Source organism: Ranitomeya imitator, chromosome 4 (assembly GCF_032444005.1).
Source record: "Ranitomeya imitator isolate aRanImi1 chromosome 4, aRanImi1.pri, whole genome shotgun sequence".
Lineage (NCBI taxonomy): Eukaryota > Metazoa > Chordata > Amphibia > Anura > Dendrobatidae > Ranitomeya > Ranitomeya imitator.
The window spans coordinates 609,893,471-609,965,559 of NC_091285.1; the positions used below are offsets into that span (position 1 = coordinate 609,893,471).

Here is a 72,089-nt window from a genome sequence, read left to right on the forward strand (position 1 = left end):
CTCACACGAATCCGCAACGTGGGCACATAGCCTTAGGGTTAGGGTTGGAATTAGGGTTGTGGTTAGGGGTGTGTTGTGGTTAGGGTTGTGGTTAGGGGTGTGTTGCGGTTAGGGTTGTGATTAGGGTTATGGCTACAGTTGGGATTAGAGTTAGGGGTGTGTTGGGGTTAGTGTTGGAGGTAGAATTGAGGGGTTACCACTGTTTAGGCACATCAGGGGTCTCCAAACGCAACATGGCGCCACCATTGATTCCAGCCAATCTCGTATTCAAAAAGTCAAATGGTGCTCCCTCACTTCCGAGCCCTGACGTGTGCCCAAACAGTGGTTTACCCCCACATATGGGGTACCAGCATACTCAGGACAAACTGCGCAACAATTACTGGGGTCCAATTTCTGCTGTTACCCTTGTGAATCTAAAAAAATGCTTGCTAAAACATAATTTTTGAGGAAAGAAAAATGATTTTTTATTTTCACGGCTCTGCGTTGTAAACGTCTGTGAAGCACTTGGGGGTTCAAAGTGCTCACCACATATCTAGATAAGTTCCTTGGGGGGTCTAGTTTCTAAAATGGGGTCACTTGTGGGGGTTTCTACTGTTCAGGCACACCAGGGGCTCTGCAAACGCAACGTGATACCCGCAGACCATTCCATCAAAGTCTGCATTTCAAAAGTCACTACTTCCCTTCTGAGCCCCGACGTGTGCCCAAACAGTGGTTTACCCCCACTCATGGGGTATCAGCGTACTCAGGAGAAACTGGACAACAACTTTTGGGGTCCAATTTCTCCTGTAACCCTTAGGAAAATAAAAAATTCTGGGCTAAATAATTATTTTTGAGGAAAGAAAACGTATTTATTATTTTCACGGCTCTGCATTATAAACTTCTATGAAGCACTTGGGGGTTCAAAGTGCTCACCACACATCTAGATAAGTTCCTTTCGGGGTCTAGTTTCCAAAATGGGGTCACTTGTGGGGGGTTTCTACTGTTTAGGCACATCAGGGGCTCTGCAAACGCAACGTGACGCCCGCAGAGCATTCCATCAAAGTCTGCATTTCAAAACGTCACTACTTCAATTCCAAGCCCCGGCATGTGCCCAAACAGTAGTTTACCCCCACATATGGGGTATCACCGTACTCAGGAGAAACTGGACAACAAATATTGGGGTCAAATTTCTCCTGTTACCCTTAGGAAAATAAAAAATTCTGGGCTAAATAATTATTTTTGAGGAAAGAAAACGTATTTATTATTTTCACGGCTCTGCATTATAAACTTCTATGAAGCGCTTGGGGGTTCAAAGTGCTCACCACACATCTAGATAAGTTCCTTTCGGGGTCTAGTTTCCAAAATGGGGTCACTTGTGGGGGGTTTCTACTGTTAAGCCACATCAGGGGCTCTGCAAACGCAACGTGACGCCCACAGAGCATTCCATCAAAGTCTGCATTTCAAAACGTCACTACTTCACTTCCGAGCCTCGGCATGTGCCCAAACAGTGGTTTACCCCCACATATGGGGTATCAGCGTACTCAGGAGAAACTGGACAACAACTTTTGGGGTCCAATTTCTTCTGTAACCCTTGGGAAAATAAAAAATTCTGGGCTAAATAATTATTTTTGAGGAAAGAAAACGTATTTATTATTTTCACGGCTCTGCATTATAAACTTCTATGAAGCACTTGGGGGTTCAAAGTGCTCACCACACATCTAGATAAGTTCCTTTGGGGGTCTAGTTTCCAAAATGGGGTCACTTGTGGGGGGTTTCTACTGTTAAGCCACATCAGGGGCTCTGCAAACGCAACGTGACGCCCACAGAGCATTCCATCAAAGTCTGCATTTCAAAACGTCACTACTTCACTTCCGAGCCCCGGCATGTGCCCAAACAGTGATTTACCCCCACATATGGGGTATCAGCGTACTCAGGAGAAACTGGACAACAACTTTTGGGGTCAAATTTCTCCTGTAACCCTTAGGAAAATAAAAAATTCTGGGCTAAATAATTATTTTTGAGGAAAGAAAACGTATTTATTATTTTCACGGCTCTGCATTATAAACTTCTATGAAGCACTTGGGGGTTCAAAGTGCTCACCACACATCTAGATAAGTTCCTTTCGGGGTCTAGTTTCCAAAATGGGGTCACTTGTGGGGGGTTTCTACTGTTTAGGCACATCAGGGGCTCTGCAAACGCAACGTGACGCCCGCAGAGCATTCCATCAAAGTCTGCATTTCAAAACGTCACTACTTCAATTCCAAGCCCCGGCATGTGCCCAAACAGTAGTTTACCCCCACATATGGGGTATCACCGTACTCAGGAGAAACTGGACAACAAATATTGGGGTCAAATTTCTCCTGTTGCCCTTAGGAAAATAAAAAATTCTGGGCTAAATAATTATTTTTGAGGAAAGAAAACGTATTTATTATTTTCACGGCTCTGCATTATAAACTTCTATGAAGCGCTTGGGGGTTCAAAGTGCTCACCACACATCTAGATAAGTTCCTTTCGGGGTCTAGTTTCCAAAATGGGGTCACTTGTGGGGGGTTTCTACTGTTAAGCCACATCAGGGGCTTTGCAAACGCAACGTGACGCCCACAGAGCATTCCATCAAAGTCTGCATTTCAAAACGTCACTACTTCACTTCCGAGCCTCGGCATGTGCCCAAACAGTGGTTTACCCCCACATATGGGGTATCAGCGTACTCAGGAGAAACTGGACAACAACTTTGGGGGTCCAATTTCTTCTGTAACCCTTGGGAAAATAAAAAATTCTGGGCTAAATAATTATTTTTGAGGAAAGAAAACGTATTTATTATTTTCACGGCTCTGCATTATAAACTTCTATGAAGCACTTGGGGGTTCAAAGTGCTCACCACACATCTAGATAAGTTCCTTTGGGGGTCTAGTTTCCAAAATGGGGTCACTTGTGGGGGGTTTCTACTGTTAAGCCACATCAGGGGCTCTGCAAACGCAACGTGACGCCCACAGAGCATTCCATCAAAGTCTGCATTTCAAAACGTCACTACTTCACTTCCGAGCCCCGGCGTGTGCCCAAACAGTGATTTACCCCCACATATGGGGTATCAGCGTACTCAGGAGAAACTGCACAACAACTTTTGGGGTCAAATTTCTCCTGTTACCCTTGGGAAAATGAAAAATTGCAGGCTAAAAGATCATTTTTGAGAAAATAATTTTTTTTTTTTATTTTCATGGCTCTGCGTTATAAACTTCTGTGAAGCACTTGGGGGTTCAAAGTCCTCACCACACATCTAGATTAGTTCCTTTGGGGGTCTAGTTTCCAAAATGGTGTCATTTCTGGGGGATCTCCAATGTTTAAGCACACAGGGGCTCTCCAAACGTGACATGGTGTCCGCTAATGATTGGAGCTAATTTTCCATTTAAAAAGCCAAATGGCGTGCCATCCCTTCCGAGCCCTGCCGTGCGCCCAAACAGTGGTTTACCCCCACATATGGGGTATCAGCGTACTCAGGACAAACTGGACAACAATATTTGGGGTCCAATTTCTCCCATTATCCTTGGCAAAATAGGAAATTCCAGGCTAAAAAATCATTTTTGAGGAAAGAAAAATTATTTTTTATTTTCATGGCTCTGCGTTATAAACTTCTGTGAAGCACCTGGGGGTTTAAAGTGCTCAATATGCATCTAGATAAGTTCCTTGGGGGGTCTAGTTTCCAAAATGGGGTCACTTGTGGGGGAGCTCCAATGTTTAGGCACACAGGGGCTCTCCAAACGCGACATGGTGTCCGCTAACAATTGGAGCTAATTTTCCATTCAAAAAGTCAAATGGCGCGCCTTCTCTTCCGAGCCCTGCCGTGTGCCCAAACAGTGGTTTACCCCCACATATGAGGTATCGCCGTACTCGGGAGAAATTGCCCAACAAATTTTATGATCCATTTTATCCTACTGCCCATGTGAAAATGAAAAACTTGAGACGAAAATAATTTTTTTGTGAAAAAAAAGTACTTTTTCATTTTTACAGATCAATTTGTGAAGCACCTGAGGGTTTAAAGTGCTCACTAGGCATCTAAATAAGTTCCTTGGGGGGTCTAGTTTCCAAAATGGGGTCACTTGTGGGGGAGCGCCAATGTTTAGGCACACAGGAGCTATCCAAACGCGACATGGTGTCCGCTAACGATGGAAATAATTTTTCATTCAAAAAGTCAAATGGCGCTCCTTCCCTTCCGAGCCTTACCATGTGCCCAAACAGTGGTTTACCCCCACATGTGAGGTATTAGTGTACTCAGGAGAAATTGCCCAACACATTTTAGGATCCATTTTATCCTGTTGCCCATGTGAAAATGAAAAAATTGAGGCTAAAAGAATTTTTTTGTGAAAAAAAAGTACTTTTTCATTTTTACGGATCAATTTGTGAAGCACCTGGGGGTTCAAAGTGCTCACTATGCATCTAGATAAGTTCCTTGGGGCGTCTAGTTTCCAAAATGGGGTCACTTGTGGGGGAGCTCCAATTTTTAGGCACACGGGGGCTCTCCAAACGTGACATGGTGTCCGCTAAAGAGTGGAGCCAATTTTTGATTCAAAAAGTCAAATGGCGCTCCTTCCCTTCCAAGCCCTGCCGTGCGCCCAGACAGTGGTTTACCCCCACATATGAGGTATCAGCGTACTCAGGACAAATTGGACAACAAATTTCGTGGTTCAGTTTCTCCTTTTACCATTGGGAAAATAAAAAAATTGTTGCTAAAAGATAATTTTTGTGACTAAAAAGTTAAATGTTCATTTTTTCCTTCCATGTTGCTTCTGCTGCTGTGAAGCACCTGAAGGGTTAATAAACTTCTTGAATGTGGTTTTGAGTACCTTGAGGGGTGCAGTTTTTAGAATGGTGTCACTTTTGGATATTTTCAGCCATATAGACCCCTCAAACTGACTTCAAATGTGAGGTGGTCCCTAAAAAAAATGGTTTTGTAAATTTCGTTGTAAAAATGACAAATCGCTGGTCAAATTTTAACCCTTATAACTTCCTAACAAAAAAAAATTTTGTTTCCAAAATTGTGCTGATGTAAAGTAAACATGTGGGAAATGTTATTTATTAACTATTTCGTGTCACATATCTCTCTGGTTTAACAGAATAAAAATTCAAAATGTGAAAATTGCGAAATATTCAAAATTTTCGCCAAATTTCCGTTTTTATCACAAATAAACGCAGAATTTATTGACCTAAATTTACCACTAACATGAAGCCCAATATGTCACGAAAAAACAATCTCAGAACCGCTAGGATCCGTTGAAGCGTTCCTGAGTTATTACCTCATAAAGGGACACTGGTCAGAATTGCAAAAAACGGCAAGGTCTTTAAGGTCAAAATAGGCTGGGTCATGAAGGGGTTAAGGGGTCTACTTTCCAAAATGGTGTCACTTGTGGGGGGTTTCAATGTTTAGGCACATCAGGGGCTCTTCAAACGAAACATGGCGTCCCATCTCAATTCCAGTCAATTTTGCATTGAAAAGTCAAATGGCGCTCCTTCGCTTCCGAGCTCTGCCATGCGCCCAAACAGTGGTTTACCCCCACATGTGGGGTATTGTCGTGCTCAGGACAAATTGTACAACAATGTTTGGTGTCTATTTTCTCCTCTTACCCCTGGTAAAATTAAACAAATTGGAGCTGAATTAAATTTTTTGTGAAAAAAAGTTAAATGTTCATTTTTATTTAAACATTCAAAAAACTCCTGTGAAGCACCAGAAGGGTTAATAAACTTCTTGAATATGGTTTTGAGCACCTTGAGGGGTGTAGTTTTTAGAATGGTGTCACACTTGGGTATTTTCTATCACCTAGACCCCTCAAAATGACTTCAAATGAGATGTGGTCCCTAAAAAAAAATGGTGTTGTAGAAATGAGAAATTGCTGGTCAACTTTTAACCCTTATAACTCCCTAACAAAAAAAAATTTAGGTTCCAAAATTGTGCTGATGTAAAGTAGACATGTGGGAAATGTTACTCATTAAGTATTTTGTGTGACATATCTCTGTGATTTAATTGCATAAAAATTCAAAGTTGGAAAATTGCGAAATTTTCATAATTTACGCCAAATTTCCGTTTTTTTCACAAATAAACGCAGGTACTATCAAAGAATTTTTACCATTGTCATAAAGTACAATATGTCACGAGAAAACAATGTCAGAATTACTGGGATCCGTTGAAGCGTTCCAGAGTTATAACCTCACAAAGGGACAGTGGTCAGAATTGTAAAAATTGGCCCGGTCATTAACGTGCAAACCACCCTTGGGGGTAAAGGGGTTAAAGCACCAATCCAGTGGTGAAAAATAAATGTTGGAGTGGTGCTTTAATTCCAACTAACTTCTGCCATCACTAACTAAATTAACCTTCTAACTCTATTTACATAACTGAAATAAATCCTAACACTTATCTCCCGGTAGGATCAGTTTGAAGCCGTCAGCACAAAAAGGATTTCTTGGACAGGCTTGGCACAAGCCACTCCCAACTAGCAGGTCCCAAAAGAACCTCTCCACTCTTTAAGCCCTTTACAGGGATCACTACTTACAACAGGTCACTGGGTTGCATCCAAATAGTAGTTGATGGCCAAAGGTGTGAGCTGTAGGCTAGAGTGGTCAAACGGAACCTCATGGAAATAAACCCTAACTAAAGCTAATCCTGTCTAGTTAAGAAGCAGGGTACTAAATATTTTATAAGGAACACAGTGTAATAAGTGTCTCCCCTCACTTTCACAGCTGTAAACCTTAAAGGGAACCTGTCACCTGAATTTGGCGGGACTGGTTTTGGGTCATATGGGCGGAGTTTTGGGGTGTTTGATTCACCCTTTCCTTACCCGCTGGCTGCATGCTGGCTGCAATATTGGATTGAAGTTCATTCTCTGTCCTCCATAGTACACGCCTGCACAAGGCAAGATTGCTTTGCGCAGGCGTGTACTATGGAGGACAAAGAATGAACTTCAATCCAATATTGCAGCCAGCATGCAGCCAGCGGGTAAGGAAAGGGTGAATCAAACACCCCAAAACTCCGCCCATATGACCCAAAACCAGTCCCGCCAAATTCAGGTGACAGAGTCCCTTTAAGTAACAATGCCACTAAAAATAACTGAAAAAATTGGGTAACGTAACCGTGTATTGATCTAAATAATTAATTTCAGAATTTTTAAAAAGCCGGGTGAGACCACTGTACTGTAGATGTAATGGAAGTCATTTTGATTGTTATTCAGTTTTGCCAGAAACACATAAAATATATCACAGGACACTCTAGGCCTAGCCATTATACTTTATCATGGGGAATGCATGGCCAAAGGGGTGCATTCTGACAAAAGGATTTTCTTTTTGGTGCTTTTTGGTTTATTTTGACATGCATTGTTCATTACATCACTTTCAGCCCCTCTACAGTTGTGGCCAAAAGTATTGACACCCCTGCAATTCTGTCAGATAATACTCATTTTCTTCCTGAAAATGATTGCAATCACAAATTCTTTGGTATTATTATCTTCATTTAATTTGTCTTCAATGAAAAAACACAAAAAAAATTGTCCTAAAGCCAAATTGGATATAATTCCACACCAAACATAAAAAAAGGGTGGACAAAAGTATTGGCACTGTTAGAAAAATCATGTGTTGCTTCCCTAATTTGTGTAATTAACAGCACCTGTAACTTACATGTGGCACCTAACAGGTGTTGGCAATAACTAAATCACACTTGCAGCCAGTTGATATGGATTAAAGTTGACTCAACCTCTGTCCTGTGTCCTTGTGTGTACCACATTGAGCATGGAGAAAAGAAAGAAGACCAAAGAACTGTCTGAGGACTTGAGAAACCAAATTGTGAGGAAGCATGAGCAATCTCAAGGCTACAAGTCCATCTCCAAAGACCTGAATGTTCCTGTGTCTACCGTGCGCAGTGTCATCAAGAAGTTTAAAGCCCATGGCACTGTGGCTAACCTCCCTAGATATGGACGGAAAAGAAAATTGACAAGAGATTTCAACGCAAGATTGTGCGGATGTTGGATAAAGAACCTCGACTAACATCCAAACAAGTTCAAGCTGCCCTGCAGTCCGAGGGTACAACAGTGTCAACCTGTACTATCCGTCGGCGTCTGAATGAAAAGGGACTGTATGGTAGAAGACCCAGGAAGACCCCCTTCTTACCCCAAGACATAAAAAAGCCTGGCTGAAGTTTGCCAAAACTTACCTGAAAAAGCCTAAAACGTTTTGGAAGAATGTTCTCTGGTCAGATGAGACAAAAGTAGAGCTTTTTGGGCAAAGGCATCAACATAGAGTTTACAGGAGAAAAAAAAGAGGCATTCAAAGAAAAGAACACGGTCCCTACAGTCAAACATGGCGGAGGTTCCCTGATGTTTTGGGGTTGCTTTGCTGCCTCTGGCACTGGACTGCTTGACCGTGTGCATGGCGTTATGAAGTCTGAAGACTACCAACAAATTTTGCAGCATAATGTAGGGCCCAGTGTGAGAAAGCTGGGTCTCCCTCAGAGGTCATGGGTCTTCCAGCAGGACAATGACCCAAAACACACTTCAAAAAGCACTAGAAAATAGTTTGAGAGAAAGCACTGGAGACTAGAACACCTGTGGAGAGATCTAAAAATGGCAGTTTGGAGAAGGCACCCTTCAAATATCAGGGACCTGGAGCAGTTTGCCAAAGAAGAATGGTCTAAAATTCCAGCAGAGCATTGTAAGAAACTCATTGATGGTTACCAGAAGCGGTTATTTTGGCTAAAGGTTGTGAAACCAAGTATTAGGCTGAGGGTGCCAATACTTTTGTCTGGCCCATTTTTTGGAGTTTTGTGTGAAATAATCAATGTTTTGCTTTTTGCTTCATTCTCTTTTATGTTTTTTTTCATTTAAGACAAATTAAATGAACATAATAATACCAAATAATTTGTGATTGCAATCATTTTCAGAAAGAAACTGAGTATTATCTGACAGAATTGCAGGGGTGTCAATACTTTTGGCCACAACTGTATATACAGCCCCATCCTGCATTACTTCACCTCTCTCAGCCCCTCTATCTGCAGCTCCCCCTGCATTGCATCTCTCTTCTCTGCCGGCTCCTACAATATATTGATCCTCCTTGCCCAATCGCCTACTCTTATAGTACATTGCTCTTCTTTGCTCTATTCTGCATTACATGGCTCATCTCTGCCCCCTCCTACAGTACATCACTCTTCTCAGTCTCCTCCTGCAGTACTTCGCTCTTCTCAGTCCCCTCCTGCAGTACATCGCTCCTCTCTGTCTCCTCCTGAACTACGTCGCTCCTCTCAGTCCCCTCCTGCAGTACATCGCTCCTCTCAGTCCCCTCCCGCAGTACATCGCTCCTCTCTGTCCCCTCCTGCAGTACATTGCTCCTCTCTGTCCCCTCCTGCAGTACATTGCTCCTCTCTGTCCCCTCCTGCAGTACATCGCTCCTCTCTGTCCCCTCCTGCAGTACATCACTCCTCTCTGTCCCCTCCTGCAGTACATCGCTCCTCTCTGTCCCCTCCTGCAGTACATCGCTCCTCTCTGTCCCCTCCTGCAGTACATCGCTCCTCTCAGTCTCCTCCTGCAGTACATCGCTCCTCTCGGTCCCACAATATACAGCTCCATCTTGCTTGTACACATTTCCCCTCAGCTACAGGTACCTTGCTGCTGCTTCTTACATGAGTGGAGCGCTGTGATTCAGGAGGTTCCCACTTACCGTGACATCGTCACTATTCTCTACACAACCCAGCATCTGCAATGTCAATTCATTTTCCAGTAGAAAAGTTTGTGGCGCCTATAGAGACAGCTAGCGGGAATAGTGGAGAAAACATCCTATAGAGACAGCTAGCAGGAATAGTGGAGAAAACATCCTATAGAGACAGCTAGCAGGAATAGTGGAGAAAACATTATTTATGATCTGCAAGTAAAGAAATAGTGGCCACCGAAGCCCAATGTGCAGGTTTACAGCTAACAGTGGAGGGTTATTATGATAAATCAGCAACTGTTCTGTGGGTGACAAAACACATGGTTGAGGCAGGACATGTTGCTGCGGATAGGAAGTCACAAAGCACTTGCTTAGTATCAAAAGTACAGGAGGCTGGGAGTTGTAGTTCCACAGCAAGATGACACCAAGTGTTTTACTTGTGCCCTCAGGAACGCACTGAGGTAAGGTAACTGTATAATACAAGGCAAAAAGTGTAATAAATGACTCCCATCAAGTTTCTTTAAAACTAGGCTGATTTGCCACTAAGGATCCTGAGAAAATTGGGTGACATAACCCTGTTTTGTTCTAAATAAAAATTTCAAGATTCCAAACTTGTCTAGACTTTTTTTTCTTTATTTTATAACTAAGAACAATTGTGTTGCCATTTTCTGAAAAACCTTAATTTTTTTACAGTTCCATCCTTGGAGCTGTGTGAGCGTTTGGTTGTTTGCGCCCACAGCTGATATTTTTTTAATACCATTTTGAGATACATACCGATATGTTGCTGAGCAATAGAGCTTAGCCTGTGGCTGAGCTTACCAAGATGACAGTAATGTGGGCCTTCAGGAGACCCCCGGCTACCATGGTAACCCATTAGGCTATGTGCACACGCTGTGGATTTTGCTGTGGATCCGCAGCTGCGGGTCCGTAGCGGTTTCCCATACGTTTACAGTACAATGTAAACCTATGGGAAACCAAATCCGCAGTGCACATGCTGCGGAAAAAAACGTGCGGAAACGCAGCGGTTTACAATCTGCAGCATGTCAATTCTTTGTGCGGATTCTGCAGTGGTTTTACACCTGCTCCAATAGAAAACTGCAGGTGTAAAACCGCAGTGGAATCCGCACAAGAAACCGCGATAAATCCGCAGTAAAAACCGCAGCACTCAGAAATACGTGGGCACATAGCCTAAGTTGTACACGATCACGTCTCGGAGGTGCTGATGGGAGCCAATGCGTGCATGCACCGGGAATGAAGGCAATTAAATGCCGCCTGTCAGAGATTGATAGCGATAACTAGATGGTTAAACTGCACTGATCATAGCAAGCTCAGGCCACTGCTGGTACAGGCAGATGGTGGCTGGTAAGAAACATGCTCAGGTCCTGAGTCAGCTTCATACTTTGCTTAGTGACCCATAAAGAAATGTACATTGTAGGTTCTTAATGAGTTAAAAAAAAATCAAAAGAAACATATTCAGTATAACTGCACCTGTAAATAGGTCACTGGCCTTTCCCAAAAAAATGCAATTAAAAAGAAAAACGATAAAAACTTTATATGCACCTCAAATGATATCATAGTATCCATAAAATCTCCCCTCCCCCACACACTGACTGCTGTGAGATGAAAGCTGGAGGTGTTTGTAATGACCCATACCTCTGACCAACAGAAAGGTGTGGAGACCCCAGGGAGAGGGGGTATGTTTAACATACAAAAACTGGAGATAAGGCATTGTTCACTCTGATAACAACAATTTTATTTATATAGCGCCAACATATTCCACAGCAGTGGAGATTGTACTTGCTTTTTCCGACAAAAAACAAACATTTTATTTCTTAATTAAATGAGGGAGCTCCAGTGCACCCTGAGTGCGGCCAAGGACTCGGTGTAATGCCCCCCTATCACTATGCTACACACCTCCCCTTATGTTGATTGACAGCGCTTGCTGTCCTGTCTCTGTGCACATGCGCACTGACACTGCAGGAGCCTAGTGAGCACATGCGCAGTGTCAGTGCAGGCGCCCATCATCTCTCTCCACTAGCTGAAGACAGGACATCAGGAGTTGTCGCCTGTATTGGGTCTCAGCTATAGGGTTCGGCTCTGTTCACATCTGCAACATTTCACTGGCCCAACAAAGGATCCTGTAGTGACCCTAGGCTCCGACACGACCGACCTCAAAGGTCAAGGAGGAAAAGCAAAAAATACATCATTTGAAGGTGACTTTGCATGTAAAGGAGGGGAGGGCTGTCAGGGGATTTTCACCTTATTAACCCTGTCCATTAAGTAGTGTGTGCCCGGATTGAGGCGGTGCGGAGCGCTCCAGTGACGCTGTCTCTTTGCATGCAGCACGGGACGTTAAGAGATATTTTTGGGGGTGTGCGGCCACCTCTGAGGGTATGAAGGGCAGTAGGAAGCCCATGTACACACTAGAAGTGATGGGCAGAGTCCACGAGGTGGAAAAAGTGGCAGGTTCCCGATAGATGCTTATGGGTTAATTTACAATGTATTGGGCCCCAGTGACGGTCTTCCCCGTGTAATACCGCCGCCGTGTCTGAGCAGTGAGGAGGAGCACTTAGAGGGGCTGTCCACAGTGTCTGCAGTCTCCATGTGACGCCGTGCGCGCTGTCAGCGGCGGTCACGTGACGGCACACATGCGCTCTGCACACTCCCGGCCTCACACAACACCCCTGAACCGAGACTGCAGACATGTGACGGTCGTCACCTCACGCGGTGTGTCACATAGAGAGACTGCAGACTTGTCGTTTTAGAGCGGACAGCCCCTTCATGAAAAGAATTATTTGCTTGGCTAAAGGAGCCCGCTGCTGGACATAATGGCGGGAGCGTGTGGCTCTTGTACAGGATAGCTGCTGTGTGTATACCAAGTTCTGCTTGCTGCTAATAAAGCTTAGCGAAAGTGACAAACTCAGGAAAATGGAAATCCAAGTTCGATTTTCTACACCAATCCCGGCAGCTCCTCTTACACATGTGACTGATCACGTGATCGTGTCGTGTCCTACGTCGCTTCCTGCCACTGCGCACACAGTAACCCGGATGTTTGTAGCGCACTATGGACTCCGGAATCAGGTAGCCTGGCATGTGGGAGAGCAGCAGTGCGCCCGGCCTGTGTGTCCTCTGCGGGGCTCCGTAGCCACCAGCCCGTACAGCGCAGTCTACGGAGGACGCGCCTGGCTCTGGCGGCGCCACCTGCAGTCCGCACCTCAGTGCTGGGGCCAGTGCTTACTACTGGTGGGGCCAGACCTGGGGCCTAATGACATCTCTGTTCAGTGCCAGCGATTGTTCTGTGTTATCAGCCGTTCTGGTAGCGGTTAGGGTGACCCGGTACTTCCCTGCCCCATAGATCACCGCGGTATCACACAGCTGTACATACGGGCAGGTGAAGTGCCCCCTCCTGACTGCTGCACGTGAGGGGGATCCACTGCGAGGATCTGCTATTACTGTATGACAGCTGGGGGTCTGACCACCTGTCCGTGCGAGGCACCCCCCCGACCATCAGCCTGTGCGCACGACCCCCCCCCCCCCCCGACCATCAGCCTGTGCGCATGACCCCCCTGACCATCAGCCTGTGCGCATGACCCCCCCCCCTGACCATCAGCCTGTGCGCACGACCCCCCCCCCCGACCATCAGCCTGTGCGCATGACCCCCCTGACCATCAGCCTGTGCGCATGACCCCCCCCCCTGACCATCAGCCTGTGCGCACGACCCCCCCCCCCCGACCATCAGCCTGTGCGCATGACCCCCCTGACCATCAGCCTGTGCGCATGACCCCCCCCCCCTGACCATCAGCCTGTGCGCACGACCCCCTCCGACCATCAGCCTGTGCGCACGACCCCCCCCCCCCCCGACCATCAGCCTGTGCGCACGACCCCCCCCCCCCCCCCCCCCGACCATCAGCCTGTGCGCATGACCCCCCTGACCATCGGCCTGTGCGCACGATCCCCCCCCTGACCATCGGCCTGTGCGCACGACCCCCCCCCCCCCCCCCGACCATCAGCCTGTGCGCATGACCCCCCTGACCATCGGCCTGTGCGCATGACCCCCCCCCCCCCCCGACCATCAGCCTGTGCACAAGACCCCCCTGACCATCGGCCTGTGCGCACAACCCCCCCCCCTGACCATCAGCCTGTGCGCACGACCCCCCCCCCCCGACCATCAGCCTGTGCGCACGACCCCCCCCCCCGACCATCGGCCTGTGCGCATGACCCCCCTGACCATCGGCCTGTGCGCATGACCCCCCCCCCCTACCATCAGCCTGTGCACAAGACCCCCCTGACCATCGGCCTGTGCGCACAACCCCCCCCCCGACCATCAGCCTGTGCGCACGACCCCCCCCCCGACCATCAGCCTGTGCGCATGACCCCCCTGACCATCAGCCTGTGCGCATGACCCCCCCCCCCCCTGACCATCAGCCTGTGCGCACGACCCCCCCCCCCCCCCCCCCGACCATCAGCCTGTGCGCATGACCCCCCTGACCATCAGCCTGTGCGCATGACCCCCCCCCCTGACCATCAGCCTGTGCGCACGACCCCCTCCGACCATCAGCCTGTGCGCACGACCCCCCCCCCCGACCATCAGCCTGTGCGCACGACCCCCCCCCCCCGACCATCAGCCTGTGCGCACGATCCCCCCCCTGACCATCGGCCTGTGCGCACGATCCCCCCCCTGACCATCGGCCTGTGCACAAGACCCCCCTGACCATCGGCCTGTGCGCACGACCCCCCCCCCCCCGACCATCAGCCTGTGCGCATGACCCCCCTGACCATCGGCCTGTGCGCATGACCCCCCCCCCCCCCGACCATCAGCCTGTGCGCACGACCCCCCCCCCCCCCGACCATCGGCCTGTGCGCACGACCCCCCTGACCATCGGCCTGTGCGCATGACCCCCCCCCCCCCCGACCATCAGCCTGTGCACAAGACCCCCCTGACCATCGGCCTGTGCGCACAACCCCCCCCCCCTGACCATCAGCCTGTGCGCACGACCCCCCCCCCGACCATCAGCCTGTGCGCACGACCCCCCCCCCCCCCCCCGACCATCGGCCTGTGCGCATGACCCCCCTGACCATCGGCCTGTGCGCATGACCCCCCCCCCCCCCCCCGACCATCAGCCTGTGCACAAGACCCCCCTGACCATCGGCCTGTGCGCACAACCCCCCCCCCTGACCATCAGCCTGTGCGCACGACCCCCCCCCCCCGACCATCGGCCTGTGCACAAGACCCCCCCTGACCATCGGCCTGTGCACAAGACCCCCCCTGACCATCGGCCTGTGCACAAGACCCCCCCTGACCATCGGCCTGTACACAAGACCCCCCTGACCATCAGCCTGTGCACAAGACCCCCCTGACCATCAGCCTGTGCACAAGACCCCCCCTGACCATCGGCCTGTACACAAGACCCCCCTGACCATCGGCCTGTACACAAGACCCCCCTGACCATCAGCCTGTGCACAAGACCCCCCTGACCATCAGCCTGTGCACAAGACCCCCCCTGACCATCGGCCTGTGCTCATTATAGCGACATGAGGCAAAAACCACAGCCTCAAACACACGGTAAAAACACAAGTTGGCTAATATACCGAATAGGTAATCTGCAATATTAAAAGCTGATGGTGGGAACGTCACCTAACAATATCTCCTGCAGAAGGTTTCCCTAGAGAAGACCACAGCGCACCAATATCTCCAGCCATGTGGGCCCTTAATCTTACCTTACATGGGACTGCTGGATTTGTGCAGCAGTGAGAACTACACCAAGTCCTGCTATATTTGATGCAGATTGTGATGCTCGTGTCCTGCAGCTTCACCCCTCAGTTCAGATTTGACCTTTTTGTAATATTCCTGGCAATCTGCACCGCAGCCCAGTTTCCGCCTCTGATGTTTGAGCAGCGTATGGCCGGATACGTTACAGTGTCGTCCATAATGGTGCTGCTATAATACACAGCAGGCGTTCTGCCTCCAAACTCCGCATTATATCCTCCATCCCGAAATTCCAGCTGTTACACGGCCCAGTGCAGTGCTTGTGTCGCCCCACAGACTTGTGTTCTGTCCTTGGCTCTGAATATAGTCGTTGTCAGCAGGGCCCCGTGTGGGCGTATAGCAGGGCCCCCGTGTGGGCGTATAGCAGGGCCTCAGTGTGGGCACATTACAGGGCATTGCACACTTTGGGGTATCTCCAGGTAGATAATAATGTAACTTTCTAGACAACTCATTTATACGTCTCTAATCCGCGGCCGCCATCACCTGATCACCATCGGTCTGTCATTATTAACCTCTGGGTGTCACAGGTTACAGCGTTGTAGCCTCCTGTACCGTGAAGACCCTGCACATTCCATGCTGATCATTCTTAGTGCAGTGTCGGGGCACACGGGGTCAGCCAGAGCTCTTCTTCCTGGCAGTTGGACGAGGTGTAGAACACTTTGGTGATGCCCCATACGTTAAGCTTGAAGTAAAGCTCCGTACATCCAGCGCCGTACCTCCTGCTCCGTACATCCAGCTGCGTACATCCAGCGCCATACCTCCAGCTCCGTACATCCAGCGCCGTACCTCCTGCTCCGTACATCCAGCTGTGTACATCCAGCGCCATACCTCCAGCTCCGTACATCCAGCGCCGTACCTCCAGCTGCGTACATCCAGCGCCATACCTCCAGCTCCGTACATCCAGCGCCGTACCTCCAGCTCCGTACATCCTGCTCCGTACATCCTGCGCCGTACCTCCAGCTCCGTACATCCAGCGCCGTACCTCCAGCTCCGTACATCCAGCTCCGTACCTCCAGCTCCGTACCTCCTGCTCCGTACCTCCTGCTCCGTACATCCAGTTGCGTACCTCCAGCTCCGTACATCCAGCTCCGTATCTCCAGCACCGTACCTCCAGCTCCGTACATCCAGCTCCGTACCTCCAGCTCATCACATCCAGCGCCGTACCTCCAGCTCTGTACATCCAGCTCCGTACCTCCAGCTCATTACATCCAGCGCCGTACATCCTGCTCCGTACATCCAGCGCCGTACCTCCAGCTCATTACATCCAGTGCCGTACCTCCAGCTCATTACATCCAGCGCCGTACCTCCAGCTCCGTACATCCAGCGCCGTACCTCCTGCTCCGTACATCCAGCTGCGTACCTCCAGCTGTGTACCTCCAGCGCCGTACCTCCAGCGCCGCACCTCCAGCGCCGTACATCCAGCGCCGTACTTCCAGCTGCGTTACATCCAGCTGCGTACATCCAGCGCCGTACCTCCAGCTCCGTACATCCAGCGCCGTACCTCCAGCGCCGCACCTCCAGCTGCGTTACATCCAGCTGCGTACCTCCAGCTCCGTACATCCAGCTGCGTACCTCCAGCTCCGTACCTCCAGCGCCGTACCTCCAGCTCCGTACCGCGCATCCTTCATTTCCTCAACTTCTTTTAATAGAAGATTGGTTCCTCCATATATTTCATGTATTTTGTCTTCATGGTTTCTTAGCATGTAGGTCCTCCTCAGTGTCTGCCCAGTGATATATGCTATGATGCCCTCACGCAGCAATGCCACCGCCGCGCCGATCAGCAAGGTGAAGTACTCCAAGCTTTCCGATACCGATGACGGATACATCGACCTTCAGGTGAGAGACTACACAACTAATCGTCATGTCACCAAGCCTCTGTAAAGGGTTATTGTCATCCTACTAAATGATGGTACATTGCTCTGAGACCCCCACAAATAGCAAGAATAAACAGGCCGCGTAACTCTCCTTAAAAGGGGTTGTCCACTACTTGGATGACTCCTTCTCAATCCCTATATTTCTATATTAATAACATCTATACTCACCTCTGATGTCCTTTCAGCAGTGTTTGCACTGACTCCCTCAGGGACCGTGTGACATTATGTCATGCAATCCCTGTGGCCAATCGGTGCTGGCTTTACTTTCCTATGAACATAGTTGACATCTAGAGGAAGTGAGGGGAGAATGAAGGCAGCACTGATTGGCCGCAGGAATCACATGACATAATGTCACATGATCCCCAGGAGAGCCAGTGCCGACACCACTGAAACAGTGCCAGCACAGGAGGTGGGTATATTATTATATAAAGGGGGATCATAGGAATTGAGGAGGGGCTGTCCGAGTAATGGAGAACCCCTGTAACTGTGTTTTCCCTGCACAGTACTGAGTGAGACCCTTAGGCCGTGCAGAGAGCTGCCCTGCAGCCAGTGAGAGGGTAATATGTGAAGGTGGCGCTGCCCCTCTATGCCCAGGATTAGTGGTGGGGTGCCTGTGATGTCATATCCTGCTGATCCCTTATTCTGGTGACCCGCCGTACAGCTGATGGATTTACGCTAATATTGGACGCGCTAGGATACAATACATTTGCCACCGCCATATTCCACCATATTCTCCCCTTTTTTATTGCAGTAATTAGAACATTTCTTCCATGTTGTTTATTATTTAGCACAGTCCCACATCGCACACCGATGTACAGTATCTTTGATAGTATACATGTTACTCCAGTGGATGTCACCAGGTAGCTGATCATTCATTTGCCATATTTGTTGGTCGATCCCTTCAATTTTGCACCGGTTCACAGGTTTTAGCCATATTGTCTCCTAACATTTTACAAGGATCGACATGTTGGAAGTGACCCCCTGTGTCCTATTTCCTTGGTGAGACCCCACCCTGTCCTGTCCGGTCTCTCAGGTCTTCATCCGACCACATCAGTCATTTTGATTGAAGTGTTGTGCTATTACCACTAGATGGCGCAAGCTGCTAATAATGTCCAATAAGGCTGCAGACAAGTAGAAATATTACCGGTGCCAAGAAAAACCAGCCATTAGCCAAGATAAACCGCGAAATGTGCAGACAGATTCCGATAAAAGCCCTGGAAGCTCTACAGTCATAGCGAGCGCTGAGGGGGAACAAGACAACTCCAGTGGGGCGATAACGCCAATGACTGCCATGCATCTCCCGCTTGTTTTCATTTATAAGGTGTCCAGGGCAGAGGGTCCCGATTTCTTAAAAATATATATGTCTATTTTTTTGCAGTTTAAGAGAAGTCCTCCAAAAATTCCATACAAAGCCATTGCTTTGGCCACCATCCTGTTCTTAATTGGCACTTTGCTGATTGTGATTGGGTCTCTCCTGCTTACCGGGCACATTGGCAATGGGGTGAGTTGTCTCTCATTCATCTTTATGTTGGCACCCCCCCACTGATCAGCTGGCTGAAGGGGTCTCGAGAACTAGACTCACTGACATAAAAAGGACTAAAAATATCCTCAAAATTAAAGAATCACTGAAAAAAAGGCAGATAAAAAATAAAGTGCACAAAAACCATCAATATATGTAAGGTATTAGTTAATATCATGACCACAACCCACGTCACGGGTCCTCACGCTTGCGAGTCTCTGACTTACGACTTTGTATTTTCCCTTGATTTACTACGTGCTCTTTTGCTATTGACCCCGGAACGTCTGACTTCGCTGACTCACGGCCTGGCCGTAGGTTGTGACTAGCATCACAAGAAGCTTTTTAATTGAGAATCTCTGAACGAGCTCATTCACATTGATTAATGGAAGCCTGTAACTCTTTCCTGGTTTTTTTTTTTCCCCTCAACTCATCTGTTGCTTAATTTATGTTAAGAGACCACATCAAAGTTGAAGGTGCAGCAAAAAAAATAATAGTCGATTAAAAGCCAAACTGTAAAATTTGTAATGAAACCCAATTGCAAAAATGATTTTATTCCCAAATTCATGCATTTATGTGAAAAAAAAAAATTGTGGCCAAGCTCTTAATTAAGACAGCCCTATGCTATATTAGGATGTACATAATAGAGGATGCGGGGGGAAATGCGGGGATGCCTGCAACTTTTCCTACTAGGTTGTCCTGTAACTATATCGTGCCCCCCAAGAGATCTGACAATATCTTTGGGGGACATTATGGTCATGCTTATATTTTGCACATTGCATTCTCCCTTAACATGACAGCTTTAAGTGCAAGGCATTGAGTTCAGTCACAACTATTGCTGATTGATGGGTCCTGTGTTGTATGTGCTACATGTACCAGGGTCACCACTACAGATTACATCTTTCCTTCCTGTGATAGAGTATCATCCTGTCCCCTTTGCGGAAAAGCACACCCAAAGTATGATGTTTCCCCCACTATGCTTCACGGTTGGGATGGTATTCTTGGAGTTGTACTCATCCTTTTTCCTAAAAGCACGGCGAGTGAAGTTGATACCAAAAATTAGTATTTTGGTCTCCTCTGACCACATGACCTTCTCCCATGCCTCCTCTGGATCATCCAGATGGTCATTGGTGAACTTCAAATGGGTCTGGATGTGTGCTGGCGTGTGCAGGGGGACCTTGCGTGCCCTGCAGGATTTTAATCAGAAACAGCATAGTGTGTTACTAATTGTAATGTTTGAGACTGGGATCCCAGTTCTCTTCAGGTCATTAACCAGGTTCTCCCGTGTAGTTCTGGGCTGATTCCTGACATTTTTCAGAATTATCCTTACCCCACGAAGTGAGATCTTGTATGGAGCCCCAGACTGAGGAAGATTGATAGTTATCTTGTGTTTCTTCCATTTTCTAATAATTGTGCCAACAGTTGTTGCCTTCTCACCAAGCTGCTTGCCTATTGTCCTGTAGCCCATCCCATCCTTGTGCAGGTCTACAATTTTGTCCCTGGTGTCCTTAGACAGCTATTTGGTCTTGACCATGGTGGAGAGGTTGGAGTATGATTGATGGAGTGTGTGGGCAGGTGACTTTTATACAGGTAACAAGTTCAAACAGGTGCAGAGTACGGGGGCTTCTTAACGAAAAACTAACAGGTCTGTGAGAGCCAGAATTCTTGCTGGTAGATGATTAAATATATTTTTCATAAAATGCAAATTCACTATGTAAAAATCATACTATGTGAATTGCTGATTTTTATTTTTAGATTCCGTCTCTCACAGTGAAGTGTACCTACGATAAAAATTACAGACCTCTCCATTCTTTGTAGGTGGTAAAACTTGTGAAATTGGCCGTGTATCAAATACTTACGGTATTTTCCCCACTGTACATGCTGTTAGTCTCAGGTCGGGAGAGCTGATGGCCAGTCCAAGCATTGCGTTGTGATCCCCGTCCGAGTTATACGGCCGTCTGACTGTCTCCTTAAGGTGCACTCACACCTGCCAATTGCGTCTGATAACCTATCGCTGGTCAGCTATATTATATACAAGCTGATCGGCAGTCGTGTCATACCGTGTTACAACCGGCCGCACAGAACAATCAGTAATACCATTACAATATCCTCATTATCTGCAGCACACTTCTTATTTATACAGGACAATGTGCTGCCGATAACGATGATTGTAATTCTGATGCAATCACCTGATAAAGGACCGTTTTGCTCATTTGTCTGACCCATTGGGGCTCATAATCTAGATTACCTATTAATATGTCTTTGGAGGGTGGGAGGAAACCGGAGGAAACCCACGCAAACATGGGGAGAGCATACAAACTTCTTGCAGATGTTGTCCTTGGTGGGATTTGATCCAGGACCCCAGCACTACAAAGCAACAATGCTAACCACTGAGCCACTGTACATTGCTAGCCACTGAGCCACCATGAGCTGCTCAGGCACCATTATAAACTCGGCAAGAACTGTGCACTTATCCTATTAGTTAGTTGGGGTATGTCCTTGATTCCTGCCATGTGCCTGTCCTGTCCGGCATTCTGCAGAGATGAGAGGCGCTATGGTACCCAGGCTGTAACACAGTGATATGACCAGGCTGGGTTCAAGTTGCGTTACGGCTCTACGTTTAACGGACTACGTTACACCGCGGCATAATGCGGTGTAACGTAATACGTTAACGTCGCCATACTTCAATTTCGGACGCATCGCTAGCGCACGCCCACAATGGGCGTGCGCTGGTGATGTGCTGTCATTTGGGTGACGGACCCGAGACGCGGGCTGCAGCGTTTCCGGGTCCGTCACTGCTAGCGCAGATGGAGCTAGCAGAAGCTCCATCTGCGCTAGCGCTTTGCAAAAGTCGGCACTTGCGTTAGCGCAGTCCGTTCAACGTATGCGTTGAACGGACTGCACTAACGCAATGTGAACCTAGCCTAATGGTCATGCATTGTGCAGACAGACCGCACAGCCCCTTTAACCTGCAGCCTGTATGTGTAGATTATGACTAGGGTGTTAGACGGTAGTGATGCTTCCAGTTCTGATCCTGCTTTCTATTATTCCAGGGCAATGAGCGCGCCATCCCTGTGCTGATCATCGGGATCCTGGTTTTCCTGCCTGGCTTTTATCACCTCCGAATCGCATACTACGCATCTAAAGGCTACAGAGGTTACTCCTACGATGACATCCCGGACTTTGACGACTGATCTGTTGTCTGTGGCCATTGGGGCGGCACAGAGGATCCTGCCCTTCCTGGGCACCACCATCGGGGCAGCTGAAGAGGACGCCTGGCACACCCATGTATATACCACGTGACTGCAGGATAGGCTGGTGGGGCGGCTTATTACCTCTTACTAGTGTATAACGAGCACCTCGTCTTCTCGTCGGGTCATGCTGCCTACTAGCTGGGATAAGACTGGGAAGAAATGTGGCCGGTGATTAGTGTAATGGAGAAGCTTTATATCCTCAAGATGATTTTCATGTTGCTTATACCAAAATATCTGCTTGCACAATATCATTCTGCTGCACACGGAAGCAAGCGGAGGCGTCGTCTAGCTAATGAGTGGTAATAATTGGATATTAGACAAGGCCGGTCAGAGGAGCATTTTTCCTTTATCAGCTTTGTCCTTGAAAAGTTTCTAAACATCCTGTTCAGTATCAAATACATACAATAATAATTCTTGTCAGAGAATCGTCCCAGATCAGCCTCTTCTTACTTTTTATTTCTATTTGGGCCCTTCTTACAGCTTCTATACTTTCCTAAGTGCTTCAGCAATAGACCCAGAATTGGCAAATAGTATGGGAACGCTTAGCGACCCAGCCGGAGGAACGCCATGTTGGTGGAAAAGTTGGTAAAGAGTTATGGTGTAAGATTAAGTTTCATGCTGGTCAGGTGCAGTTCACTTTGTCTCCACTAAATATGATGGCGCCATCCTGACTTTGTAGTCCAAAGCATAGCGCAATGGGAAAAACTATTGCACATGTGGAGCAGAAGAAGCAGTCACTTCCCAGCTCTCATTGTACTGGGGATGACTGGTCCTTGTGGGTAACGGCTACATGAATAAATAAAATATATATATTTTCTAATTATTTTTTTTTTAGTTCAAATAAATGATAATAGTAAAATCTGAATGTGTGCATGTTCTTTATCCGAGGGTTCTTAGATCAGGACTAAAGATTTCAGTTTCCATAAACATAAGCTGCTGGCGGACGTGTTATAATATGCGTGGAGACATCTTTTCATTCTTGTGACAGATACTTCCCATTTATCTCATAGCCCGGGTTAAGAATGAGGAAGCCGACAACATATGACTGGAGAGAATATATTCTGCATTCTGTTAGTTTCTAAATATTTATTGAAAGCATTGCTGCTTTGGAGGACGAGGGGCGCAATAAATAGACACTAAAATGTGGGATTTCATTTAAAAGGAATGTCACATTAGACATGCTGTCAGATCTGCAGACATTGTATAAAAGAAGATGAGCAGATTGATATATAGGTTTGCCTGAAATATTAGTTAGAACCTGTAAGTTTTTTTTTTTTATTTTAATTTCATTTCTTCTATGGCTGCACCAGTGAGAGAGGGTCCGACCCTTAGAGCCGGACAAGAAGCCAAGAGCAAATAAAAAGACAAATTCCTGCTTCAGTGATTTCCTGTCCTTTGCACAGAGACACCTGAGCGGCCTCCAGTAAAAACTGCAGTAAATATGTCAGCCAAGTTGGGCTATAAGACATACAGTGGCTTGTGAAAGTATTCACCTCCTTGGCATTTTTCGTGTTTTGCTACCTCACAATCTGGAATTTCACAGTTTTTTTTTTTTTTTGCGGGGTTGCTCCTGTAAACATACCTACAACTGTGAACATTTGGTTTTCTTTCTATTGTGAAGCTAACAACAAATAGGACAAAATGACTGAAAACTTCAGTGTGCATAACTATTCGCCCTCCTAAAGTCGGTACTTTGTAGAGCCTCCTTTTGCGACAATTACAGCTGCAAGTCGCTATGAGCTTTCCATGTCTTGCCAGTGGGATTTTTGCCCATTCCTCATGGCAAAACTGCTCCAGCTCCTTCAAGTGAGATGGGTTTTCTCTGGTGGACTGCTTTGGGTCATTGTCTTGTGGGAAGGTGAACCTCCATCAGTCCCACCTCACTGACCGACTGAAACGGGTTTTGCTCAAGAATACCCCTCTATTTCGCACCATCTATCTTCTCGACCCTGTCCCTGCTGCCGAAAAACATCCCCACAACAAAAAACCAATGGGGTGAATACTTGCACAATCCACTGTAACTCCACTACGACCAGTACAGCATCCTGGGTATCCCTCCCCTCAAATGCCCTACTGCCTCATGCTTGAGATTTGACTTGGCTTACTGTTTCATGCTTCATAGCTGGGTTTGCAGATTTATGGGTTGGATTGCTGCATAACTCCATGCCACTTGGCTTGGCCTGCTACCTCAAGGCTTGCCCTGCTGCCTCATGCCACTTGGCTTGACCTGATTCCTTATGGATTGGCGTGCCTCGCTGCCTCATGACTTTGATTGGCCTGCTGTCTCATGGCTTAGCTTGGCCTTGTTATGACTGCATACGGATAGTGTACAAACCAGGGGGACAAACACTTGATTCTCTGTTTAGACTGGTAAAAGCCCTACTCTGACCCTGGTTTGTCCCTACCTGACGCCAGAGGTTGGCACCCTAAGATAACTTAATGGCGCCCCCCAGTAACTATCGGTGTGCGCAGTGCGCCGATACAGTTACATCCTGCGGCAGAACAGAGATAATCGATCTACCTGCTCTGCCGCCCGGCCGCTATGGGGCCCCTGAGCAGGCGAGGGGGGGCCATTGCCAGCAGTGGGCCCCCCGCCCGTCATCGCAGGGTCAGCTGTATCGGCATCTAGGCCATGCAGCTGACCGCATTGATGAGGGAAGGAGCACTACGCTCCTCCCATCATCCCCCGTCAGCATCTGACGGCACAGACACTGACGGGGCGCGATGACGTCCCTGCCCGGCGCCTGCGGTCCGGAGGTGAGCGGGAGCAGTGCAGGAACCAGAAAGAAGAGAGGTGAGTATTTATTTTTTTCTTTATGGGGGCTGCCTTATATTACAGGGTCTTCCTGTGTGGGGGTGTGCTGCCTTGTACTACAAAGTCTGCCTGTAGGGAGGGTGCTGCCTTATACTACAGAGTCTGCCTGTGTGTGTTTGTGTGGGGTGCTGCCTTATACTACAGAGTTTGCCTGTGGGGGGGTGCTGCCTTATACTACAGTGTCTGCCTGTGTGGGGGTGCTGCCTTGTACTACAGAGTCTGCCTATGGGATGCGGCCTTATACTACAGGGTCTGCCTATGCGGTGCTGCCTTATACTACAGGGTCTGCCTATGGGGTGCTGCCTAATACTAGAGGGTCTGCCTATGGGATGCTGCCTTATACTAGAGGGTCTGCCTATGGGGGGCTGCCTTATGCTATAGAGCAGAGGTCCCCAACGTTTCTGACCTTGAGAGCCACATTCAGCTCTGAGAGTGGGTCGCAAGCCACATCAAGCCTTGAGAGAGGGTCGCGAGCCACATTCAGCTCCCACCCACTCACAATAGTGGCAACCAAAGCCCCCATTACAGGCATAATGATAACCAAAGATTTTCCACAAAAATCAATCACCCCAAAGCAGTATGCAAAGATCCAGGAGTTCCTACAATACCCTCCACTCAGTATTCTCCCATAAAGCACTCCCAAGACACTGACTCAGTCAGCTTCAGACACTTCCTCTGACAGGTGGTGTCATCTTGTCTCCAGCGTACCATACTTAAATAATCTCAAAACCCCTAAGACCAGAATATGTGCATCCAGGTCTGCTCTTCTGTTCAGGGCTGCTCACAAAATTCACCATTTTCAGATGTGATCTTCATACCGGTTTGCAAGAACTGGAGCTAATGACCAAGCTGACAGACAGCCGCGAGCCACAATTCATGGGACCGCGAGCCACATGTGGCTCCCGAGCTACAGGTTGGGGATCCCTGCTATAGAGTCTGCCTATGGGAGGTGCATTATACAATATAGAGTAGGCCTATGGGGAGTGCATTATACTATATGGAGTCCTATGGGGAGCGCATTATACTATATTGAGGATTATCTGGTGCATTATACTATATGGAGGCCATCTAGAGGCCATCATACAGTGAGGGGGTCATCTTACAGTGTTGGAGCCATCAAATAGTTTGGGGGCTACTTAGGGGCCAGTATACTGTGTGGGTGGTACTATACAGTGAGGGGGCATTATACTGTGTATAAAAGAGCATCATACTGTGTATAGGGGAGCTGTAAGGGGGGAGACTGGGGACATTATTCAATGTAAAGTGGGCACTTAGGGTATGTGGACACGTCAGGATTTCTTGCAGAAATTTTCCTGACAAAAACCGGACATTTCTGCCAGAAATCCGCATGCGATTTTACCGCGATTTTGACGTGTTTTTGGTGCGTTTTTTGTGCGTTTTTTTCCCAAATGCATAGAATTGCGGGAAAAACGCAGAAAATCCGCAAAAATAATGAACATGCTCATTTTTTTACCGCGATGCGTTTTTTTTCGTGGAAAAAAACGCATCCATGTGCACATAACATGCAGAATGCATTCTAAATGATAGAATACATAATGTATGAGTTTTTAATGAGTTTTTATAGCGTTTTTACCACGAAAAAAATGCGAAAAAAACTGAACGTGTGCACATAGCTTTATTGTTATAGGGGAGCTCAGGTTACTGTGACTGTCAAAGGGGCACACGCAGGACAATATTTCTTTCTAAGGTGCAAAATGTGGGCACTGTTTTCTAGGGCACTTGCACCCGGCATTACTGTATTCTAGAGAGTTGCTTTACAATTTAGAGGGCACAGAGAATCACATAGAAGGTGCAGTAATAGGTACACATACGGCAGCAGCGGCTCAGTTTTGGGGTATCAGGGGCAGTAATAATGTCACATAGGGCAGCAATGGCTCAGTATTGGGGTATCAGCAGGATGAGGAGTTTGTGCAGGTTGGGAATAGATGGTGATGGCTGGAATATGAGAAGTGAAATGTGTCTTTGTTGTTTTCTCTGCAGCCGAGTCCTGGGTGGAAGAAGTTGTCATGTCGGTCTGGGCCAGATGGAAAAGACGGGAAAAGTGACGACTCCATCATAAAGAACGTTAGCGGTAAGTCATTATTTGTAACTGTGCTGTGATCTCTTATATGTTCTGTAGGGCTGGTATCTACCACTGATCATATGGCGGTAATATCAATATTGGTCTTTATATAGAGATTATTTTCAGTAACATCGCGGTCATCTGCTGAGGTTCTCCACTATTAGGGGACGTCACCCAGTTGTAATCAGGGTTACCTGGTTATTAGCCCACTCAGAAGCTCGCCCCCACCTGAACCTAAACCCTAGCTATGCCTCTGGCGCCCCCACTCGACGGCTGATCACACTGAATGCTCCTAACAGCTTTTCATATAGCTATGCCTGTGTATCTCGCTACCAAAAATAAGTTATACACTGAAAACTATAACTGACCCTTCAGGTTACTGTACAGACTAGATATCTTGACTCTGCAGTCCCTAGTGGCTCCTGTGGGTGCAGAGCAGGGCCGGACTTGCCATCAAGACAGTTCCGGCAAATGCCAAAAGGGCTGGTGCCAGTAGTGGGCCGCTGCATGCCGACTCACCCTTTCCCCCCCAGTGCCGCCGCATTCAACTGTACCAGCGTCTATGACGCCGGTACAGTTGAATGCAATGATGGAGGAGAGAGCATCACCTGACGCTCCCTCTCCCATCATTCCCCGCTCTGCCTCTGATGCTGTGGGTGCGCGCGCACTCACTGTGTCCCAGGCAGTGCAGCAGCAGCCGCCGACACAGGAGCAGGGGGCACCGCAGGCACAAGGGAAGGTGAGGCAGGGGTGTCAAACTGCATTCCTCGAGGGCTGCAAACAGGCCATGTTTTCAGGATTTCCTTGCATTGGACAGGTGATAATTTAATCACCTGCAGAGAATGATTCCAGCACCTTGTGCAATGCTAAGGAAATCTTGATAACACGCATGGTTTGAGGCCCTCGAGGAATGCAGTTTGACACCCCTGAGGTGAGGAGAATTTTTTTTTTTTACTGGACTGTGGGGCCATTCTACGGGGGGGGGGGGGAGAGGAGAGATGTGGGCTCTGCTGTATACTACTATGTGGGCTCTGCTATATACTACTATGTGGGCAGTGCTGTATACTACTATGTGGGCTCTGCTGTATACTACTGTGTGGGCTCTGCTATATACTATGTGGGCTGTGCTGTATACTACTATGTGGGCTCTGCTGTATACTACTATGTGGGCTCTGCTATATACTACTGTGTGGGCTCTGCTGTATACTACTGTGTGGGCTCTGCTATATACTACTATGTGGGCTGTGCTGTATACTACTATGTGGGCTGTGCTATACACTACTATGTGGGCTCTGCTGTACACTACTGTGTGGGCTGTGTTGTACACTACTGTGTGGGCTGTGTTGTATACTACTGTGTGGGCTGTGCTGTATACTACTACGTTGGCAGTGCTATACACTACTATGTGGGCTGTGCTATACACTACTACGTGGGCTGTGCTGTATACTACTATGTGGGCTGTGCTGTATACTACTGTGTGGGCAGTGCTCTATACTACTATATGGGCTGTGCTGTATACTGTAACATGGGCTGGGCTGTGCTGTATACTGCTACGTGTGCTGTTATCTGCTATGCGGGTGGTGCTATATACTATGGGGGTATATTATATTCTATGGGGGGGCTGCATTATATTCTATGGGGGCTACATTATATATTATGGGGAGGTGGGCTGTATTATATTCTATGGGGTGGCTGCATTATACTCTGGGGTGGCTGCATTATATTCTGTAGGGTGGTGGCTGCATTATATTATATGTGGGCTGCATTATACTGAATCAAGGATTATGGGGAATATGTTATACTATATGAAGAACCATGGGGTGCATTATACTATGGGAAGTGAATTGTACTACATGGATGACTATAGCGGTGCATTATACTATATGGAGCATTATGAGGAGTGCATTATGCTATATGGAGGCCTGAGCAGTGTATTTTAATATATGGAGGACTATAGGGAGTGTATTAATACTATATGGAGTACTGTGGTGCACATTATAATATATGGAGGACTATGGGGTGTATTTTACTAAACAAGTAAAATGCTGCATATTCAGATTGTTTTTGCTGGAACAAAAACCATTGTTCTCAGCAGCGCATCACCAGCGTAAACTGTAGATGTGCTGCTGATAACATGATAGTGTATGGTGATCTGTTAGTGATCGTTCTGTCCCATCATTATTCCTCAGCTGGTGGAAAGAGGCCGGGAAACAAGTGTTGAACAACTTCAGTATTGTCGATCAAACTCATTTAGCGGCCTGAACTCAGCGCTTATAAATACAACCGAAATGCTTTTGTGTGATGTGCAATATGTTAGCATTTGGGGCCCCATTTTAAACTTTGCCTAGGGCCCCACTTTGCCTAAAACCGGCGCTGCCTACAAGTGTACAAATATATTATACAGTCACCATGTGACAAGTGGGCCTGTGTAACTTCAAATGCCAGGGCTCAATTCTGGTCCCAGTCTGGCCCTGGTCCAGAGATATACGTAACCACACACAAGGAGATGGCAACCCTTGCCTAAACTGCCAATGAGTTGCTTTCATTCCTCCTAAAGAACCAAAGGGCAGAGCAGAGTGTGAATTAAACTACAAGAAGAGGTGTGCTGAACAAAGGAAACATACCAAAATGAGTAACATAACTAACGAAATACCAACTAAAGAATAAAGAAAAACACAAAAATTGAGCTTGGATTAAGTTGGTATACATGCAGCACATAAACACATGTTCACATCGGCCATAAAGCGCACAAAACCCACAAGAAACAAAATGAGCAAAAACCCTGCTGTAACTAAATAAGTAAAAAGCAAGTGCATTTAAATAACTTTGGGTTCTTGGTAATCCTGTTTTTGATCAAAAACAGCATAAAAGCCATCCTACCATAGTCAATGTGCCGTGATCGGGACAGTCCTGCACTATCTAATATTAAAAACCTTACCATGTGTCAAAGTTGACCTCAGTGTGTGAATAAGGGCAGACAAAAGGATCGGATCCCAATCTATGGACACCAGTGTGGGGAATAAAAAATAAAGCAAGTACTGTAAACAAATATTCAGCTCATTTGCGAATGATAAACTGAAGATAGGTGCAAAGTATAGCAGAGAAGTAGCTAAGCAGAAACCATTAGCTGGAATCTCACAGCCTGGCCCCAAACTTCAAAAGAATGTCGGAACATCCAAATGAAACGATCACTAGCAGGGGGACAGAATATAAAGCAGCACCTAAAATGTGATTCCCGACCTGTGACACAGCGTATGCGTCATGAAAGTCGGTGCCAATCCGACCTGTGACGCATATGCTGTGTCACAGAATGACCGCGTCCCTGCAGATCGGGTGAAAGCGTTAACTCCAATTTCACCCGATCTGCAGGGACAGGGGGAGTGGTAGTTTAGCCCAGGGGGGGTGGCTTCACCCCCCCGTGGCTACGATCGCTCTGATTGGCTGTTGAAAGTGAAACTGCCAATCAGAGCGATTTGTAATATTTCACCTATTATAACTGGTGAAATATTACAATCCAGCCATTGCCGATGCTGCAATATCATCGGCCATGGCTGGAAACATTGATGTTCCCCCACCCCACCGATGGCCCTCCAGCCCTCCGATCTGTCCTTTACACTGCTCCGCTCCCCTCCGTCCTCCTGTCCGCTCCCCCCCGTGCTCTTGTCCGCTCACCCCCGTGCTCCAATCCCACCCCCGTGCTCCAACCACCCCCCCTGCACTCCGATCCACCCCCCCTGTAGTCCGATCCACCCCCCCTGCAGTCCGATCCACCCCCCTATGCTCCAATGCACCCCCCCCGTGCTCCGATTTAACCCCCCATGCTCCGATCCACCCCCCGTGCTCCCCCCCCACCCCATCATACTTACCGATCCTGCCGGGGTCCGTCCGTCTTCTTTCCTGGCCGGCCGATTCGTTTCAAGTGCATTTTGATCACTGCGATAAAACCTATCGCAGTGATCAAAATAAAAAAAATACTGAATGACCCCCCCCTTTGTCACCCCCATAGGTAGGGACAATAATAAAATAAAGATTTTTTTTTTCTTCCACTAAGGCTGGGGTAAGAACTAGGGGTAGGGTTAGGAGTAGGGTTAGGGTTAGGGGTAGGGTTAGGGGTAGGGTTAGGGGTAGGGTTATGGTTTCGGTATGTGCACACGTATTCTGTTCCTCTGCGGATTTTTCCGCTGCGGATTTGATAAATCCACAGTGCTAAACCACTGCGGATTTATAGCAGATTTACCGCGGTTTTTCTGCGCATTTCACTGCAGTTTTACAACTGCGATTTTCTATTGGAGCAGTTGTAAAACCGCTGTGGAATCCGCAGAAAGAAGCGACATGCCTCGGAATGTAAACCGCTGCGTTTCCGTGCAGTTTTTCTGCAGCATGTGTACAGCGATTTTTGTTTCCCATAGGTTTACATTGAACTGTAAACTCATGGGAAACTGCTGCGGATCCGCAGCGTTTTCCGCAGCGTGTGCACATACCTTTAGAATTAGGCTATGTGCACACCGTGCGGATTTGGCTGCGGATCCGCAGCAGAGTTCCATCAGGTTTACAGTACCATGTAAACCTATGGAAAACCAAATCAGCTGTGCCCATGGTGCGGAAAATACCGTGCGGAAACGCTGCGTTGTATTTTCCGCAGCATGTCGATTCTTTGTGCGGATTCCGCGGCGTTTTACACCTGTTCCTCAATAGGAATCCGCAGGTGAAATCCGCACAAAAAACACTGTAAATCCGCAGGTAAAACGCAGTGCCTTTTACCCGCGGATTTTTCAAAAATGATGCTGAAAAATCTCACACGAATCCGCAACGTGGGCACATAGCCTTAGGGTTAGGGTTGGAATTAGGGTTGTGGTTAGGGGTGTGTTGCGGTTAGGGTTGTGATTAGGGTTATGGCTACAGTTGGGATTAGGGTTAGGGGTGTGGGGGGGTTAGTGTTGGAGTTAGAATTGAGGGGTTTCCACTGTTTAGGCACATCAGGGGTCTCCAAACGCAACATGGCGCCACCATTGATTCCAGCCAATCTTGTATTCAAAAAGTCAAATGGTGCTCCCTCACTTCCGAGCCCCGACGTGTGCCCAAACAGTGGCATACCCCCACATATGGGGTACCAGCATACTCAGGACAAACTGCGCAACAATTACTGGGGTCCAATTTCTCCTGTTACCCTTGTGAAAATAAAAAAAATGCTTGCTAAAACATCATTTTTGAGGAAAGAAAAATGATTTTTTATTTTCACAGCTCTGCGTTGTAAAACGTCTGTGAAGCACTTGGGGGTTCAAAGTGCTCACCACATATCTAGATAAGTTCCTTGGGGGGTCCAGTATCTAAAATGGGGTCACTTGTGGGGGGTTTCTACTGTTTAGGCACACCAGGGGCTCTGCAAACGCAACGTGACACCTGCAGACCATTCCATCAAAGTCTGCATTTCAAAAGTCACTACTTCACTTCTGAGCCCCGACGTGTGCCCAAACAGTGGTTTACCCCCACATATGGGGTATCAGCGTACTCAGGACAAACTGGACAACAACATTTGGGGTCCAATTTCTCCTAATACCCTTGGCAAAATAGGAAATTCCAGGCTAAAAAATCATTTTTGAGGAAAGAAAAGTTATTTTTTATTTTCATGGCTCTGCGTTATAAACTTCTGTGAAGCAGCTGGGGGTTTAAAGTGCTCAATATGCATCTAGATAAGTTCTTTGGGGGTCTAGTTTCCAAAATGGGGTAACTTGTGGGGGAGCTCCAATGTTTAGGCACACAGGGGCTCTCCAAACGCGACATGGTGTCCGCTAACAATTGGAGCTAATTTTCCATTCAAAAAGTCAAATGGCGCGCCTTCCCTTCCGAGCCCTGCCGTGTGCCCAAACAGTGGTTTACCCCCACATATGAGGTATCGGCGTACTCGGGAGAAATTGCCCAACAAATTTTAGGATCCATTTTATCCTATTGCCCATGTGAAAATGAAAAAGTTGAGGCGAAAATAAATTTTTTGTGTGAAAAAAAGTACTTTTTCATTTTTACAGATCAATTTGTGAAGCATTTAAAGTGCTCACTAGGCATCTAGATAAGTTCCTTGGGGGTCTAGTTTCCAAAATGGGGTCACTTGTGGGGGAGCTCCAATTTTTAGGCACACGGGGGCTCTCCAAACGTGACATGGTGTCCGCTAAAGAGTGGAGCCAATTTTTCATTCAAAAAGTCAAATGGCGCTCCTTCCCTTCCAAGCCCTGCCGTGCGCCCAAACAGTGGTTTACCCCTACATATGAGGTATCAGCGTACTCAGGACAAATTGGACAACAAATTTCGTGGTTCAGTTTCTCCTTTTACCATTGGGAAATCAAAAAAATTGTTGCTAAAAGATAATTTTTGTGACTAAAAAGTTAAATGTTCATTTTTTCCTTCCATATTGCTTCTGCTGCTGTGAAGCACCTGAAGGGTTAATAAACTTCTTGAATGTGGTTTTGAGTACCTTGAGGGGTGCAGTTTTTAGAATGGTGTCACTTTTGGGTATTTTCAGCCATATAGACCCTGTAAACTGACTTCAAATGTGAGGTGGTCCCTAAAAAAATGGTTTTGTAAATTTCGTTGTAAAAATGAGAAATCGCTGGTCAAATTTTAACCCTTATAACTTCCTAGCAAAAAAAAATTTTGTTTCCAAAATTGTGCTGATGTAAAGTAGACGTGTGGGAAATGTTATTTATTAACTATTTTGTGTCACATATCTCTCTGGTTTAACAGAATAAAAATTCAAATTGTGAAAATTGCAAAATTTTCAAATTTTTCGCCAAATTTCCGTTTTTATCACAAATAAACGCATAATTTATTGACCTAAATTTACCACTAACATGAAGCCCAATATGTCACAAAAAAACAATCTCAGAACCGCTAGGATCCGTTGAAGCGTTCCTGAGTTATTACCTCATAAAGGGACACTGGTCAGACTTGCAAAAAACGGCAAGGTCTTTAAGGTCAAAATAGGCTGGGTCATGAAGGGGTTAAAGGGACACTGTCACCTGAATTTGGAGGGAACAATCTTCAGCCATGGAGGCGGGGTGTTTGATTCACCCTTTCCTTACCCGCTGGCTGCATGCTGGCTGCAATATTGGATTGAAGTTCATTCTCTGTCCTCCATAGTACACGCCTGCACAAGGCAAGATTACCTTGTGCTGACATGTACCATACCTCCCAACCGTCCCTCATTGTGCGGGACTGCCCCGGATTTGATGCTTGCCCCGTCTGTCCTGCCCGGGACGCAGAGCGTCCAGCAGACAGAACAGGAGAAGCTGCTGTCACACGCCCCTTTTGTTAGGCCACGCCCCTTCCCCGTCGGTGGGTTCCTGAGTCTTCCAGTGTGCCTCACAGTTCAGAGAGAGAGGACATCTGAGGTGACATAACACAGCCGGACACAGCCTGGGTGCTGGCGGCAATGTAAGCAGCAGACCATGAGAGGACTGGAGGCTGCTAACGGGACAGATGCAGAGAGATCAGTGAGTAGTGGATGTCACAGAGATGACTCACTCCGTCCAGTGCATTGTGGAGGAGGAGCAGCTGCAGCCTCCTGGGAGAGAGTGACAACACATCAATGTGGCTGCTTTATTTCCCCAGGCATAAAAGGGCTAAGCCTAAGCCCCTATGTCAGTCAGTCACTGTATCATCATGTGCTAATTACAAGCTGCAGCTCCACTCGGTGCACACACGCGGCTGAGGCTCCACTCAGTACACTTCGTACACAGACACACACGCGGCTCCGCTCAGTGCACCTCGTACACACACGCGGCTCCGCTCGGTGCACCTCGTACACACACGCGGCTCCGCTCGGTGCACCTCGTACACACACGCAGCTCTGCTCGGTGCACCTCGTACACACACGCAGCTCTGCTCGGTGCACCTCGTACACACACGCAGCTCCGCTCGGTGCACCTCGTACTGTGAAAGGTGTACGGAGCGGAGTCGTGTGTAAGAGGTGTACGGAGCCATATGTACGAGGTGTATGGAGCACAGCCGCGTGTGTACGAGGTGTGCGGAGCAGCATGTGAAAGGTGTACGGAGCGGAGTCGTGTGTAAGAGGTATACGGAGCCATGTGTACGAGGTGTACAGAGCACAGCTACGTGTGTACGGACCACAGCCGCGTGTGTACGGAGCGGAGCAACATGTGAAAGGTGTACGGAGCGGAGTCGTGTGTACGAGGTGTACGCAGCACAGCCGCGTGTGTACGAGGTGTGCGGAGCAGCATGTGAAAGGTGTACGGAGCGGAGTCGTGTGTAAGAGGTATACGGAGCCATGTGTACGAGGTGTACAGAGCACAGCCGCGTGTGTACGAGGTGTATGGAGCACAGCCGCGTGTGTACGGAGCGGAGCAGCATGTGAAAGGTGTACGGAGCACAGCCGCGTGTGTACGAGGTGTACGGAGCACAGCCGCGTGTTTACGAGGTGTACGGAGCTGAGCCGGGTGTGTACGAGATGTACGGAGCGGAGCAGCATGTGAAAGGTGTACGGAGCGGAGTCGTGTGTGTAAGAGGTGTACGGAGCCGTGTGTACGAGCTGTACGGAGCACAGCCGCGTGTGTACGGAGCGGAGCAGCGTGTGAAAGGTGTACGGAGCGGAGTCGTGTGTGTAACAGGTGTGCGGATCAGAGCAGAGTGTGAAAGGTGTATGGAGCGGAGCCACGTGTGTACGAGGTGTACAGTGCAGAGCCACGTGTGTATGAGGTGAGCAGAGCCATGCGTGCTCAAAGTATACGGAGCGTGTGCAATGTGTATAGAGCGGAGCCGTGTGTGTACGAGGTGTACGGAGTAGTGCCGTGTGTGTACGAGATGTATGGAGCGGAGCCGTGTGTGTATGAGGTGTATGGAGCGGAGCCGTGTGTGCAAAGTGTACGAAGCGCAGCCGCGTGTGTAGGAGTAGCTATGTGTGGCCATTATACGGTACAAAGTATCATGTGCGGCCAATATACAGTATGGAGCATCATGTGCGGTCATTATACAGTATGGAGCATCATGTGCGGTCATTATACAGTATGGAGCATCATGTGTGGCCATTATACAGTATTGAGCATCATGTGCGGCCAATATACAGTATGGAGCATCATGTGCGGTCATTATACAGTATGGAGCATCATGTGCGGTCATTATACAGTATGGAGCATCATGTGCGGCCATTATACAGTATTGAGCATCATGTGCGGCCAATATACAGTATGGAGCATCATGTGCGGCCATTATACAGTATGGAGCATCATGTGCGGCCATTATACAGTATGGAGCATCATGTGTGGCTATTATACAGTATGGAGCATCATGTGCGGTCATTGTACAGTATGGAGCATCATGTGCAGCCAATATACAGTATGGAGCATCGTGTGCGGCTATTATACAGTACGGAGCATCATGTGCGGTCATTATACAGTATGGAGCATCATGTGCAGCCGATATACAGTATGGAGCATCATGTGCGGTCATTATACAGTGTGGGGCATCATGTGTGGCCATTATACAGTATGGAGCATCATGTGTGGCCATTATACAGTATGGAGCATCATGTGTGGCCATTATACAGTATGGGGCATCATGTGTGGCCATTATACAGTATGGAGCATCGTGTGCGGTCATTATACAGTATGGAGCATCGTGTGCGGCTATTATACAGTATGGAGCATCATGTGCGGTCATTATACAGTATGGAGCATCATGTGCGGTCATTATACAGTATGGAGCATCATGTGCGGTCATTATACAGTATGGAGCATCATGTGCGGTCATTATACAGTATGGAGCATCATGTGCGGTCATTATACAGTATGGAGCATCATGTGTGGCCATTATACAGTATGGAGCATCATGTGTGGCCATTATACAGTATGGAGCATCGTGTGCGGCTATTATACAGTATGGAGCATCATGTGCGGTCATTATACAGTATGGAGCATCATGTGTGGCCATTATACAGTATGGAGCATCGTGTGCGGCTATTATACAGTATGGAGCATCGTGTGCGGTCATTATACAGTATGGAGCATTATGTGTGGCCATTATACAGTATGTAGCATCATGTGCGGTCATTATACAGTATGGAGCATTATGTGCGGCAATTATACAGTATGGAGCATCATGTGCGGTCATTATACAGTATGGAGCATCATGTGTGGCCATTATACAGTATGGAGCATCATGTGTGGCCATTATACAGTATGGAGCATCGTGTGCGGCTATTATACAGTATGGAGCATCATGTGCGGTCATTATACAGTATGGAGCATCATGTGTGGCCATTATACAGTATGGGGCATCGTGTGGCCATTATACAGTATGGAGCATCATGTGCGGCCATTATACAGTATGGAGCATCATGTGCGGTCATTATACAGTATGGAGCATCATGTGCGGTCATTATACAGTATGGAGCATCCTGTGCGGCCATTATACAGTATGGGGCATCATGTGTGGCCATTATACAGTATGGAGCATCATGTGCGGTCATTATACAGTATGGAGCATCATGTGCGGTCATTATACAGTATGGAGCATTATGTGCGGCAATTATACAGTATGGAGCATCATGTGCGGTCATTATACAGTATGGAGCATCATGTGCGGTCATTATACAGTATGGAGCATTATGTGCGGCTATTATACAGTATGGAGCATCATGTGCGGTCATTATACAGTATGGAGCATCATGTGCGGTCATTATACAGTATGGAGCATTATGTGCGGCAATTATACAGTATGGAGCATCATGTGCGGTCATTATACAGTATGGAGCATCATGTGCGGTCATTATACAGTATGGAGCATCATGTGCGGTCATTATACAGTATGGAGCATCATGTGCGGCCATTACAGTATGGGGCATCATGTGTGGCCATTATACAGTATGGAGCATCATGTGCGGTCATTATACAGTATGGAGCATCATGTGCGGCCATTATACAGTATGGATCATCATGTGTGGCTATTATACAGTATGGAGCATCATGTGTGGCCATTATACAGTATGGAGCATCATGTGTGGCCATTATACAGTATGGAGCATCATGTGTGGCCATTATACAGTATGGAGCATCATGTGTGGCTATTATACAGTATGGAGTATCATGTGCGGTCATTGTACAGTATGGAGCATCATGTGCAGCCAATATACAGTATGGAGCATCGTGTGCGGCTATTATACAGTATGGAGCATCATGTGCGGTCATTATACAGTATGGAGCATCATGTGCAGCCGATATACAATATGGAGCATCATGTGCGGTCATTATACAGTATGGGGCATCATGTGTGGCCATTATACAGTATGGAGCATCATGTGTGGCCATTATACAGTATGGGGCATCATGTGTGGCCATTATACAGTATGGAGCATCATGTGTGGCCATTATACAGTATGGAGCATCGTGTGCGGTCATTATACAGTATGGAGCATCATGTGCGGTCATTATACAGTATGGAGCATCGTGTGCGGTCATTAAACAGTATGGAGCATCATGTGCGGTCATTATACAGTATGGAGCATCATGTGTAGCTATTATACAGTAGGGAGCATCATGTGCGGTCATTATACAGTATGGAGCATCATGTGCGGTCATTATACAGTATGGAGCATCATGTGCGGTCATTATACAGTATGGAGCATCATGTGCGGTCATTATACAGTATGGAGCATCATGTGCGGCCATTATACAGTATGGAGCATCATGTGTGGCTATTATACAGTATGGAGCATCATGTGCGGTCATTGTACAGTATGGAGCATCATGTGTGGCCATTATACAGTATGGAGCATCATGTGTGGCCATTATACAGTATGGAGCATCGTGTGCGGCTATTATACAGTATGGAGCATCATGTGCGGTCATTATACAGTATGGAGCATCATGTGTGGCCATTATACAGTATGGAGCATCGTGTGCGGCTATTATACAGTATGGAGCATCGTGTGCGGTCATTATACAGTATGGAGCATTATGTGTGGCCATTATACAGTATGTAGCATCATGTGCGGTCATTATACAGTATGGAGCATTATGTGCGACAATTATACAGTATGGAGCATCATGTGCGGTCATTATACAGTATGGAGCATCATGTGTGGCCATTATACAGTATGGAGCATCATGTGTGGCCATTATACAGTATGGAGCATCGTGTGCGGCTATTATACAGTATGGAGCATCATGTGCGGTCATTATACAGTATGGAGCATCATGTGTGGCCATTATACAGTATGGGGCATCGTGTGGCCATTATACAGTATGGAGCATCATGTGCGGCCATTATACAGTATGGAGCATCATGTGCGGTCATTATAGAGTATGGAGCATCATGTGCGGTCATTATACAGTATGGAGCATCATGTGCGGCCATTATACAGTATGGGGCATCATGTGTGGCCATTATACAGTATGGAGCATCATGTGCGGTCATTATACAGTATGGAGCATCATGTGCGGTCATTATACAGTATGGAGCATTATGTGCGGCAATTATACAGTATGGAGCATCATGTGCGGTCATTATACAGTATGGAGCATCATGTGCGGTCATTATACAGTATGGAGCATCATGTGCGGTCATTATACAGTATGGAGCATCATGTGCGGCCATTACAGTATGGGGCATCATGTGTGGCCATTATACAGTATGGAGCATCATGTGCGGTCATTATACAGTATGGAGCATCATGTGCGGCCATTATACAGTATGGAGCATCATGTGTGGCTATTATACAGTATGGAGCATCATGTGCGGTCATTGTACAGTATGGAGCATCATGTGCAGCCAATATACAGTATGGAGCATCGTGTGTGGCTATTATACAGTATGGAGCATCATGTGCGGTCATTATACAGTATGGAGCATCATGTGCGGCCATTATGCTGTATCGAGCATCATGTGCGGTCATTATACAGTATGGAGCATCATGTGCGGTCATTATACAGTATGGAGCATCATGTGCGGCCATTATACAGTATGGAGCATCATGTGTAGCTATTATACAGTAGGGAGCATCATGTGCGGTCATTATACAGTATGGAGCATCAAGTGCGGTCATTATACAGTATGGAGCATCATGTGCGGTCATTATACAGTATGGAGCATCATGTGCGGTCATTATACAGTATGGAGCATCATGTGCGGTCATTATACAGTATGGAGCATCATGTGCGGCCATTATACAGTATGGAGCATCATGTGTGGCTATTATACAGTATGGAGCATCATGTGCGGTCATTGTACAGTATGGAGCATCATGTGCAGCCAATATACAGTATGGAGCATCATGTGGGGCCATTATACAGTATGGAGCATCATGTGTGGCCATTATACAGTATGGAGCATCATGTGTGGCCATTATACAGTATGGAGCATCATGTGTGGCTATTATACAGTATGGAGTATCATGTGCGGTCATTGTACAGTATGGAGCATCATGTGCAGCCAATATACAGTATGGAGCATCGTGTGCGGCTATTATACAGTATGGAGCATCATGTGCGGTCATTATACAGTATGGAGCATCATGTGCAGCCGATATACAGTATGGAGCATCATGTGCAGTCATTATACAGTATGGGGCATCATGTGTGGCCATTATACAGTATGGAGCATCATGTGTGGCCATTATACAGTATGGGGCATCATGTGTGGCCATTATACAGTATGGAGCATCATGTGTGGCCATTATACAGTATGGAGCATCGTGTGCGGTCATTATACAGTATGGAGCATCATGTGCGGTCATTATACAGTATGGAGCATCATGTGTAGCTATTATACAGTAGGGAGCATCATGTGCGGTCATTATACAGTATGGAGCATCATGTGCGGTCATTATACAGTATGGAGCATCATGTGCGGTCATTATACAGTATGGAGCATCATGTGCGGCCATTATACAGTATGGAGCATCATGTGTGGCTATTATACAGTATGGAGCATCATGTGCGGTCATTGTACAGTATGGAGCATCATGTGCAGCCAATATACAGTATGGAGCATCATGTGGGGCCATTATACAGTATGGAGCATCATGTGTGGCCATTATACAATATGGAGCATCATGTGCGGCCATTATACAGTATGGAGCATCATGTGTGGCTATTATACAGTATGGAGTATCATGTGCGGTCATTGTACAGTATGGAGCATCATGTGCAGCCAATATACAGTATGGAGCATCGTGTGCGGCTATTATACAGTATGGAGCATCATGTGCGGTCATTATACAGTATGGAGCATCATGTGCAGCCGATATACAGTATGGAGCATCATGTGCGGTCATTATACAGTATGGGGCATCATGTGTGGCCATTATACAGTATGGAGCATCATGTGTGGCCATTATACAGTATGGGGCATCATGTGTGGCCATTATACAGTATGGAGCATCATGTGTGGCCATTATACAGTATGGAGCATCGTGTGCGGTCATTATACAGTATGGAGCATCATGTGCGGTCATTATACAGTATGGAGCATCATGTGCGGACATTATACAGTACTAGATTGTGGCCCGATTCTAACGCATCGGGTATTCTAGAATATGCATGTCCACGTAGTATATGGACAAAGATGATTCCAGAATTCGCGGCAGACTGTGCCCGTCGCTGATTGGTCGAGGCAACCTTTAGGACATCATCGTCGCCATGGCAACCATTATGACATCTACGTCGATACTGTGCCCGTTGCTGATTGGTCGAGGCCTGGCGGCCTCGACTAATCAGAGACGCGGGATTTCTACGTCGATGCTGTGCCCGTCGCTGATTGGTCGAGGCCTGGTGGCCTCGACCAATCAGAGACGCGGGATTTCCAGGACAGACAGAAAGACAGACAGACAGAAAGACAGACAGACGGAAAAACCCTTAGGCAATTATATATATAGATGGAGCATCATGTGGGCCCATTATACAGTATGGAGCATCATGTGCGGTCATTATACAGTATGGAGCATCATGTGTGGCCATTATACAGTATGGGGCATCATGTGTGGCCATTATACAGTATGGAGCATCATGTGCGGTCATTATACAATATGGAGCATCATGTGCGGTCATTATACAGTATGGAGCATCATGTGCGGCCATTATACAGTATGGGGCATCATGTGTGGCCATTATACAGTATGGAGCATCATGTGCGGTCATTATACAGTATGGAAACTTGGGCTGAAAGGTGGCAGATGAGGTTTAACAATGATAAATGTAAGGTTATACACATGGGAAGAGGGAATCAATATCACCATTACACACTGAACGGGAAACCACTGGGTAAATCTGACAGGGAGAAGGACTTGGGGATCCTAGTTAATGATAAACTTACCTGGAGCAGCCAGTGCCAGGCAGCAGCTGCCAAGGCAAACAGGATCATGGGGTGCATTAAAAGAGGTCTGGATACACATGATGAGAGCATTATACTGCCTCTGTACAAATCCCTAGTTAGACCACAGATGGAGTACTGTGTCCAGTTTTGGGCACCGGTGCTCAGGAAGGATATAATGGAACTAGAGAGAGTACAAAGGAGGGCAACAAAATTAATAAAGGGGATGGGAGAACTACAATACCCAGATAGATTAGCGAAATTAGGATTATTTAGTCTAGAAAAAAGACGACTGAGGGGCGATCTAATAACCATGTATAAGTATATAAGGGGACAATACAAATATCTCGCTGAGGATCTGTTTATACCAAGGAAGGTGACGGGCACAAGGGGGCATTCTTTGCGTCTGGAGGAGAGAAGGTTTTTCCACCAACATAGAAGAGGATTCTTTACTGTTAGGGCAGTGAGAATCTGGAATTGCTTGCCTGAGGAGGTGGTGATGGCGAACTCAGTCGAGGGGTTCAAGAGAGGCCTGGATGTCTTCCTGGAGCAGAACAATATTGTATCATACAATTATTAGGTTCTGTAGAAGGACGTAGATCTGGGTATTTATTATGATGGAATATAGGCTGAACTGGATGGACAAATGTCTTTTTTCGGCCTTACTAACTATGTTACTATGTTACTATGTGCGGTCATTATACAGTATGGAGCATTATGTGCGGCAATTATACAGTATGGAGCATCATGTGCGGTCATTATACAGTATGGAGCATTATGTGCGGCAATTATACAGTATGGAGCATCATGTGCGGTTATTATACAGTATGGAGCATTATGTGCGGCTGTTATACAGTATGGAGCATCATGTGCGGTCATTATACAGTATGGAGCATCATGTGCGGTCATTATACAGTATGGAGCATTATGTGCGGCAATTATACAGTATGGAGCATCATGTGCGGTCATTATACATTGTGGAGCATCATGTGTGGTCATTATACAGTATGGAGCATCATGTGCGGTCATTATACAGTATGGAGCATCATGTGCGGTCATTATACAGTATGGAGCATCATGTGCGGCCATTACAGTATGGGGCATCATGTGTGGCCATTATACAGTATGGAGCATCATGTGCGGTCATTATACAGTATGGAGCATCATGTGCGGTCATTATACAGTATGGAGCATCATGTGCGGTCATTATACAGTTTGGAGCATCATGTGCGGTCATTATACAGTATGGAGCATCATGTGCGGCCATTACAGTATGGGGCATCATGTGTGGCCATTATACAGTATGGAGCATCATGTGCAGTCATTATACAGTATGGAGCATCATGTGCAGTCATTATACAGTATGGAGCATCATGTGCAGTCATTATACAGTATGGAGCATCATGTGCGGTCATTATACAGTATGGAGCATTATGTGCGGCAATTATACAGTATGGAGCATTATGTGCGGCAATTATACAGTATGGAGCACTGTGTGGCCATATTTTTTTGTTTATAATTATTCTTTATGAACAGTTTGATCAGCAGTGCTAAATGGGTGTGGTTGAGACGTGGATATGGGTGTGACTAGTGAATGGGTGTGGTCAGAGGCGTGGCCTAAAATTTGCCGCGCCGCAAACTTTGTCCCTCTTTCCCATCTTCAAAAGTTGGGAGGTATGCATGTACTATGGAGGACAGAGAATGAACTTCAATCCAATATTGCAGCCTGCATGCAGCCAGCGGGTAAGGAAAGGGTGAATCAAACACCCGAAAACCCCGCCTCCATGGCTGAAGATTGTTCCCTCCAAATTCAGGTGACAGTGTCCCTTTAAGCTAAGCAGAAGCCAAACACCGAAAGAACCGGCGTGTCTCCTGTGGCTCAGCAAAAAGAAGCCGACTACAGAACACAAACTCAACTGTTTGAATCCAGGAGCATGACAGGCAGCTCCCTCACGGCTTGGAAACATCTGGAGAGATTAGCTAAAGCCCAGGTTCTGCTTGTTTGGAGTCGGAGAATGGACTGATAAGTTCTAGTGAGTGAAGGAATCAATGGATGGATTAGAGGGAGCCTGTCCCCAGAAATAACGCTGTTAACCTGCAGATACACGGTTAATCTGCAGGTTAACAGCGTTATTACGCTTCCCAGCCCCTGCACGTAGCCGAATGCAGTGGGGAGAAAATGATCTTTATTCTCCCTGACAGCATTCGGCATTCAGTCATGGAGGCGGGGGCGCTGTGAGTCCAGTCACGCTCTGAGTAGACCGAGTGGCCGCTGTATCTGCGCCCCTGGACCTGACTGACAACTGGCCACAATATAGAGCCAATGTCGGTCAGAGCCGGGGGCGCAGTTACAGCGGACGCTCTGTATACTCCCGCCCCCATGACTGAATACCGAACGCTGGCGAGGTGAATAAAGATAATTTTCTCCCCGCTGCATTTGGCTGTGTGCAGGCGCCAAACAGCATAATAATGCTGTTAACCTGCAGATTAACCCCATATCTTCAGGTTATCAGCATTAATGCTGGTGACAGGTTCTATTATAGCCTTTTTCTCCAAGTCATGCTCTTCCCACGAACATTATCCTTGTTAAGTTGAATACCTTTCAGTAAGACAGTTCTGATTGTTACACAGGAACAAGATGGACAATATGTAGTACTTATTCAGGTAAATTGAGCAACGACACCCTTGGATTAGTGAAATTTGAGTCTTATCAATGTGCTGCATTCCTCTGTTACAACCTTGAAGCGTATCCTAAGCATACTCTTGTATGTAAACTCATTTCAACAGTTTTTTTTTCACCGTAACTGAGCACGTCCGGCCACCGCCACCATCAGTAACAGCTGATCGATGAGGATGCCGGGTATCGCATCCCCACTTATTAGTCATTGATGACCTATCCTAACGGAAGAGTCAGACGGCCATATAACTCGGACGGCTATCACAACGCAGTGCTCGGACTGGCTGGCGGCTCTACCTAAGCGTGACAACATGTATTTCTATGTAGCTGTAATGCTCAGGTCGGGAGAACCGCTGGCCAGTCTGAGAAATTGAATTGCGATCGCCGTCTGAGTTATATGGCCATTTGACTCTTCCCTAAGGATAGGCCATCAATGTTAGAGTCCTGAACAACCCCTATAGAGGTGCTGAAGAAAAAATGTGGCCAGTGGCAATGTTCCCTTTTGAGATACAATTCAGAAATTCCCATCCCTCGTAGCATCTAATGCAAAAAAAAAAAATAATAATAATAATTGTTCAGCAGCGCCCACCAGTTCTTCCAGATCTCTCCAATGAAGTGACATATCATATTTTTTTAATTCATTCAATCATCTGAGGTAAAGAGGATGTACAAAGATTGGTCCCCTGTCAGTCTGGCATTCACAATGCCACTACATTCAAAGTCTATAGTACTGACCATGATAGCCAAGCACTGAACCTACCATGTGTCTTCCTATGTGTCAGAGGGCACTGACTGTCTCATGGGGGCACTGTGGCTGTTCTTACTCAAAGGACATGTATAATATCTAAATTGGCATGTATGTGTGTCTGGTTCTGTAAGTGTGTCTGGTTCTGTATGTGTGTATGTGAACAGCTTTTTTATGATAACTTATCTAATGTTCAGTTGTAGACGATTTTCCAGAACAAACCTCAACTGGTTCGCAGGACACAGTTGTACCTGTTTTATGTATAATTAATTTACTCACAAATTATTTATGAAACCTAAGTACAACTTGGACAACTCACTACAGTTTCTATCAATTAAATGCAGATTGGATTTTCTCATTAATCTTTTGATCCCTTTTTATATTACACCAGGATCTAGGGCACAGAAAGCTGGTGATGCGAATTCCATGACTGTGCCTAAACATGCTTAAAGGGAACCTACCACCCGATCAAGTGTACCATTTTCCCTCTTTTATTCCTGCCTCTCCACTGAGAATTCTGCCGTACATTTGCATAGTTATGTGCCTTTTTATTTAACCCATTATCTACCAATGTCCTTTTTTTCGGACGCCTAATCTTTTGCTTCTAGCAACTAAGATTTTATAATTTTTTATAATTCGGTCCAATTTTTTGTGTTGTCTTCGTAAAATGAATTTTTTCAAAATAGGAAATCATGCTATTGTCATTTTTAATTGAATATTGGGACGCCCTTTTCGGACAAATCCGTAAAATGAACATTTCTAATTTGGCAAGTAATGGGTTAATGCTCATTTATATGCTTAGTAACAAGTGGGTGTGGCTCACAGGATTCTCCGAGGGGTGTCTTTATGCTGCGGTTCATTATTAGTCTGTGAGCAAAGACCCCTTGGTAAAGACCAGAAAAAGTAGTAGTAAATAAAAAGACTCATAGCTTTCATATCTTTGGAACCAATGTGTTTTAATTATTGTTTCTGTTGTTAATTATCTAATAAAATATGCTATATACACTTTTCTCTGAATACAATTTCTTTTGGGTATGAATTTTCTGCTGACGTCATGCTGATTGACAAGTGGCTCCCAGCAATTAGGCGGTGGGAACCTGGCTGCCAATCAGCACAACGTCAGCAGTCAAACGAGCAGAGCGGAATGTCTGTGACGTTATTTGAAGCTGGTGAATCGCCAGCAGGAGCAGTCTGTGACTGTTCAGTACCAGTAGATAATGGAGCCGGGTACAACAGGCAGGTAGGTCACAACTACGTGCCTATTATTTCTTAGGCTCATAGTAAAAAAAAGTATTTAGTCCTGGATAACCTCTTACTGCCTTCTGAAGACTGTGCTGAATCCCAATATTAATAACCAGTATAGTCTGATTCATACAGGTGAGGAGTTCAGATTTCAACAACAAAGTGCGTTAAATGTAAAATACCTGTCTTCTGGAATCATTTTTGTATTCTGCATTTTTCTTTGTTCCAGTTACAAACGTGGAACTTTAGGTTTCCCACGCATTTCTCTGTGAGTTGAGGACACTCGATAAATTGATGGTGGCCAGGAGCATTGAAAGTATTGTTTTCCCACTTGGCTTCCCTTTTTCTGTTACCAGTGAGTGAGTGTGCGTTACGTTCATAACATTTGCTAGGACTCTAGGAGTTTTATTCTCTTGTCTAAACTGAGAGCCACCCGTCCCAAGAAGAAAGAATCCATTACAGCCGAGCTTTTGTGTGGGACTGACTCCACTGTGCACACGGTATACATGATGTCATCAAGCCTAGAATCTTCATTGCCTCTCTTAATGTACTCTTTCTCCTTCTGAAAGGATTGAATTCTGTCCCCTCTGTCTGAGTTCCCGGCACCCGGTTTGATTTTTCCAATTTATGATCCAACCTACATATACACAGCACCAGAAACAAGCTCACTATTTAAATACAGCACAGAAAACAATGTTAGTGCATAGATAAAGAACCAGATCAAAGCTCAGTACATAAATACAGCACAGTACCAAGCTCAGTACAGAAATAAATGGCAAAATAAGGTTAGCTTCTGGTAAATTAGTTTGGATCATATGAAAGAACAGCTTTCACTACACACAGAATAATAAAGGTATGTTTAGATCTGTTGTTACCACAAGTAAGAATGATTAAACCCATTCCACTTTCCACGATACATAGTGAATCCAGTACTGATCTGACCAGTCAGAGGTAAAAAAGGGCAATGATATTCAGTGACTTTCAGGCAAAAGCTTCTCTGACTGAAGCTGTTCTTTCTTCTTTGCGCTCCATCTGACCCAAATGTCCATGATGACTTCTCTGTAACCTTCCTTGTCTTTATATAGTTTTGCCGCTCACTGTGAGTAGGAGCTGATCTGCAGAACCCATGAGGAGCAACTAATCAAAGTACCAAGCTGGGGTGTCCCGCGCTATACACAGTTTTCCTTTGGTTGTGACTGGACCTGATGACTGCAAATTTTTAGGGGTGCTGTGTGTTGGACCTTCAATAATCTGTTATTGATGACCTAACATAATGATAATCAACAGTAGTGAAAACCCCTTTAATGACAACGAATGTTTGGGAAATTTTACCAAATTTACCAATTTTACCATATAATGCACTGAAAAACGTGGGAAAAATCCAAGTGGGAATAAATGGTTAAAAAATGACACACCAGATTTATTTTTTTTTGTTTTTGTTTTTACAGAGTTCATTCTGCGGTAAAAATGACTTGGCAATAGGATTCTCCAGGTCACTACGTCTAGGGTAGTACCAATTTTTTTTTTGTTACAGACACCTTAGATCCTTTTGGAAAATTGCTCGTGTGCACTAACACATAGACAAATGTTGTTTAGAATATAAACCTATCCAAGGAAAGAAATACCAAAAATTAAAGAATGTACAAAAGTAAACCAACTAATAGCAAGAGAATCCCAAATACTTTGATACAATAAATAAATCAATAACCAGTATTAATCAATAATCATGATTTTAATAATAGAAAATGAAAAAATAAAAACAGTATAAGTAGAAGACATAATTAAAAAAAATTGAATGATTGCCATAAAGGAGTGAGTGGTCGACAATTGGTTGCAAGAAAATAAATAGCAGAAAAGGGAAGAAACCAGCTCACCATGTCGGCTCAAGGCGCGTAAAAGCAGAGAACCTCCGTGTTGGGTGCACGTAAATATCCAAATAGAAAAGTAAAAGTGGTTCCAGCTTCATTAAAAACAGTCCTTTATTGAGAAGTAATAAAAATGGATTGCATGGAAAAAAGCAACACGTAAATCTTTATATACAACCAACAATTTTGGTTCTCACGTCCTCAAACAGTTCTCTTCTCCTCTTTCTGTTCTCACTTAGTGTGGACACACACACAGAGACACAATGCAAAGATTGAGTCAACGTCTCTTTTCTATATAGTTTCAGGTGTGATTTTCATATTGCCCACACCTGTTACTTGCCACAGGTGAGTTTGATGGAGCATCACATGCTTGAAACAAAGTATTTCACAATTTTGGAAAGGTGCCGACAATTTTGCTACGCCCATTTCTGAGGTTTTGTGTGAAACTACGGTATGTACAATTTGCTTTTTTTTTCCTCTTTTTTGTGTTGTTACAATATATACAAAGAAATTAAACGTGTGTGTAAGAAAACCTGTGTAATTGCAATAATTTTCTGGGAGAAATACTTCATTTTCTGGAACAATTTCAAGGGTGCCAACACTCTCGGCCATGACTGTAAATGAGGGTAGACTGATACTAGTAAATCTCTACTCTTTTTGATGTCTGTTCAGTGTCACTATGTTGCTGTTATCAGAAGCATTGATTAGACGTTAATCAAATACACAGTGGCTCAGTGGTTAGCAGCAAGGACAACATCTGCAAGAAGTTTGTGTTTTCTCCCTGTGTTTGTGTGGGTTTTCTCTGAGTTCTCAGGTTTTCTCCCACTCTCCAAAAGACATACTGATAGGGAATTTAGATTGTGAGCCCCAATAGGGACAGTGACAATGATGATGTCTGTGAAGTTCTGTAGAAATTAATGGTTCTATATAAGTAAGCAGAATAAATCAGACAGCATCATGATGTAAGGTCTGAGGGCCTGATTCCAGCGATGCGTCACTTACTGTGCTGTGTGTTGCTGTTTCAATAAAATCGGTCTTTTATCAGCAGGAGATTATCCTGCAGGACAAGCTGTCTGGTGCCTCCTAGTCCAACCTCACCTCCAGCACTGTACGTTCTACACAGAAAGCAGCCAATCAGTGGTGTGGCTGGGGTTATACAGGACTCAGCGTTCCGAGCTCTGCTAGATAAGCAGCAGAGGAAACTGATTCTGTCTCAGCTGCTGCACTCGGTAAACTAAGTGATGCATTGCAGGAATCAAGGTCTCTGTCCCGACATTATTCTGCTATCAGATTATATAGCAAAAAACTGATGACATATTCCCTTTAAATAGGTGGAAGCTGCACACTGTATAGTAGTTATCAGTGGCTATAGTGAGCCTTTTATGGAAAGATGTGCTTTTGAAAAGAATTCTTTGATACGAGAGATGTATGCTAACATCCAGTAGCGCTCGTCTCACCTTCCTCATCATGGTAACCTGATGTCTGATATGTAAATCCAAAGTAAATGACTTATGTATCCCACAGATACCAGCAGATTATGTTATGTCACCATCAAGACTGTCTTTCTAGGGTAAATGTGCAGGTTACAGAAAATTGGGAAATTACAGAGGGTCACTGTAGGTCATTTTCAGGCTGTATGCCTTCTATGTGGTGAGCAAATGCACTGACTACCACAGAAATATCCGCAGACAAAAGCATTTTTGTAGGAGTCGGTGAATTTGCTGACGACAGAGCTCAGGATATTTGCAGCATTCTCTTCTGTACAGTTCTCACAATGAGCAGTAAGATTAGGGGGCTACACGGTGATCCACCATTATCCCCATAGTAGAATCTCTGCTGCAGCATCAGGACTAATCACACATTGTACCAGAGAGCTCACGCGGGTGGGTGCTTGGCACTGCTGTGGCGATGGGCAGCGGGGGGACGACAGCACTAAGTGCCCATTGTGTAGCACAATCACCAAGTAGCCCTGGGCCGAGGCACTTAACGACTAGTTAGTTGATGGATACATCTGTCAAAGCAATAATAATCTTTATTTTTATATAGCGCTAACATATTCCGCAGCGCTTTACAGTTTGCACACATTATCATCACTGTCCCCGGTGGGGCTCACAATCTAGAATCCCTATAACTATGTCTTTGGAATGTGGGAGGAAACCGGAGTACCCTGAGGAAACCCACAGAAACACGGAGAGAACATATAAACTCCTTGCAGATGTTGTCCTTGATGGGACTTGAACCCAGGACTCCAGCGCTGCAGTGCTAACCACTGAGCCACCGTGCTGCCCTAGTCATGTGGGAAGAGAATTTCACAAAAATTCACTTTTAGGTGAATAAAATTGGTAAATGCATGGGAATCCAAGGGATAAATCTGTGTATCCATGTAAAATGTTATAAGCCATTATTCGTCTGACACCCGGTATCCCCACTGATGAGCTGTTACAAGCTCCGGCGGTGGCCTAATATAAACACATGGAACACGGCGGCACAGTGCAGCTCCATTCAATGTGTAGCGATCCCAGCTCCATACGGCAGAACAGCTCCTAATCTTGTGCAGCAGGAGCGCTCCTATTATTTTGCTGAGTGTTGCAGAATAGTCCTGTTGAATAGCAGCTGTTCTGCAGTACCCGGGAGCAGACACTACGCATTGAATGAAGTTGTGCTGTGCTGCTATATTCCATATATTTCCATCCGGCGGCTGCAGAGATAATTCCAGCGGATCAGTGGGGGTTTCCGTCTGATATTGATGACCTTTCCTATAAAAGCCCCTTTAATGGAAACTTATCAGAGACTACAGGATTACCTTTTTAATTACACAGCTTGATAGGCAAGTAAATGACAAGCTCACATATACCAGCTGTGCTACAAATATGCAGTAAGGAAATCACATTTTTGTAAATCTTTCTATAAATGAGGGCACGCCGATCCCCGTGCACATCAACATGATGCACTATTTCGCACCTAGCAACACCCCCAGGGCCTTGAGTGACATCTGTTGGGTGTCACTATGTTGCTGTTATCAACAGCATTGTTAATCAAACTCATGGTGGCTCATTGGTTAGCAGCAAGGGCAAAATCTTCAAGGTGTTTGTATGTTCTCCCCATGTTTGCACGTTTTTCCTCCGGGTTCTCCAGTTTCCTCCCACACTTCAAAGACATAGGCTAGGTTCACATTTGCAGTTGAGTCCGCAGCATCTTGTCAGCAACCGTATGCAAACACATAATAATGCGTTTTTTATCCGCATCAGCTTACGCATGACGGAAAATACCACTGCGTTTGCATGCATTTTTGCATGCGTTTGCATTTTTTATGCGCATGCGTTACATAGGAAAAAGATTTTCCAGGAGAATTTCCTTGAGGCCAGTATCACACGTCCAGATAATTCCGGTACCGGAAAAATCGGTATCGGAATTATCCGTGTCCGTGTGCACACGTTGAACATCAGTGTGGCACACGTGCGGCAGGCGTGTGCCGCACGTGTGCCGACTGAGGACCACACGGACCGTGCAGGAGACAGCGCTAGAGTTAAGCGCTGTCCCCTGCATCTGGTGCTGAAGCCGCCATTCATTTCTTCTCTCCAGCATCGTTCGCTGGAGAGAAGATATGAAAAATCTTTTTTTTTGTGTGTTTAAAAAAAGATCCCTGTCCCCAACCCCCTCCCACCCCCTGTGCGCCCCCCCGCTGTTAATAAAATACTTACCTGACTCCCTCGCTGCTTCCTACCCTCGCCGCACCTTCTCCTTTATGAGCGGTCACGTGGTACCGCCCATTATTTGCGGGAGGGGGTTGGGGACAGGGATCTTTTTTTTAAACACACAAAAAAATATTTTTCATATCTTCTCTCCAGCGAACGATGCTGGAGAGAAGAAATGAATAGCGGCTTCAGCACCACGCTGGGTGGACAGCGCTTACTGTAGCGCTGTCTCCTGCACGGCACACGGACTGCACACGGACAACATCCGTGTGCGGTACGTGTTTTACACAGACCCATTGACTTTAATGGGTCCGTGTAATACGTGCGCTCCCACGAACACTGACATGTCTCCGTGTTTTCCAAACGGACACACGGTCCGTGAAAACACGCTGACATGTGCAGAGACACATTGATTTTAATGTGTCTACGTGAGTAAACTGTCACCTCACGTACCGGAGCCACTGACGTGTGAAACCGGCCTGACACAAACCATGCCAGATGGGCGTGTTTCATGGGATTTCTGTATATAGACCCTTGTACAGATGAAATCCTCAGATTTTCCTCCTGTATCCTTCATCAAGATGGATCTTCGTATGGAGAGTTTCTATTGGAATCTGGATTTGGATGTCAACTTTTTTCTTACATTTCTTTGCATTTGCTTGTGAGCAATAACGGAAGAGAAAGACAGAGAAGACGGCGTCTGCGCTTTTGGCAGCACCCCATTGTTGAACTCCGACAGAGCCGTGGAGCCTACCACTCCTTATACAGTGAGCTCAGTGAAAACCTGCTGGAGAAATATTTTGAGTACAGGAGGATGTCTCAAGACAGCTTTATGGATTTGCTGCTTTGTGTACAAGGAGCCATCAACAGGCAGGACACCCAGCTCCGTAAAGCGATTCCTGCTGAGGAACGTCTGCTGGTGACACTAAGGTACGTAATATTTAAAAATAAACACCTGTCATAATTATTATTGTTCTGCGATGTACTTCATTTTTTTTCATTTTTTTGTTTTGACAAAAAACTGTCCTAAATATTATTGTTCTAAATGCCATGTCCTTGCCCTTTTTCTTTCTCTGTTTTGCAAAACCCCTGTCATAAATATTATTGTTCTGATTTATTTTTTTCTTTCTCTGTTCGGCAGATACCTGGCTACCGGAGAGAGCCTATCATCGCTCCATTTCCAGTTCCGAATTGGAATTTCAACACTTTCTGGGATTGTCGCAGACACCTGCCGGCCTTTGTGGGATGTTATAAACCAATGAAACCAATAGATGCCGCGTTTGAGGATATTAGAAACAGTAGCCACCCACATACAGTATCTGGTGTGAAGTAATCCACCAAAATCCCACCTGTATAGCTAGTGGCAATAAATCCCAGGACCGGTACCAAATGATCCTCCAGGCTCCTCCACTGACAACACACTAAGTATAAGTGGCACTCAGACGCCGATGTCCCTCCGCTTACCTTATACCAATTAGATGCGGCTGAGTATGGACCTGTGCTGAGTGTGACTTCACCCGCCCGGTCAGTTCTCCCGGGGCTGCGGTGTGGTGTGTATCAGATGGCGGAGTGCAGTACAGGGAAGCCCCGGCCGGTAGCGTTCCCTGAATACCGCATGTAACAAAAAAGATGGCCGATAGGCTCCTCCTACCTCGTGACGTCACCTGTAGTAAGGAGCGCTAGAACGCTCAAAAATGGGGGATAGGAAAAAACCAACGCGTTTCGAAGAGTGACCCTCTTCTTCTCAGGGTTACCGTTCCCCTGGCTCACCTTATCTTATATAGTATCCCGCCATCTATATACCCCGCCCCAAATTTAACCCCAGGTCTCCCAGCATATGTACAAACATCCACATTGATCTCCTATGTACTACCTACGTGCCCCAAATATGTTTTAGAGCCCAGTGCATCTACTTTGATCTGTTGCAATATGATATGATGGGACAGGTAAATGAATCTCGCAATATGCTGAACGAATAAATCAATAAATAAATCAATCAATCAAAGGATGAATGGACCTAAATGTATATGTATGCATTAAAAACATAATTTATTTGAAAATACAAAATATATAAAAAATTGTGTGCGTATAAAAAATACTAAAAATATATATACATATATGTATATATATATATATATATATATATATATATATATAAAAATATATACACACGTACATATGGACATGGACACGCGACATCAGTTAGATGAGAAAACTCACAGTAGTGGGCAGAAAATGGGCATGTTGTACTGATAACACTTTAGCTATAGTATTACTACTGGACATCTTTGTGCAAATCTCCCCAAAAATCCTCTAAAAAACTTTAATAAGCACTCTTAAAAAACTCTAAAAGGAGAAAGAGAGAGAGAGATATATGTCCTCCAAACAGGTCTTGCATGGACTCACTTGGAGGTAAAACTGGGATTCACATATATGCACACATACATACATGCACGCATACATATGCCTGTACATAAAGACTCCTATATATTAAATATTGTATTATAATTATCTTTATCATTATCTGTCTCTTCCACTTGGTCTCTATTACTTAAAACTGTACACCTCAAATGGTTTATCCTGAGGAGTCTCCTAAAAACAGGGAGACCTGATTACTCTGAAGCTTGCGTGGTAGGCCTTATATTAATTCCCAATAAAACCCATGAACACATCTTCAACTACCTGTTCATTGCTAGTCAGCCACCCTGTATTTAGGCAGGATAGTTTGTATACCTCAAAACACAAATAATTCCACCTCCTGGTTTAAGCCCTTTGGGGCCAAGCTGTCCAGGGTAAATATCCATTGGGCCTCTGCCCTGGACATGCTCTTAATATAATCACCGCCCCTTGGGTTCTGGTGGACACGTTGGATCCCAGTGAAGAATATTCCCTTAGTTGATTTATTGTGTTTCATTAGGAAATGCCGCGAGAGGGGGTGTCCCGAGTGGCCCTTCTGGATGTTTTTGAGGTGCTCTTTCACCCGAGTCATGAGACACCGCTTGGTGCGCCCCACATACAGTTTATCACATGGGCAACGGATCACGTAAATGACCCCCTTAGAGAAGCATGAGATCTTATCTCTTATGATGAATTCCTTCTTCCCACTTGTATCTTTAAATGTGGTCTGTATTACTTTTTTAAAATTGGTGTTAATGCAGCTAAAGCAGCTACCACATGGTGTAAAACCCGCATTTGGTTGTACAGATACTTTGGGCCTCTTATTTCCATAGCTCATAGCCAGTTTAGTGGTGGGGGCTATGATATGGCCCAGAGATTGGGCTTTTTTGTATATAAACCGTGGGACTTCAGGTAGATATTCCCCTACCGTTTTGTCCCCTTGTAGAACTGCCCAATGCTTTGCTATAATTCTCCTAAATTGATTATGGCCTGTATGGAATTGGGATATAAGAGAAAGTTGACCAATTTGTTCCCTAATATTGATTTCTTGTGTAGTGGTTGCTTTTACTGGATATACCAGCTCATTTCTTGGTATATGTTCCATGTCACATTTAGCTTGATCTATCACATGTTTCGGATATCCTTTATCCAAAAACTGCTGTGACAAGAATTCTGCCTCTACACGGTAATCCTCCTCTTTAGTACAGTTACGTTTAATACGTGTGAATTGACCCTTGGGGATATTCGTGAGCCACACGGGGAGATGGCAACTTGTGATGTGGATGTAACTATTTGCATCCACTTCTTTACGATAGCACTTCGTGCATAACTGATTGCCCTCTATGTAGATAGGTCCAAGAAATTTACATTTGTGGTACTTATAGTTGGGGTAAACTCCAAACCATAATCATTTACATTTAGACCAGATACAAACACTTCAAGGTCATGCTGTGATCCTTCCCAAACAAATAGAACGTCGTCGATGAATCGACGCCAAAGTACCAAATTTTCGTGAAGTTTTCCAGCTCTGAAGATTCCACCCGGAAGACCTATTTTCTCGGGCATTAATAGCCTGACAGCAAACCTATCTAGGTATGTAGACGTCCACTTACAAAAGTGTATGTCTTTGATACCGGCATACCTTAAAGATACAGGGCATGTGCTACAAATTTTAGAAAAGGTTAATTGGAAACCCAGTTTTATTCTCGGAACACTGGACATTAAGTCCCTGTACACAGTGATCGACCAGGATAGGGCTGTCAAGTAGCAGGCCACTATCTTCAATTATTGGGTATATATACTCCAACCCAGGCGGAGTTCATTCAGGACTGTATTCAATTCATTTTAAAACATAATTACTTCCTGTATGAAGAGCAATTCTTTCTCCTTCGCCTCATTGGGGGACACAGGACTGTGGGTGTATGCTTCTGCCGCCAGGAGGCTGACACTAAGTAAACTTAAAAAAAAAAATTAGCTCCTCCTCCATCGTATACACCCTGACACTGGCTACCAGAGACTCCAGTTCATGCTTAGTGTCTCAAGGAGGCACATCTCTGGGTCCTGGATCGATGGACCCGATTTTTTCAACATCTTTGGATTGAAGGGGCGACGGACCTTTTTGAGGGTCCGATCTCCCCAAACCATCAACGGGCAAGTACGTGCGATTTTCTCCACGTATCCTTCCCCGCGACGTGGGATTCTTCACCGGACTTAGCCCTGACCACCCTGAGGTACCTAGACTCCAGGCTGTACAGGTGCCCATAAGATGTCCGTGTGTTCCCCCCTGAATTCTACACCCCTGCGGTGTTAGCTGGGGTGGTGGACGGTCCCTCTCCTTATCCTGGGGATAATGGAGATAGGGTTCCTGCACCGTCATTGGTTCTACCCCTCGATAGTGCGGTATGATGGGGGGGCTCCTGGCATTACCTGCGGGGTCCGGCGGCTGTGTCCTCCGGGAGTGCGTGGTCCGGCGCTGCTGCGTTGGGACTGCTGCGCTGCGGCGTGATCCGGCGCTGGGGCGTTGGATCTGTGGCGCTGCGGCGCTGTCCGGCGCTGTGGCGTTATGTCGGGCGACGCTGTGGCGCAGCTACGCTGCAGCGTGGTCCGGCGGCGCGCGGCGTTAGGATCAGCGCCGCTGTCCCCCCAGAGGCATCGGCTCTGCCTGGCCGCTTCGGGCGTGGAGCAGCTTCCTGGAGCCGGGACTTCCGGCCATCGGACCGCGCTGTGGGGCTCCGCCCCTTCCGGCGCGTCACTTCCGGTTCCGGCTCTCCTCGCTCTAAGGGGGGAAAAATTGAGGCCCCGGCTTCGGGCCTGCTCCAGGCCGCAGCATCGTTTGGCGGTCCCTCCCCCCTAAGGCCTGCTATGCATATAAGACAGCGCTTTTGGGCTCAGCATCATGCTTTGAGGATCCATCTCGGTACTCGTGGGGACACAGGACTGGGGTAAGTGCTTCTCCCTCCATCTGGCTGAAGCATTCCTTTTTTCCCAGTCTCTGGCCCTGGGTATAGCATTACGGATCATTATGTCTAGAAGGGTTAAGACTCACACGGTTCTTTTTACCAGTTGTGTATCTTGTAGTGCCCTTTTTCCGCACGCCCAAAGTAATCGCCTCTGTGAGGCCTGTGACCCTGAACATGTCCAGGAGCCCCCCCCTGCCAGTCCTCCAGTAGTCTCTCCAGCTCCGGTCCCTCAGCCAGATGCTGTGGTAGCTCCTCCGGAATGGGTCACGTCCTTGTCACAATCCATGGCATCCCTTACTGAAGCGATCAAATCACTGCAGACCCCGGCGGTCAGGACCGGTAATCCGCCTGTCTCAGAGAGGGCCTCGGGGTCTCAGGAGTCTGCGGCCTGCAGGGGGCGCGCTCTCACTCGACAGACGCATGGAAAGCGGATTCGCAAAGCGTCTCCCAGGCACTCAGGTGCTTCCGCATCCTGGAGTTCCGTATCTCGCTCTCCTTCCCCTGCAGAAAGCGGTGAAGTTGAGACTGACTACGAGTCAGAAGGGTCTCATAATTTTGATAAACCTGGGTTTCAGGAGTCAGTAGACAGCCTAATTGAAGCTGTCAATCAGTCTTTGGGGATAGAAGACGAGCTCGTCTCTTCCTCTGATCATAAGGTCTCATTTAAGCGGTCTAAACGGGCCCATAGGGTTTTTTCCTCTCATCCTGAGTTTGAGGACCTCATTCGACGCAATAGGGAGCACCCGGACAAACGCTTTTCAGGGCAAAGAGCTCTGAAGGCTAGATATCCTTTTGCTTCGGAACTTTGTAGTGATTGGGCAGAAAATCCTTCTGTAGATCCTCCAGTGTCCCGTTTAGCCTCTAACACGTTACTATCTCTCCCTAATGGCTCATCGATTAAGGATCCTACGGATCGTCTTATAGAGAGCTTGGCTCGTTCCGTCTTTGAGGCCTCAAGCTCAGCACTTTTTCCTTCTTTTGCGGCAACCTGGGTTGCCAGGGCTATGATATCTTGGTCTGACTCGTTATCTAAGGCTCTCCAGGAAGGTAATGTGTCAGCAGAATTGGCTGAAATGTCTTCTCAGGTAGCTATGGCCGGTAGCTATCTGATTAACGCATCTCTGGATGCGGCAGATTGTGCTTCCTCGGCTGCTTCTAATGCTATTGCCATCAGAAGGGCCCTTTGGTTAAGGTCCTGGCGGGCTGATTCTACCTCTAAGAAATCTCTTACATCCCTGCCGTATCAGAGTGGTCGTTTGTTCGGAGAAAAGCTGGATCAGCTCATTTCTGACTCCACAGGAGGGAAAAGTAAATTCCTTCCTCAGCAGAGGGCCAGACAGCCTTTTCGGCGCCATTTTCAGGCTCGCTTTAGAACTTTTCGCTATGTCAGATGGGCCCCAGCATCAGGTTCTCCTGCGCAGGGTCGGCCCAATCAGGACCGAGACGGTCGGACCCCTTATTCGGCCAGTCAGGGGGGAAGAATGCGTCCCCAGTCTTCTAGATCTAGAGGATCTAGGACGCAAAGATTTTCGGCCAAGTGACTGGAGGCCTCTTCCGGGCATCTCCAAAAGGGTAGGCGGACGTCTACTTTTATTTCGCCAGGTCTGGCTTCAGGTAATCCACGACCAGTGGGTGGCAGAGCTCATATCTTCAGGTTACAAAATAGAGCTGGTCTGCCTTCCTCCTCCCCGGTTCTTCCCATCCCGTCTTCCCAAGTGCAAATCTCTTCGTCAAAGCTTGTTCAATTCCATAGAGTCTCTCCGTATCAGCGGTGTCATTTCTCCTGTTCCAAAGGAAGAAAGATTCCAGGGCTTTTATTCCAATCTTTTTGTAGTGCCCAAAAAGGATGGAGCAGTGAGGCCTATTCTAGATCTCAAACTCTTAAACAAGTTTGTCCGCGTTCGACACTTTCGGATGGAGTCTCTGCGGTCGGTCATCGCCTCTCTGGAAAAGGGAGAATTTTTGGCCTCAGTAGACATTCAGGATGCTTATCTTCATATTCCCATCTTTCCGCTCCATCAAAGATTTCTCCGGTTTGCCGTAAACAATCTACACTTCCAGTTCACGGCATTACCTTTCGGACTGGCTTCCGCTCCCAGGGTGTTCACAAAAGTCATGTCGACTGTGGTGTCCATTCTGCACTCCTGAGGTATAGTTGTCTTGCCATACCTAGACGATCTGCTGATCAAGGGACCGACATTTCAGTCTTGCAAGGAAAATGTCGACATCACTCTGGACACCCTTTCCCGTCTAGGTTGGTTGGTAAATTTAAGGAAGTCATCTCTACGGCCGTCTCGAAAAATCTCTTTCTTAGGCATGACCTTCGACACCTCTCAAGCCTTAACTATCCTTCCCCAGGACAAGGTCCTAGCCCTTCGGCGGGAAGTGAGGAACCTTCTACAACCATACCCTCATACGATTCGGTCCGGGATGAGGGTGTTAGGAAAGATGGTTGCAACCATAGAGGCGGTTCCGTTTGCACAGTTTCATCTTCGACCCCTCCAACGTGCAATCCTATCAGCATGGAACAAAAATCCTCTCTCAACCGCAATTTTCGGTTGTCTTTTCAGACCAGACAGGCTCTCGCTTGGTGGCTAAACAGCTCATCTCTTCTCAGGGGGAAGCCCTTTCCCCCAACCAATTGGCTAGTGGTCACAACAGATGCCAGTCTCCTGGGTTGGGGAGCAGTGTTCTTCCATCACACAGCTCAGGGACGCTGGTCTCCTCGGGAATCAGAACTCCCCATCAATATCTTAGAGATTCGAGCGGTCCAGCTAGCCTTGTTACGTTTTCACCATCTTCTGGCGGGTCGCCCTGTCCGGATTCAGTCGGACAACGCTACAGCGGTAGCCTACATAAATCACCAGGGGGGCACCCGCAGCAAGGCAGCCATGCAGGAGGTAAAACTGATTCTACTCTGGGCGGAGAGAAATCACTCTGTGATCTCAGCGGTCCACATTCCGGGCGAAGAAAACTGGGCGGCAGATTTCCTAAGCCCCGAGGTATGGTCTCTCCACCCCGAGGTATTTTTGCAGATATGCCATCTTTGGGGAACTCCAGACGTGGATCTAATGGCGTCCAAGGTGAATGCCAAGGTGCCCAGTTTTGTCTCTCGGTACCGAGATCCCCAGGCTATCGCCGTGGATGCGCTGGTACTGTCTTGGAACCAATTTCATCTCTCTTATCTGTTCCCTCCTCTGGCACTGCTACCGAGAGTAATCAAGAAGATCAAATCAGAGAGAGTGCCGGCCATCCTGATCGCTCCGGATTGGCCACGACGGACCTGGTATGCAGACCTGGTACAACTTCTAGCCGGGGTTCCTTGGCGGCTCCCCGATCGGCCAGATCTTCTATCTCAAGGGCCGATCTACCACCAGAACTCAGAGGTCCTACGTTTGACGGCCTGGCCGTTGAATCTTGGGTTTTAACTCAGGCTGGTTTTTCTCAAGAAGTGGCTGATACCTTGATCAGTGCACGTAAGTCCGTTTCGGCCAGGATTTATTATCACACTTGGAAGGTGTTTCTTTCCTGGTGTAGAGAACGCGGGCTGCCCCCTTTGCGTTTCTCCGTTCCTAACATTCTAGCCTTCCTTCAAGCAGGTCTGGATTCTGGGCTGGCTCCGAGTACCCTTAAAAGGCAGGTTTCGGCTTTATCAGTACTTTTTCAACGCAGGATTGCTCCTAATCGTCAAGTCAGGACTTTTTTCCAAGGAGTCGCTCATAAGGTCCCTCCTTATAAGACTCCTTTGGAAGCTTGGGACCTTAATCTGGTCTTAAGGGCTTTACAGGACGCTCCTTTTGAGCCTCTTCAATAGGTTTCTTTGATGTTTCTCTCTTGGAAAGTTGTATTTTTAGTGGCCATAACGTCCATAAGACGGGGATCGGAGCTGGCAGCTCTTTCTTGTCGTCCTCCTTTTTTGCGATTTCATCAGGACAAGGTGGTGCTCAGACCAGCTCCATCCTTTTTGCCGAAGGTTGTTTCATCATTTCACATTAATGAAGATATTGTTCTGCCCTCTTTTTGTCCGGCACCTACGCACCGTGTAGAAAAGGCTCTCCATATGTTGGATCTGGTGAGGGCTCTGAGGAGGTACGTTTCCCGTACGGCCCCCTTTCGCCAGACGGATGCTCTGTTTGTCCTTCCGCAGGGTCGCAGGAAGGGATGCGCGGCTTCAAAATCTACCCTGGCCAGATGGATAAGGGCGATCATTCAGGAGGCTTATCGCTCCATGGGCATGACGGTTCCGGCCGGAATCAAGGCTCATTCGACTAGAGCAGTGGGGGCTTCCTGGGCCGTTCGGCACCAGGCCTCAGCAGAACAGGTTTGCAAGGCTGCGACCTGGTCTAGTCTGCATACATTTGTCAAACATTATAATGTCCATTCCCAGACCTCTGCAGATGCAAGTCTGGGTAGAAGAATTCTTCAAGCGGCAGTGGCGCATTTATAGACAAACATTATCTGGATGTCTTTTTCTGGTGAGTGATTTTTCCCACCCAGGGACTGCTTTAGGACATCCCACAGTCCTGTGTCCCCCAATGAGGCGAAGGAAAAATAGGGATTTTTGGTTACTCACCGTAAAATCCTTTTCTCCAAGACGCTCATTGGGGGACACAGCTCCCTCCCTGGTAGCCTTATGGCTGCTTTGGTTATATCTGATTACATTAGTCAGTAGGATCTTTTCTAGACATAAAGTTTCTGTATTTATGCTGTTATATTATTTTTTGTGTTTTCTTTTGTTCTCCTACTGCTTTTTGCACCAAACTGGAGTCTCTGGTAGCCAGTGTCAGGGTGTATACGATGGAGGAGGAGCTAATTTTTTTTTTTTAAGTTTACTTAGTGTCAGCCTCCTGGCGGCAGAAGCATACACCCACAGTCCTGTGTCCCCCAATGAGCGTCTTGGAGAAAAGGATTTTACGGTGAGTAACCAAAAATCCCTATTTTTGCAAAAATGGGGTACAGCTATGGGGACGCGGTTTGCCCCTAGCTACGCAAACCTATATGTAGCCAAGTGGGAGGAGTCTAAAATCTTCAGAGCTGGAAAACTTCACGAAAATTTGGTACTTTGGTGTCGATTCATCGACGACGTTCTATTTGTTTGGGAAGGATCACAGCATGACCTTGAAGTTTTTGTATCTGGTCTAAATGTAAATGATTATGGTTTGGAGTTTACCCCAACTATAAGTACCACAAATGTAAATTTCTTGGACCTGAATATCTACATAGAGGGCAATCAGTTATGCACGAAGTGCTATCGTAAAGAAGTGGATGCAAATAGTTACATCCACATCACAAGTTGCCATCTCCCCGTGTGGCTCACGAATATCCCCAAGGGTCAATTCACACGTATTAAACGTAACTGTACCAAAGAGGAGGATTACCGTGTAGAGGCAGAATTCTTGTCACAGCAGTTTTTGGATAAAGAATATCCGAAACATGTGATAGATCAAGCTAAATGTGACATGGAACACAATCCAAGAAATGAGCTGGTATATCCAGTAAAAGCAACCACTACACAAGAAATCAATATTAGGGAACAAATTGGTCAACTGTCTCTTATATCCCAATTCCATACAGGCCATAATCAATTTAGGAGAATTATAGCAAAGCATTGGGCAGTTCTACAAGGGGACAAAACGGTAGGGGAATATCTACCTGTAGTCCCACGGTTTATATACAAGAAAGCCCAATCTCTGGGCCATATCATAGCCCCCACCACCAAATTGGCTATGAGCTATGGAAATAAGAGGCCCAAAGTAGCTGTACAACCAAATGCGGGTTTTACACCATGTGGTAGCTGCTTTAGCTGCATTAACACCAATTTTAAAAAAGTAATACAGACCACATTTAAAGATACAAGTGGGAAGAAGGAATTCATCATAAGAGATAAGATCTCATGCTTCTCTAAGGGGGTCATTTACGTGATCCGTTGCCCATGTGATAAACTGTATGTGGGGCGCACCAAGCGGTGTCTCATGACTCGGGTGAAAGAGCACCTCAAAAACATCCAGAAGGGCCACTCGGGACACCCCCTCTCGCGGCATTTCCTAATGAAACACAATAAATCAACTAAGGGAATATTCTTCACTGGGATCCAACGTGTCCACCAGAACCCAAGGGGCGGTGATTATATTAAGAGCATGTCCAGGGCAGAGGCTCAATGGATATTTACCCTGGACAGCTTGGCCCCAAAGGGCTTAAACCAGGAGGTGGAATTATTTGCGTTTTGAGGTATACAAACTATCCTGCCTAAATACAGGGTGGCTGACTAGCAATGAACAGGTAGTTGAAGATGTGTTCATGGGTTTTATTGGGAATTAATATAAGGCCTACCACGCAAGCTTCAGAGTAATCAGGTCTCCCTGTTTTTAGGAGACTCCTCAGGATAAACCATTTGAGGTCTACAGTTTTAAGTATTAGAGACCAAGTGGAAGAGACAGATAATGATAAACATAATTATAATACAATATTTAATATATAGGAGTCTTTATGTAGAGGCATATGTATGCGTGCATGTATGTATGTGTGCATATATGTGAATCCCAGTTTTACCTCCAAGTGGGTCCATGCAAGACCTGTTTGGAGGACATATATCTCTCTCTCTCTTTCTCCTTTTAGAGTTTTTTAAGAGTGCTTATTAAAGTTTTTTAGAGGATTTTTGGGGAGATTTGCACAAAGATGTCCAGTAGTAATACTATAGCTAAAGTGCTATCAGTACAACATGCCCATTTCCTGGCCACTACTGTGAGTTTTCTCATCTAACTGATGTCGCGTGTCCATGTCCATATGTACGTGTGCATATATTTTTATATATATATATATATATATATATATATATATTTTTAGTATTTTTTATACGCACACAATTTTTTATATATTTTGTATTTTCAAATAAATTATGTTTTTAATGCATACATATACATTTAGGTCCATTCATCCTTTTATTTATTTATTTATTTATTGATTTATTCGTTCAGCATATTGCAAGATTCATTTGCCTGTCCCATCATATCATATTGCAACAGATCAAAGTAGATGCACTGGGCTCTAAAACATATTTGGGGCACGTAGGTAGTACATAGGAGATCAATGTGGATGTTTGTACATATGCTGGGAGACCTGGGGTTAAATTTGGGGCGGGGTATATAGATGGCGGGATACTATATAAGATAAGGTGAGCCAGGGGAACGGTAACCCTGAGAAGAAGAGGGTCACTCTTCGAAACGCCTTGGTTGTTTCCTATCCCCCTTTTTTTAGCGTTCTAGCGCTCCTTACTACAGGTGACGTCACGAGGTAGGAGGAACCTATCGGCCATCTTTTTTGTTACATGCGGTATTCAGGGAACGCTACCGGCCGGGGCTTCCCTGTACTGCACTCCGCCATCTGATACACACCACACCGCAGCCCTGGGAGAACTGACCGGGCGGGTGAAGTCACACTCAGCACGGGTCCATACTCAGCCGCATCTAATTGGTATAAGGTAAGCGGAGGGACATCGGCGTCTGAGTGCCACTTATACTTAGTGTGTTGTCAGTGGAGGAGCCTGGAGGATCATTTGGTACCGGTCCTGGGATTTATTGCCACTAGCTATACAGGTGGGATTTTGGTGGATTACTTCACACCAGATACTGTATGTGGGTGGCTACTGTTTCTAACATCCTCAAGCGCGGCATCTATTGGTTTCATTGGTTTATATTGTCATACAGGGGGGCACTACCCTGACTGATTCCAGCAGCTGAGGACGGATAGTTTCTGGGTGTGCGCCAGTGTTATTGTTTTATTGTTTCTTTGTGGGATGTTCTCCATGAGGAATTTATCCCCCTTCCCACCACGGAAATCTGGCAGGAAACTGCTGCAAAATGTTGGGAAGTTTGTAATTTCCCCAACTGTTTGGGAGCAGTGGATGGAAAACATATCTGGATTACCAAACCGGCTGGAACTGGATCCGAGTACTTTAATTCTAAAAAATATTTTTCCATTGTGCTCATGGCGATTGCAGCTGCGGACTGTAGGTTTGTCACCGTGAACATTGGAGTTTTTGGCCATGGTAATGACTCCCAGACATTTAAAAACTCGGACATGGGCCAAAGGTTGTATGGGAATCATTTTAGTTTCCCCCTGCCACAACCTCTTCCCAATACTCAAGGCCCGCCAATGCCATTTGTTGTGGTTGAGGATGAGGCCTTTCAGATGTGTGGAAACCTTAAAGCATACTCCAGTCGAGACTTGAACCACACAAAAAGGATTTTTAATTACCGACTGACCAAGGCACGTAGAACTGTTGAGTGTGCCTTTGGTATGCTTGTCTCGAAATGGTGCATTTTAGGGACAGCCATTAATCTGAAAATTGAGACAGTCGATGAGGTGGTCAAGGCGTGTGTTGGTTCTGCACAACTATATAATGGCTAAAGAGCGACCCAACATTGAACTTGATGAACCTGTTAGTAACCCATTTCCAGATTACCATCATCACCCTTTGAGGACAACAGTTGAAGTTGCCCAAATGAGGGATACATTTGCAGCCTACTTTGTTTCTGAGAATGGACTATGGCATGCCAAGATGAAATGGTTTAGTAAAATATTCTTGTAATGCTATGTACCTGGAATGTTAAAATGTACCTTTAATGTTTGCTGAAAATAAAACACCTCTAGTGAAACACCTGTTCCAAGTGCCCTCTACATGACAATCCTTTTTTTTACAGTTTAATAAGGTGATCACCGGTTCACAACTACAGTCTTTATAAAATCCACTCCCTTTTTAATGCAGATTGCATGAGACAGGGAGTGGATTTTAACCAAATTGGGTTATGTCACCCATGCTTTACACTACAACTCTTCTCTCTGAGGTCAGTGCTATGGTAGGTGACCTTGGATTAGCTCCATCATCTCTTCAGTCTGCATTTCTATAGTCCAACAGATAAATGCAGACTGAAGAGATGATGGAGCTAATCCACCTCATATTTTTACTCACCTGCCCGTGTGTCAGAACTACTGCACTCAGGATGCAGAAAACCCAGCATCCTGAGTGCACTAGTGCACCTGGGCAGGTGAGCATTACTGACCCCTGACCCTTTGTGCTGTATTAATATATTTTTTTGGAAGATTTTCAGTCCTCTTTGTGCTTTTGCCACCTCATAATCTCCATGACAGACACAAGAAGCAAAGCTGCAGTGTAAAGCAAATAAAGAAGAGGGGCAGCAGGTTGTGTGTCATGGAGCTATGAGGTGGCAAAAACACAGTGTGTGTAGACAGTGACGTGTGTGTTGACGGCGCACGGTGTGTGTTGCCGGTGACGAAAGAGACAAAGAACAAGCAGTGATTGGGGAAAAACAACACAAATTTATTTAACAACACAAAAAATATATATATTTTTTACGAGACAATGAGGGGGAAATGTTATGGACCTGGGGGGTGTGGAGCTGGGAGGATTGGCTTGGTGTGGATGATGAAGGGGTTCTAGGGGAAGGGCATAGTAAATTTGTGGGGTCAGGGAGGTCAAGGATGGAAGTAGAAAAGCTGCGGAGACACCATCACGTGTTTCTCAACGCAAGCAATAAATAGCCAGGTCTTTAACCGGGAAGGAACAACCACGGGAAGGGCAGCATCCAAAAAGGAAAACCACCTATGCCAAAACATGATCGGGTGTGCTGGGCGGACGGAAGCTGCGCAATGCGGCAGAGCGTTTTTTTCAATGATGGGTCCATTATAAATAGTTCCGGTGTGCCCGAATACCGCCATGCGCCCCCTGAGGAAGGTACACTTACCGAAACGCGCGTCGGGGTGGTTCGGTATCCCCTGTGTTGGTCCAGGTCCTCCACATCAGGTGATATGCACATTATACCGTTTTCACATGTCTGTGGCCATATTACGGCTTACCGTTATGCCAAAACAATATGGATGGATACAATGTTTTGGCATAGGTGGTTTTCCTTTTTGGATGCTGCCCTTCCCGTGGTTGTTCCTTTCTGGTGAAAGACCTGGCTATTTATTGCTTGCGTTGAGAAACACGTGATGGTGTCTCCGCGGCTTTTCTACATGCATTTGCATATTTCCCATAAGGGATGGGGGCAGTGTTCTGGATCGCTGCGTTGAGAAACACGTGATGGTGCCTCCGCGGTGTTGGATGTTTTGATCTCCCCGAGGTCATTTATCCTTATGTTTAAGGATGGAAGTAGACACATTAGGAGTGGAAGCATTGGATGGGAGAGACACATTGGAAGGGAGAAACAAACTGGACAACACAGACACATTGGGAGGTGAGGGTGGAGGTAGTACGACATTTCTTGTAGACACATTAGCAGTGGATCCATTAATTCAATGTACAATAAGTGCTCGCGTGATGCTTCTTCCTGGTGGGTAGTAGGAAGAAGCATCACGCGAAACGCGCATCGGGGTTCTGCGCTGCACTGCCAGGTAATAAACACTCTAACCTACTGCACTAGAGACACTTTGTTAATTGTCATTTGCATTTATACCTCCACTGCTTCTTGCAGTTGCATCTAGGAGCACTTATTGTACATTGAATTAATCGATACACTGGGTCACTGTGACCTACACTTATGCACTTTATGTCCTACATGTGTTTACCGTCATGTAACATAGTAACATAGTAACATAGTTAGTAAGGCCGAAAAAAGACATTTGTCCATCCAGTTCAGCCTATATTCCATCATAATAAATACCCAGATCTACGTCCTTCTACAGAACCTAATAATTGTATGATACAATATTGTTCTGCTCCAGGAAGACATCCAGGCCTCTCTTGAACCCCTCGACTGAGTTCGCCATCACCACCTCCTCAGGCAAGCAATTCCAGATTCTCACTGCCCTAACAGTAAAGAATCCTCTTCTATGTTGGTGGAAAAACCTTCTCTCCTCCAGACGCAAAGAATGCCCCCTTGTGCCCGTCACCTTCCTTGGTATAAACAGATCCTCAGCGAGATATTTGTATTGTCCCCTTATATACTTATACATGGTTATTAGATCGCCCCTCAGTCGTCTTTTTTCTAGACTAAATAATCCTAATTTCGCTAATCTATCTGGGTATTGTAGTTCTCCCATCCCCTTTATTAATTTTGTTGCCCTCCTTTGTACTCTCTCTAGTTCCATTATATCCTTCCTGAGCACCGGTGCCCAAAACTGGACACAGTACTCCATGTGCGGTCTAACTAGGGATTTGTACAGAGGCAGTATAATGCTCTCATCATGTGTATCCAGACCTCTTTTAATGCACCCCATGATCCTGTTTGCCTTGGCAGCTGCTGCCTGGCACTGGCTGCTCCAGGTAAGTTTATCATTAACTAGGATCCCCAAGTCCTTCTCCCTGTCAGATTTACCCAGTGGTTTCCCGTTCAGTGTGTAATGGTGATATTGATTCCCTCTTCCCATGTGTATAACCTTACATTTATCATTGTTAAACCTCATCTGCCACCTTTCAGCCCAAGTTTCCAACTTATCCAGATCCATCTGTAGCAGAATACTATCTTCTCTTGTATTAACTGCTTTACATAGTTTTGTATCATCTGCAAATATCGATATTTTACTGTGTAAACCTTCTACCAGATCATTAATGAATATGTTGAAGAGAACAGGTCCCAATACTGACCCCTGCGGTACCCCACTGGTCACAGCGACCCAGTTAGAGACTATACCATTTATAACCACCCTCTGCTTTCTATCACTAAGCCAGTTACTAACCCATTTACACACATTTTCCCCCAGACCAAGCATTCTCATTTTGTGTACCAACCTCTTGTGCGGCACGGTATCAAACGCTTTGGAAAAATCGAGATATACCACGTCCAATGACTCACCGTGGTCCAGCCTATAGCTTACCTCTTCATAAAAACTGATTAGATTGGTTTGACAGGAGCGATTTCTCATAAACCCATGCTGATATGGAGTTAAACAGTTATTCTCATTGAGATAATCCAGAATAACATCCCTCAGAAACCCTTCAAATATTTTACCAACAATAGAGGTTAGACTTACTGGCCTATAATTTCCAGGTTCACTTTTAGAGCCCTTTTTGAATATTGGCACCACATTTGCTATGCGCCAGTCCTGCGGAACAGACCCTGTCGCTATAGAGTCACTAAAAATAAGAAATAATGGTTTATCTATTACATTACTTAGTTCTCTTAGTACTCGTGGGTGTATGCCATCCGGACCCGGAGATTTATCTATTTTAATCTTATTTAGCCGGTTTCGCACCTCTTCTTGGGTTAGATTGGTGACCCTTAATATAGGGTTTTCATTGTTTCTTGGGATTTCACCTAGCATTTCATTTTCCACCGTGAATACCGTGGAGAAGAAGGTGTTTAATATGTTAGCTTTTTCCTCGTCATCTACAACCATTCTTTCCTCACTATTTTTTAAGGGGCCTACATTTTCAGTTTTTATTCTTTTACTATTGATATAGTTGAAGAACAGTTTGGGATTAGTTTTACTCTCCTTAGCAATGTGCTTCTCTGTTTCCTTTTTGGCAGCTTTAATTAGTTTTTTAGATAAAGTATTTTTCTCCCTATAGTTTTTTAGAGCTTCAATGGTGCCATCCTGCTTTAGTAGTGCAAATGCTTTCTTTTTACTGTTAATTGCCTGTCTTACTTCTTTGTTTAGCCACATTGGGTTTTTCCTATTTCTAGTGGTTATTATTAATAGCTCCTGTGTGTATATATGGTCAGGCATATACACTACTATAGCTACAAAGTCTCTTATGTTTTTACTGCCTACTTGCGGTAGGAATCCTCTATATCAGTGGACTCATACATGAGCATGAGTATAATGACCTGTGTATTATGCATTTTTATTAAAACTTCGGTTTATGTAATTTTTTTGCATTTATAAATCTGATATAGTTGGTTACCATTTGAAAGTAGTATGTGTACTTAATTTGTAGGTTCTGTATATATGCCTCCTAATTGTATCTTTTAGGCTTCAGTGTATTTCCTGGCAGACAGCTTATTCTGCATCTGTACTTCCCTTGATTTTTACCTATGGTTTTTACCTAGGGTTTTTAATCTTTATTGACCTAATAAAATATATTTATTTTAATTGGCTTTAAGCTTCCTTATCTTCATAGGATTTATATGTTTGAATGCAGTAGCATAGCTACTGGTGGGGAAGACGGTGCGGGCCCGATGCTCAGAGGGGGCCCACCTGGGACTGACCGCAATGATGAGGGAAGGAGCGCTGCACTGCGCTCATTCCTCCATCATCCCCCTGTCAGCGTCTGATGGCAGGGGATGCGATGAGTCACTGCCCGGCGCCGAGATGAGCGGGTGCTCAGAGCAGTGCAGGAACCAGGAAGAAGAGAGGTTTTTTTTTTTTTTTTTAAGGGGCGCTGCCTTATAGTACAGATTCTGCCTATGGGGGGTCTGCCTAATACTACAGGGTCTGCCTATAGGGGGGTCTGCCTAATACTACAGGGTCTGCCTATGGGAGGATCTGCCTAATACTACAGGGTCTGCCTAATAGCCTTGGAGTCAATTGTCCAATTACTTTTGGTCCCTTTAAAAACAGGGTGGCACATGTGAAGGAGCTGAAACTCCTAAACCCTTCATCCATTTTTAATGTAGATACCCTCACATGAAAGCTGAAAGTCTGAACTTCAACTGCATATGAAGTGTTTTGTTTAAAATTCATTGTGGTAATGTCTATAACCAAAATTAGAAAAATGTTGTCTCTGTCCAAATATATATGGACCTAACTATATTTAGCAATGGACTACAAAGCCCTTAACCCTGCCTAGATGCTGTATTCTGCCACTCTCCCTGCTCCTGTCCCTAGGCTAAATGCAGAACGTATCTGATAAAAACAGCAAAGCACAAAATTTGCCCTTAGAAGGTGTAGTGCAGCATTAGCACACTTATGCAGAGATGAGGCAGTTACCCAGCAAAGTTCCAAACAAAAGTCTCTTTAATGCCTTTACTTCACAGCATTAATGTCCAACTCATATAAACACAGCACACGTTATCCTCCGGATTGCAGCTGGGCACATATCCTCTGGATTACAGTCACTAAACACACCAGTCCACCTCTGACCTGTTGCCGTGGGCGACTGCACCACCGTTTTAATGTCTCTTTACTCACAGCTTTACACAGTACATGATATCCTTCAGTTTACAGTTACTAAACATGCCAGTCCTCCTGTGACCACTGTGGGTGCCAAGTATCTCAGCTCCCTTGGCTGCTTGGCTCTGCTTATCTGTATTGCCTTACCAAGGGAGCTCTGCAG

The 72,089-nt window shown here is 46.1% G+C and overlaps 2 protein-coding genes across 3 annotated transcripts; both read left to right on the forward strand.

Moving 5' to 3' along the window:
• Positions 1-11,704: 11,704 nt before the first annotated feature.
• On the forward strand, positions 11,705-22,930 carry TMEM230 (transmembrane protein 230). 2 transcript variants are annotated; one of them, XM_069766581.1, is made up of 4 exons: positions 11,705-11,867; positions 17,122-17,257; positions 18,674-18,796; positions 21,865-22,930. In XM_069766581.1, exons 2-4 carry the CDS (start codon positions 17,162-17,164, stop codon positions 22,003-22,005), a joined length of 360 nt encoding a protein of 119 aa, XP_069622682.1. In that variant the 5' UTR covers positions 11,705-11,867; positions 17,122-17,161; the 3' UTR covers positions 22,006-22,930. The 2 variants fall into 2 exon arrangements, with proteins under 2 accessions (XP_069622682.1, XP_069622681.1); XM_069766580.1 differs by lacking the exon at positions 11,705-11,867 and adding an exon at positions 12,610-12,735.
• Positions 15,446-17,067, forward strand: LOC138674613 (putative proline-rich protein 21). Its single transcript, XM_069762429.1, has 2 exons — positions 15,446-15,551; positions 16,130-17,067. Exons 1-2 carry the CDS (start codon positions 15,446-15,448, stop codon positions 17,065-17,067), a joined length of 1,044 nt encoding a protein of 347 aa, XP_069618530.1.
• Positions 22,931-72,089: the final 49,159 nt, after the last annotated feature.

Coding starts and splice junctions, on each gene's coding strand:
- TMEM230 (XM_069766581.1), top strand. CDS start 17,162: ATGATGCCCTCACGCAGCAATGCCACCGCCGCGCCGATCAGCAAGGTG. Junction 17,258..18,673: donor ACGGATACATCGACCTTCAG/GTGAGAGACTAC, acceptor ATTTTTTTGCAG/TTTAAGAGAAGTCCTCCAAA. Junction 18,797..21,864: donor CCGGGCACATTGGCAATGGG/GTGAGTTGTCTC, acceptor CTATTATTCCAG/GGCAATGAGCGCGCCATCCC.
- LOC138674613 (XM_069762429.1), top strand. CDS start 15,446: ATGCTCGTGTCCTGCAGCTTCACCCCTCAGTTCAGATTTGACCTTTTT. Junction 15,552..16,129: donor GCCTCTGATGTTTGAGCAGC/GTATGGCCGGAT, acceptor CCGTACATCCAG/CGCCGTACCTCCTGCTCCGT.